Below are 72,089 nucleotides of genomic sequence, written 5' to 3' on the forward strand. Positions count from 1 at the left end.
ACAATTGTCAAAATAAAGCAAATCCCACTTTTAGTGTGTTGGACAAAGCTGACAGTATTGCTCTAAGGTGCCATATTCTCTTCCTTTCAGTCCTGTGAACAAAAAAGTGGGTAGCACAGCAAATGCATTTTAAGGATTGCCAAAGCATGATCGACACTTGCATAGTCTACAGGCATCTTGACACCAATCATTTACATAAACATTGTGCTGCACACAACATTATTTTGCATCCTAGTTTAAGTATGTCTATTTATTGAATTATGCAAATTGATTCTAAAATATTCATCTTTTGTCTCCCGTCACACATGACAAATGACAAGGAACAACAATGGTCGTCAAAATGCAAACATCTGAGTCATTTATGAAACATGATAATGAACGAATCCAGAGGGAAAACATATTTTCCGAAAAGATGTGACAATGGAAACTGCGGTGTGCGGGTGTCACAGGGACACTGTTTACCAACATGTTACCTTGACATCATCATCGTCATCAGTTTTCACAAGCATCTGTCCAGTAATAAATACTGACAAGATCACAAAACTTGGTTTGTGAAATATCTGGTAAAAAAAATAAATAACCTGAATGTGCACCATTTTATCTTTACCAGTTGATGAGAGTATTAGTAATTATGACCAGATTTTTGATTTTGCCTTTCCTCCCTTAAAAGTAACAGTTGTGTGTTTGATTTAAAGAAAATGACACCTCATTTCAGATCATTAACAGTGTTGGGGGTAACGCGAGTTACGTAATCAGATTACCTTTTTTCAAGTAACTGGTGAAGTAACACATTACTTTTTAATTTACAAGAAAATACCTGAGTTACTTTTTCAAAAAAGTAACGCCAGTTACTTTGTTTTCCCATTTATTGACTGACAAGTCTCATTTCCCCATACTGGGAGAAATCAGAAGTACAGAGGCGTTGTGTGCGCTGTGTGAACATGATGTAGTTCTAGACTAAATGTGAATGTGCATTAATTTATTCCACTCGCAAAAAAAAAGAAAAAAAAAATTTCGTATTCATTTAGATTTAGTATTCATCACAATTAATTAAAACAGTCTAATGCAAACTCAGAATATAACACAAACCTGCAATAATTAAATGTTAAATAACACAAATGTATATAATCCCATTTTATGAACTATTGTCTTTGCTGCTGACCTTTGATGGTCCAGATCAACCATACATATTAGCAAAAATGACTTTATATAAACTAACAATTGTGCTTCATTGTTTTTTTTTTTTTTAATTGCTGAAGAGTGTTGAACCTTCTCCTGTGATCTATTATACATGAATTTACATTCCTTCAAACTGAGGTTTATTCATTACACTTTTTGGTATGAAAGGGCTTTTACGTTTGCTATTAATAGAACTTTGGATATTAAAAACAATCAAGCACTGCTCATATTTAAAAAGTAATGCAAAAGTAACGCCAAAGTAACGTAACGCATTACTTTCCATAAAAAGTAACTAAGTAACATAATTAGTTACTTTTTTAGGTACTAACACAATATTGTAATTTATTACTTTTAAAAGTAACTTTCCCCAACACTGATCATTACAACATTTAAGGTGCACGTTTTGTAAATATCATGTATATTTGAGGAAATTCAACCTGGTTTACTATCAACTAAGAATAATGGTATGTCCAAGATCGCTTGTTGTCTACTGTCTAAAAAAAGTGCATTCTGTATAGTATGAATAAGGATAATAATAACGAAATTCAGACATACATCCGCCGTGTGACCTACCAGCATCAGTTGCGTCCCTTCACTGCCATTCATAAATCTTCTCCCATGGCCTCATGGGAAAGTAAAGTGTCCATAGACTGAGTACTTCTGAATCTGGGTGGAAGTATTAATTATTCTGGGAACTTTTCGACTACTGTTTTTCAAACACTATGAACTCGGACATGTTACTTTTTTGTATACTATTTTTTTATTATTATTATTTAAATGTTTTGATAAATAGAATGTTCAAAACGTTTTTTAAATCAATTTAATTCATTCTTGCTCAACAGAAATATTAATTTCTGACATCTAAAGTCACTTTTTTGGTCTTTAGGTCATCTGTCGTAAATATGTAATGCCTTTGGGGGTATTTATTAATAGTAAACATTGCTATATGTGCCATTAAATTTAATTATTTTAAATAATTATTTAGTATATCATGTAGTTAATTTGATTAAAATTAAGCCCTAGTTTTTGTTTTAACTCAGGTTTGTGTGTATGATGGCATTGTGAATAGCTGTGGGCTCAACCCTAAATCCTCCTCAGTGTGTGGACACAGAAGTTTGAATCTTTTCATTGCACCTAAAGTTTGAGTGCGTACGCAGTGCCAGTTCTCTACGGTTAACACTTTGCTCCCTCGCCCCTCTCTTTTTCAAAAATAAATCAAAGGGGGTATTAGGCAGCAGGGTTATCCCCGCCACTTTGCTGGAGGCAGCTGCTAATCTGTGCGTTTTGGAGAAACGAGGTTAGTTAAGCATTTTAATGGCCCTAGTCCTGTGGTAATTAGGCCTGGCCTAGAGGGAGCTCTGCTTGAGCCACTTGGGCCCTGAAATCAAGCCAAGGAACTAATGCCCTCGCGCGCACACAATGATCCTGAACTAATTCCCTGAGTAAACATTTTCTTTCCCTTCTCCTCATGGTGGCTTTCTCTTTAAAGTCCTCAAAGGGCCAATTCCTCTTTCTCTCTTCCCTTCTTCTCGTCTTGCTCTCTCATCTTTCTCTGCCATCCATCCCTCCCTCTGCTAATATGTTTAGAGGACAGTTTTCCTTCTCTAGGTTTGCGTTCTTTCTTTTTCTTTCTTTCTCTTTCTTTCTTTCTTGCACATATCATTAGCATATAAAGGTGAAGGTTTAAAGTTAAAGGTACTGTTTTTATGTGCTGTAAGTTTCTCGATAATTTTTTTTGTTTGGTAAATTTATTTATGAGCTGCTCATTTAATGTTTGGAATTAAATACCATTTTTCGTATTATTGACTAATGATTGAATGCATTTAAATGTACGCTTTTTGGTTCCCTGGGTAGTAAAGTATTCCTGTACTTTACTGTTTTACTCAGTGAAAAAATGCTCCAAACTATTCATTCAGTGAATCAGTTGTCCGAATGAGACTGAATCATTAATTAATTTAGACAGTTTTGCCAAATGATTCACTGAAAAGACATTTCAGGTCTAATTTCTAAAAAGTCTGCAGAACATATGGTATGCATGACTTGTTTGCTGAATCATTGCAGTAAAATTGCTTTATTACTGCAAATCCATGTTATTTTTAAAAGGTGTGATTCTATCACCTGTGAAATTAAACTGTAACACTTTACAGCAAAGTTTAATTCTTGAATTAAAACTACTAAACTGTTAAAAAGTTAATATATATTTTTAAATACAGTCTATTGTGCTTACCAAGACTGCAATTATATTTTAATTATTAATATTGTGAAATACCATTCTAATTTTAAATAACTATTTTCTGTTTTCATGGTTTTAAATTTTTTTATTCTTGTGATGGCCAAACTGAATTTTTAATTTGCCATTACTGATCATACTGTACTTTGGTGCTCAGGTAATATTTCTTACTATTATCAGTGTTAAAAAATTGTGCTGCTTAATATTTTTGTGGAAACTATTTTTTGATGAACAAAGTTCAAAACAACAACATTTATTTGAAAACAATTTTTAAAAATAAAATGTAAAAGTCTTTGCTGTCACTTTTGAACAATTTAAAACATCCTTTTTAAAAAGAAAAGAATGATTAATAAACAACTGACAGTAGTGTATTTATAAATGATCATTAACAGAAATGCTGTAAAAAGAGTTGTTAAGAGTTAGCTCAGTTCTAATGCCTTAACCATCTATTATAAAATGTTAACCTAATAGCACTGCTAGAGATGCTGTACTATTCAAAGTACTGTTATTTACCAAGTAACAACAACCATTGTAAAAAATGATAAAATATATAAAGCACTATGAAAGGATAATGTAAAATGTTAAAATGTGTATATATATATATAGACTAAATTTGCTTTTTAAACCTCCACATACTTTCAAGCACTCTTTCACTCACCTCCCTCTTTTCTTTGAGCATCTAAAGGGCCGCTGGGCCCGGGATGCCATTGTGTCCTAACACAAAAGCAACAAATCACATCAGAAGTGCTGCATATCTTCCTGGACTCATATTAGTCATACTCGGTTAATAAAAAAAGAAATGACTTGCTTAATTAAACCGCTTACAACAATGAAAAAGATAAACAGGCCTCAGTGTTAAACATTCAAGAAGCTTCTACGCTCTGCTCCATGCTCTGTTTCACTTGCTTGATCAGTGTGGTGCAAAAAAAAGAAAAAAAAAGAAAAATAGCAGCACACGTCTGAATGTCAGATTAGACCGTAATAGACAGGGTCAGAGAGATCAAGGCATTAAACTCTATTGTTCTACAAATATCAGGTTTGGAGTGTGAATGCGCAGGTAGTGCTGTGTTTTAGACAGGATAAGGGTGTCTGTGACAGTAGTGAAGTGACATGAGGACCCCGAGGTGTATGAGACACTGAAACGGGTTCAGCTTTTCCAGGAATAGGGCTTTTTTGGCTCACAGTCAGTGGCTTTGTCAGAGTCATCTTCATCTCTCCTTTCCGCGTGCTAAACGCTGCCCCGGGCCACTGTGTCAGGAGGTATTTATCTCCTCTGTGCACATATATCTGACTGACGGCATATAAGTGTGTGCGTACAGGTCTCAGAGGACGATTCTTTTAGGGGACGTCGAATTTCTATGATTACCTTTATGGCCTCAGTACTTTCTGATTAATGCCACTTGCACTGTGACTCCCTATATAAATAAAATCTACAAATAATGCTCCTTTGAATGTATGATGTCTATGTTATCGCATGGGCGCAGTACTTCATTTAGGAATCCCGTTCATTATTTCTTTAATGTGTGTGCTGCAGTCTAATTTTTCACGACATTATAATTAGGAGATATTAATGGCCAAGAGTCAGTTTAGTTAACTTCCATAAATTTAGCTTAAGCTGTGCATGTCAGTGGAGCAGCAGTTGTCAGTGGTAGTTTAGGCTGATTCATCGAAGTATTTTAGGAGAAAGAAGAAAACAAACATGGTGTTATAAATGTTTATATGTTAAAAAGCCAAGTACTTATCTTGGTGTGTTTGAACTTATCCTGCATTCCATACAAGTTAAGATCAAGCAACAGCATTTGTGGCATTAAAATAATACTAAAAAAAAAATTAAAAGAAGACTCTTGTTCCTTGTTTTTATATTTTTATATTAAAAACAAAGAGCGAAGCATTTATAATGAAGGTAAATAGGGTATATCTTCTTTGACAACATGCTCACACTTTATTTTAAGGTCCAGTTCTTGCTATTAACAAACCATTAACTACAACGGAAGTCGTGGCCTAATGGTTAGAGAGTCGGACTCCCAATCGAAAGATTGTGAGTTCGAGTCCCGGGCTGGCAGGAATTGTGGGTGGGGGGAGTGCATGTACAGTTCTCTCTCCACCTTCAATAGCATGACTTAGGTGCCCTTGAGCAAGGCATCGAACCCCCAACTGCTCCCCGGGCGCCGCAGCATAAATGGCTGCCCACTGCTCCGGGTGTGTGTGTGTGTTCACTGCTCTGTGTGTGTGCACTTCGGATGGGTTAAATGCAGAGCACAAATTCTGAGTATGGGTCACCATACTTTGCTGAATGTCACTTCACTTTTTTTTTTTTTTTACTTTTGTCTCTAGAAACTGCTAATTTGTTGCTCATTAATAGTTAGTAAGTTTGTTGTTCATTTTAGGTATTGGGTAGGTTTAGGGATATAGAAAATGGTCCTGCAGAATATGTGCTTCAAAAATACTAATAAACAGCCAATGTTAATATACTAATAAGCAAGTAGTTAATAGTGAGAATTGGTCCTTATACTAAAGTATTACTAACAACATAATGTCTAAAACCCTAAAACAACCATAAAAATGATGTGAAAAAACTTTACAGCTCAAATAGTACACATTTTTAATGATAAGTATAACAGTAGCCTAATAACAATTAATGGAAGTTCTTTTATAAAATACAGTAACATTTCTGCTTTTAAATCTTTGAAAATTACCCGATTTGCTTCCATTGTAAGTGTTTCACTGTAACTTCAAATGTTATTTTTTTAACGAAAAATTAATTTTGTATTTTTTAAAAAGTGCGTATGTATGTATATTATTTGAGAAAATCAACATTATATCACAAATTGTTGAACCCGGAATAATTACAAAAATCAGAGAACTCTAAAACATAAGCCTTACAGTATGCATAAAAAACAATTTATATAAATAAAATATATTTATCTAAGTATATAACTCTTCATTTTATTATCTCTTTCAACAAATTAGCAAAATAATGGCAGGACTTTTTTGTTTGATCTGTATCTATCTGCCTTGCCTTATTAACACAAACTTTTAAAACTTGAGGTCGTGTGTGTGTGTGTGTGTGTGTGTCTGTGTGAATAATTTCAAAATGGAGAAACATATTTTTATATCAGAGAGAATGTGTCATTGCTATTCTTTGCTAATAGCCATTAACTTGTCAGTAGTGGATGTGAAATATCTGGTTTGTCTAAACTGTGAGTGTGTGGGACGGTGTTTCATTCTGGTAAGAGAGGGTCAGTGGTAGAGACTGATGGTCGGGCAGGTGTGTGTGTGTGTGTGTGTGTGTGTGTGTGTGTATGTGTGTGTTTGTATCTGTGGGGGTTGACTGAGGCTGGGAGGCTGAGGTGGAATTGATGGATAAGGTTAGCTGAGCTATCAGACAGAAACATCACAATCAAGCCGTCAGCTCAATGCTTCTCTCTCCCTGCTCTATTCCTCCTTTTTGATAAACACAGGAATAGGATTACAATTTGGACAGGTCCTGGGGCAACAGGGAAGGACTGCCCAACCTTTCAGCCCACACCGAACACGCATCACACAGCAAAACAGCTCAAAGAAACACCTTCTCCTAATACTTACACACAACGGGCTCAGTGTGTGTGTGTGTGGGTTAGGTTTTGCCTGGACCAAGTGTCCCCACAAGGATACTAAAACCTGTAATCACATACATTGCGAAGAGTGAATGCTCCCCATGAGGAAAAAGGCTTATATACAAAAAAAAAAAAATATATATATATATATACTGTATATACTGTATAAAAATCTACGGATGTAGAAAGGTTTCTGTCAGCGTTAAGTTTAAGATAAAGTCGTTTTAGCGGATTAAAAATATAATTACATTTTGTATAAAAACAATGGCAGTCAAATGAAAGTTTGTACCTGTTACGATCGGAGACCCAGGGAAACACAGGAGACAAGAGATCCAATCGCAGTGTGGGTCAACGGGAACCTGACTCGACTCTGGAGGGTCAACGGGAACCTGACTCGACTCTGGAGGGTCAACGGGAACCTGACTCGACTCTGGAGGGTCAACGGGAACCTGACTCGACTTTGGAAGGTCAACGGGAACCTGACTCGACTCTGGAAGGTCAACGGGAACCTGACTCGACTCTGGAAGGTCAACGGGAACCTGACTCGACTCTGGAAGGTCAACGGGAACCTGACTCGACTCTGGAAGGTCAACGGGAACCTGACTCGACTCTGGAGGGTCAACGGGAACCTGACTCGACTCTGGAGGGTCCACTGTGGTTGTCATCTTGTGCAGAGGTGCTGGACAAGCGGTCATCTCGTGCCATGATTCTGGGCCGGTGGCCATCTTGGGCAGTGGTGCTGGGCTGGCGGCCACCTTGTGCTGTGGTGCTGGGCTGGCGGCCACCTTGTGCTGTGGCACTGGGCTGGCGGCCATCTTGCGCCGTGATGCTGGACTGGCAACCACGTTGTGCTGTGGCGCTTGGCTGGCGGCCATCTTGCACCGTGGCGCTGGGCTGGCGACCACCTTGTGCTGTGGCACTGGGCTGGCGGCCATCCTGTTTGTAGACCCCGGTCTAGAATCGGCCATCCCACCGGGAGAGACAGGTGTGGCTGGGGTATTCCACGGAGACCGATGTTGTAAGTAGAAAATGAATTCCCAGAACCCAAACGCGTCCAACTGTTCCATTTCCATGCGAGGTACCGGTTCATCCAGACCGGTGTTGAAAATGTCCTTAAGGGCGCGCCTCATTATATCCCATACCCTCTGCCAAAGTCCAGAACACATGTGCCATAGCACCCACCTCATTGCCCTCTTGGCGGAGGGTGGTTAATTTTAAATATTTCGCCCTCCGCTCAACCAAACTGGCTGGGGAACGGGAATGAAGTCCCACACCGCTGGATCTCGACATGATGGAGTCCTTCTGTTACGATCGGAGACCCAGGGAAACACAGGAGACAAGAGATCCAATCGCAGTGTGGGTTTTAATGGGTAATCCAAATCAGAAATCAACAAGCAGGGGTCAAAACTATAAATCCATCCAACAAATAAACAAACAGGGAAGGAACAGGAATGGGAACAGGAACTCGGAAGACGAGGAACTCAGAAGGCGAGGAAACTGGGTGACGGAAAGAAAGGACTCCATGAAGACAAACAGAAAAGACCGGTTAATAAGGCAGGGTAATGACTACCAAGTGGAGACACCTGAGTGCAATTAACAGGAGTGCAATTACTGTGATGAAGGGACAAGGCTTTGTGGGAATTGTAGTGCCTACGGTGAGGTGCCTATGGGGAAGTGAGAACACTAGTGGAGACTCAGGGAAACAGAGACCAGACAGCGTGACAGTACCATGACAAAAAACTCACAGTTCATGAATAAAAAAATAAATACAGTTATTTTTTACATATTTATAGCTTTAAATTATATATCTTTATAATTTGTTTGCAATGTAATAAAATTAATTTATATATAAAATGTATATATATATACATAAAATGTATGTATTCGTAAATTACTTTACACTGCTATTCAAAAGCTTGGCCTCAGATTTTTATTTTATTTTATATATATTACATTAGATTGTTATTATGTTTTTAAGCAATAATTGGTCAAAGTAAAAGTAAGGACATATATAATGTATTACATAAGACTTCTAATTCAAAATCAAAAATCTGCTTTTTTAAAATATATATATTAAAATAGAAAACAAAAATTTTAAATTTTAATATTTTATAATACTGTTTTGCTATGTGTTTGATCAAATAAATTATTCTTGGTGAGCTTTATTATACCTTTCAAAAACATTGGAGAAAAAAAACTGTAAAGTATATTTATCTATGCAGTCATGTGAGTGAATTCTGTATGAACAGGCTATATTTAAAAAATATAAATAAAAAAAACTGGTTAATTGACCATGAATAATTAGATGCAAAAAAGAAAAATACCATGAACTTCATGCAACTTGTGTCAAATGAGAGATGATTAAAAAATGTTGTTGACTCATTTTGAAACTTTACTTCTGCACAAAAGTAGTGATGATTTATAATTTAATGTTAACACAAAAGGGCCTCTGTGCATTCAGCACAAATGCGGTCCCCTGACCAGCCCATAGAGGACGTCCTGTAAACTGTTCCAAACCAGTGGAGGAAAAGCAAAATAATGTTTGGAGACCAACTGGGGCAGCAGGCCAATTAAGATGTATTAATTAAGGAGGAGGTGTGAGAGTTAATTTCTCCAAGCTTGATACTTTGCCATTTCCCCCGCTTTTTTATCTCATTATCTGCAATAAAGTGGAAACTCTCACTGTGACCTAGAGAGACAGAAAGATTTCTTTATCCTCTCACTATGAATTGGTATTCAAGTGAATGCTTGGGCGAACAGAAATTACCGATCTGCCTGCTCTCTCTGGCAGCTCTACCTGCTATATATGAAATGGATGGACGGATGGCAGTGTGACCTGCTTTTCTTTTTTCTCTCATTTACATGTGCATATATTCCCTTTCTCTCTCTACAATTGCCCCGGGAAACGTCTATTATCCCTGTGCTGTTTTATCGGCCCTGACTCTTACTTGGCCTTTTCTATACTGCTCTTGGTTTTTCTTCACTCTCTTTATCTCTGTTATTTCTTCAGTCCCTCTGTTACTCAAATACCTTAGAGTGAAATGGCAATATGATGCTTTAACCTGAAATTTATAATCGGTGATAATGAAAGATAGCTGGTTATATCACTTTCACAAACCAAAAATAGTCCTTCACACAAATCTCCCATAAATGTTGTCCATATAATAAGTTTATTTAAGTTTTCTAAAGCCATTTAATATACATTTTTATAGTAATTAATATGACGGGGCTGATCAAAGCTATTCATATATGGTTTCAGAAGACTTTGAATATAGTAAACCAGTCATGTAGATTGCTTTATGGAGCATGAAAAATTGGGTCACTTGAGTTTTGTCATAAAGGTGAATAAATAATGATTTGGTTTGCAGTATTGCTTTGATAAAATATTGTAATTTGACAAAGGGACATGAATGTAACAGTTATATACAGAATAAAATGAAAGATAAACTGAGGTCTAAATTGTCTTTGTATAGCTTATAGTTTAGTGATTAAGGGTTAATAGAAAATCTAATTAATTAAATCATCCTCTCTGTGTTTTCAATTAGGCTTTAATTATCACTATATTCCTCGCTTTAGGTAATCACTGCCATGTTGTGTCTTTGTTTCTGAGGAGTTAAAGACTTGCTTGGCAAAGGGAAGTTGGAGCTTGAGTTGTGTCTTTCTCTGTCTCTTTCTCCTTCATCTGCAAATGGGATCATAGCAGAGGAAGGAGGAAAAGTGGCAGAGACTAGAATACAGTGTGGTAGGAGCATCTGTGCAAAAACATGACAAAATCTGGGCCGTTTACCGCTAACCTCTGAGCAGACTTGCTGAAACGGTTCCATGTTGTGTTCTTTTGTGAACTCAACTACTGCACTCCATTCCCCCAGCCACCATCCACTCGTTGTCTACTGTGAGTCGTCCAACGCGGGGCCAGCCAGGGTTCTTGCTGCGAGACTGTGCGAGCAAAGAGGCATCGCCATCCCCTGCCAAACTAGGCAAGCCAAGGAAATGCCTCCTACTGAAGGAGAGTCTGGCCCAATTGGACGACATCCCCTAGTATGTAATTCCCTGAGTATGTTTGGCACTACCAGGGCTCAACTCAATCAGGTGTTTGAGGCCTGAAGGAGGCCCAGCTCATTATCATGCCAGAGTACAGAAGAAATTCCTCCACAGGGGATGAGAAAGAACAGGCTTTCTTTGATATGGCCATTCCCACTTGGATGGTAGCACAGAAATAGATGGCATCAGATCAGTACAGTCATTCATCATGGCTACTCCACTAGACCAATCCTCCTTCACCTCTGCCACAGGTGAGGGATTCAAAGACAGACACTAGAGTTCCTGCTCACGCTGCAACTTAACGGTGAAAGATAAGACCCATAAGAGCAAGTCGTCCATTTTAATGCAATGTTTTTAGACAAACACACCATTGGTTTGAGCTGTTTCTTGTTATGTAAGCCCAGTTCTGAGTATAAGATTCATCGCAGGTATTAACCAGGATGCAGAATTGCATTTTGAACGTTTTGAGTTTTAAAAAACTATAGGCATTTTGGAGTAGATACATTTGTTTGAATTTTAGTTCAGAAATGTCCTTTTTATTCCAGTTCAAAGTCAACTTCCTGAGAGGTGTGACTACCTAAATTCGATTTCTGTGAATTGAAAGGGAACCATTTCTTCAATTCCAATCACTGCTGGCCACAGTTGGACCATTAATACAGGAGAATTCTCTAGCGCAAGGTAACAGTATTATCTCTGCAGCGGGATGCAGCAATCCGTGTGCAGCCTCTGTTCTTTACATCAGGATATTCAGCGACCACAGGTATGCACAAGAGAGTATAAACACTCCAATTGCCCTCCAACCACAACTTCTGTCGGGCCTTATCTGAAAGCAGGGCTTCAGTCCCTTCTCCAACGGAGAGACAGACAGAGCCCTGCATTTAACAAGAGACCTTTGGCTCCCACGTCCCCTGCAATTGCACTTGAATTGTTCTAGTCTGTCTGAGCAATGTGTTGAAAGTCTGGCTGAGTTGGGCACTGACATTTCCCCGTGTGTTGTTTTAATGATTGGGGTGAGGAGTGCTTACAGGGTCTCTTTTCAGGGAGCAGCATGCTCTTCAGATAAGCTGACATGGCATGCTTTAGGAAGCACCCTTACACAGAGGATAAGACAAGAGCAGGAGATATGCTAAGCGAGGGGAAGCTGGCCGGGGATGATCTATTGTTAGGTGAGCATTGGGAGATTAAGGTACGCGGCTGTGGGTGCTTTATCTGCATGTGAAACTCACCATCAGCTCACCTTTATCCAACAATGACAAATACAGAGTGGACAACTCTTCCTCTGCGAGATTCGCTGTATTTATGCCAGGTGCTACATAATCACACACGTCAGCATCTCAAAAGTTCCCCCAATGGAAAGAAAAGATGCTGAAAAGAGTCAAGAGATGGTCCACAACGGGTAAATGGACAGCAAGGGAGGAGAATGCCGATGGAGAGGACGGTTCAAGAAGAGTGTGAGAGAAAAGAAGAGACATGGGAATAAAAAAGATAAACAGTTTGACCTCGCAATTTTGCCAATTTCTACTGGCCGTCGTTCCTTCTTGCCCCTCTCCTCTGCTTTTTTGCCCTCAGCCCTGTGTGGGACCAATCCTTTTTGGAGGGATAAATAGCATTGCTGTGCTTTAATAGCCCCAGTCCCAAACAGCCGGCCAGGATAAATAAAAGGAACTTTACCCATTTATCTCTTGCAGAAAGGAGTTCCTATTAGGATCCCCACAGCCTCAGGGTCTTTCCCTCCCTGTCTGCGCAGCTTTGGAGATTGCCTGTTTGCTTTAAGATGGTATTGAGTGCTCACCAGGACAATTACACGCATGGGACCCCCCTTCCCCCCACCCTGGACCCCCCTGCACCTCCCTCCACTCATCACAGACTTGTCCCTTCTGTACCTCTGTGCCAGTGTTGCAGGAGATGCTTCCGATAAGGCTGGATGCATGCGTGTGTTTGTCTATGTGTGTGTGTGTGTGTGTGTTAGGGAGGTACAACAGAGTGGGGGCAAAGTGATAATGGTTGGCTGAATGGTTTGGAATAAAGTATCATGGCAAAGTGCCTGGAGTCAGACAGTCAGGGTAGTAATGCAAATGGTTTTCACCCCAGCTCTCTGTCTGGCATAATGATAGCCCTCCAAACAGTATGTATGATGAAACAGAGCGAGGGAAAGATATAAATAAAAATAGCACACCTTCACAGAAAATGACTTTATTTTGCCTTTGGGGGTCTTCAGAAACACCTTTGTATTTTCCCTGTAGGCTCTGTCTATTCCTCCTTCTATCCCCCTCTCTCTGTATGATTTTTTTTTTTCATTTGATATGGCACAAAGTAGATATTTCTGTGAGGAGCAATACAAGCTGATGAAAAGAGAGAGTGGTGGGGTTTAAACAGACCTAACCTCCTGCCTGCCATGTCAATCTCATTTCAGTCTGGTTCAACAGATCAAGATGCTTATTTCCTCCAAAAAATAGAGAAATGAATAAGGAGAAGATTTTTCTTCCACATTTATCTCATAGCCACAATATATAATGTGGTGAAAAAGCACTAGATACATCTTGGGGTTTGATTAAATATTTACTCTGATTTGTTTGAAAAAGTTAATTTCAGGAAGATCCCATTTCCTACATTCTTTATTTGTCAAAAGAAGTCTCAGCAGAGGAGCGGATACATATTTCTCTGCTTTTGTTTGTGCCAAAGCAGCTTCCTCCAACGTGGAGGAACGTGGCTCAAGACTACAAATTCAGAGCCAATGAGTATGTAACATAAGGAAAAGTAAGTGATTTTGTAAATAGATCTGGGAATGCTGCTGGTGATCCTGGATCAGACACAGGAATCGCTGATATTCTGGATTATTCCAGGTCACATCACAGCATAGACAGGCCTAACCAGGATGCAACAACAACATCTCAGTGCTAAGAAACGGGGATGTAATGTTCACCTCCCATCCCATGAAGCACCTAAAGATGGTGGTTCAGGGCTATGAAGTTGTCTGTTTTTGACATAAACTGACACAAACATGCCACAACATACGTCGCTTTATGGCATTATAGTGTTGTTTTTAAAGTTCATTTTCACAAAAGTGAACTTGTGTAAACTTAAATATGACCAAGTTCCTATTTATAGCACAATACTACTACCTAGCAGCCAACAATATTTCTGTACTTTTATTTTCAGGTCTTTTCTGAAGATGAAATGTGGGAAAAAGTCGAGTTTGTACCATTATCTTCAGACCGTCTATTAACCTGCCTCAAAAACCGAAGAATTAATTTCCAGCCCATGACGACACATAATGAGTGGAGTTTCCTGAAGTTCCTCTTCTCCTTTTCAAGCAGCTGGTGTAGCCACTTTCAGTCAGGCTATTATTGGCCATCTCTTTTTCTCTTACAATGCCTTTGTAATATATCATTAGGCTTCCCAGTGTCCTAATATCTCCACAAAGTTTCCTACGGGTGCCTTCCGCCAGCCGTTACTAAGTGGTCTTAGCCAGCTGCGATAGGGCCGTGTGCAGAGCAGGTTCTTGAGATAGGGACTCTCCGGTGGCACAGCTCCTCTCCCAGGTCTCTCTCTGGCAAAAAGCTAAAGAAAGGGAATAAAAAGGGTTGGGAGAGAATGAAAAAGAGGCAGGAGGGAATTGACACAGAGCTTGGCTACACGCCAGCGCCGGCCTCCTTGCGTTTAATGTACGAGCGGGGATTTATTTAAACAGTGAGAAGAGAGGACAGCTTCACAGTGCCAGATTAATTCCGCTTTTTTATTCAGAAAATAAAAGAGACTTTGAATTATTATGAGATAGCGGGATTAGGAGCCTCTCTTTCCAACCCCAATCTACGCTCCCTTTAATTTCCACTTCATTAGAATTCTTTTTGAAGTATTTTAATGTGGACAAAGGGAGAGAAAGAGAGAGAAAGCACAAAATATTAAATATCAGTTAAACTGTATTAAACATAAGCCAGGCCCTCTATTCCACCCCCTTCTTTTTTCACAGTTATAGTGATCCTTCTCTCTTGCTTCTCAATTATCAACTTTTATTGTAGGTTCAGCCAAGTGCAGAGCAGAAGATTTTTCAAATGAAATGGCTTTGCTTTATTCATGCAGAGGGCTCCAGGGCTGTGTGTGCTTCTTTCTCTCGCTCAAGTCCCCTCAAATTTGTCAGCTGGGCCTGGCGTCAAGCAGCTTGATCATTGATCAGCTTGACATTCGGTTCAAAAGGTCACGGCGCAGAGTGCTCTACCAGTAGCAGTGTTTTAATTGGGCAAAACAGTTGCTTCCCTCATCAAAACGAGGCATTACTGTAAAATAAAGCAGTCGGGGGGGGGGGGGGCGAATGTGACCGATTGTGCTCCATTGAAAGATGGCAGCCAGTACACAAACAGTTTGATGGCAATGGCTTAGTTTTTTCCTTCCTTTTTTCTTCTAAGCGGTTTTGGGATTGTTGCTTTTCTTCGCTCTCGTCCTCACACGATTGCCGATATCAGTGGCGTGGGCTGTATGCCCTCTCCAGCTCTCAGCAGAGGCTAAAATGTGATTGTGGTGGAGGATTCTCTCTCTGTCAGGCGACCGGCTCCTAATCTCTGCCAGGCTTTGTGTGGAGGGATTACCGCTAAAAGTGTTAGCGCATATTTACAACTTCTCCAGTAAACTCACAACAGCCTCTCCTGTTGAAGGAGCCCAGCCACCGGGGCTAAGCCACGTTTAGCATATGTAATCAAGGCCATTTAAACAACTATATATGTGTGTGTATTTAGTCTCAAAGAGATGAGCACTGTTTGACCTGCCAGTTTAAATACGGATTTGCTGGAAACACTGGATTACCTGTGTAAACTAAAGATGAGTGTGTTTGCTTTGTGTATTTGTGTAATTTGCACCTCTCATGGGGATCTCAAGGGATGGAGTGCTATGCTAAATAGTAATTTTTGTGTTCATTTGGGTGTCATACGGTTTTAAACATTTTCAAGAAAAGTTGAAATACTCTAAAACAGGGGCGATTCTAGGATTTTTTCAACTGGGGGGCACAAGAGGGGCCACGATTAATACAGAGGGGCCAATCTTGTGTTGTTTGAACTGTATATCCAAATCATTTCAAGAGTTCAGTAACCTATAAAATCAGTAATAAACAGTGATACCCTATTATATTTTAATAGCAGTTATTCACTGCTCTAAATCAAAACAATCAAATACAATTTGTATTAACTTTTCACTTTACAAAAGTGAAAGAAAAACTGTAATAAATAAAAGAATCCAATGTATGAAAAGTGTACAACTCACAAATAATAATAATAGAATTTATTTATAATAGCCTTATATAATAGCCTATATATATATATATATATATATATATATATATAGCCTTATTTATATAAATACAGAATAACATTAATAATTCATAGAAATAAATACACAATTAATGAATTCATATAACTAATATACATTTAATATAATAAATTGTTTTTGTTTATTATCCACATCCCATTCAATTTGCATAGCAGCAGTTGCAGTAAATTTGCATTGATGAATAAACAAAATCTACTTATGTCAAGGCTAATTAATCTTGAGCATATTGATTTAAAAATATCATATATCCATACTTTGTTAGATAGCTACTTGTTCAAAAAGGTAGCTTTAGTTTAACATGTAAAATATGTGGATCCTATAGAAACAGTTTAGAATAGCTTAATTAGTCCAGTGTTATTTTAGTATTAGTTATTGATTTTGCTACTTAATCATGCATTAAATATTTATGTATGATTTTTTTGTTATTTGAGAATGTTTCTGGGTGTCATCAAATGATTTTTTTGTCAATAACTTCTGTGAAAACACAGTACACGCCGAATTTGAGACTCATTTTATTTACTTTGATTGACACAAAATTCAAGAAAACTACAATATATTGTATAGCAAGTAAACATCAAGTTATAGAAATTACATACAATTTATTTTAGCCAAACAACTGTTAATACTGACCAAACAAATAAACGACAACAAAACCACTGTCCTGCAGACTAAATACAGTGGATGTAGTTCATTTTATATGTAAAATGTGGCATATAATGGGTTTATGTATCTGGTTCATTTCAAAAAAGTACAATTCTGCGATTTTTTCCAGGGAGCAGACCGCAATCGCGGAGCACCATGGTGATTTAGAACGCCAACTGAATTTATGAGAAATCTACAGACGCAAATAGACTAAAGGTGTAGTAAAATAAAGACCTATATGCGTATTTTGGACTTTTTTCACCACAAGTCTGAAAGAAGACATGTTATTGAAGACAAACAGCCCCAAATCTCAAAATTGACCAGTAAAAAAAACCTATGTTTTTGCATGTGTCTCACCCATAGACTGGAAAAAAAGTCTCAAGTGTGGAGCGTTAGATAAACATCATACGATTTGTTTCGTCACCTCACTTAAGTGAAAAAAGTCGCTAATCGACTGCATAATTCAATAATGACTTTATTAGAATTGCAATTATAATTTTTTAAACCATTGCTTTAAATTGCGTTGTTGCCTATATCGGCGCGTTCGGCCGAAAAATAAGTAAATCATAACGCAGTAAACCCCTTTTACATTGAGCATCAGAGGAGCATGGTAAATATAATGATTAGCCTCTTGGTCTGCTCTAGGAGATAACATCGTCATCGAACCTGGTCTGTCTTACACCGAAAGACGTTAATGTTAGTACCAAACACTTGTTGCACTGCAACAACTCGCTAATCGAAAAACATAAGCTATATAAAATAGATCAACTTACCGTGTGCTTTTTTTCGTTGGAAAACAGCAGCTCGCTATTCTTGGTCCTCGTTGAGAAGCATTGCGACCATAGACTGTATAAAAATATGGACATAGTGTCCGTGACGTCACCCGTAGACTACTGAAGAGAGTTTTTGAAGACTAAAGTCTGTAGAGCGGGCTGTCGCCATCTTGGCAGTGCGTCACCGCGTGACTCTCCCGGACAATCAAAAATGGGCAAAAAGGCGGGAGCTAGTTGCTGTAGCCACGCCCACCTAGCGCGACTGCAGTGTCAGCAGCGGCAATCTCCCTGTCACTCAAGTGGCCACGCCCTTAATTATGCAGAACTTTAAGTCTTAATATAATTTAAACGGATGAGTTATAAAAGAAAATTCACCCCCCCTCACAGTTGTCATGAAGGGCAAAATGAGCTATTTAGACCAAAATCATTTTTTGAACCAGGCTGTAAACATGTTTTTTCCTGCTGTAAAGTTGGGCATTTTAACATGGGGAGTCTATGGGACTGACTCCCTTTTGCAGCCAGCCTCAAGCTGCCAGTCGATGAATTGCAGTTTTAGTCACTTCCTTATTGGCCTCACGAGAGAGAGCGGGAGGTTGGCGCTCGATTGCGACGCATTCATGAGTTATTTACTATACTGAAAGATTATGATTTGAATTTGTGAGTGACAGACAAGTAGAAGGGTGGGGGCACACTGGGGGGCCAATCAGTTTTCAGGAGGGGCCAGTGCCCCCATGGCCCCTCCCCTGGCTACGCCACTGCTCTAAAAATGTTATGTGGTGTAACCAAAAAGTAACATCTTCCTTATGTCTTGACACATTCATCATTATTAATATATATATGTATATAATTTTATTTAGTTTTTTAATTTGTTGGACCACTATTTTTTTTTTTTTATAAAACTTTTCCAAACAATAATAGTGAATTAGTATTGGTACAGTACATTTTGTTGTTGTTGTTGAAATTGAAATAAGTTTTTTTAAGAAATTTAATTCTTTAAATAAGATGAAAGTTTTTTCTTAGGTTGTTTCCAGGAAAGTTGTGTCACACTAACACTTCGCTCATCAAAAAAATGTAAGCATACTCATCGTAGTAAAGGAGTCAACATATGCCTTTTAATGGGTTTTACTGATCTAAGAGACATTAGATGTTGTAATGCAATATGTTGAGTTTAGAGACAGTCTTAATTACTAGAGCTTTCTTTTTCCTCTTATTCTCCCTTTCCCACATTCTCTCCCCCTATAAATACAAGCTTTTTTCAGCAATAAAGTAGTTAGTCTATAATGCAGTTTGTGGAGTTGCAAGTGTCTTCTTTCAAAAACTAATGCGAACAAAATGAAGAGCACTGGGCATCCATGCCGTTGGCTTCTCACTAGCATCTGCTTCTTATCAGTAGATCAGGACGCTGCTATGTGATTTAAAGCCTGACGAGGTGGCCCTTGTGTCTGTCTGTTGTTATTGAAATAAAGCTGGGGACCCGTCGCCCCTCTGTACCCCCCATCTAACCCAAACAAGTGTATCTGCAGAAACACACTGGCTTGTTATGGTAATGACCAGTGTGTATGCTTTTTGTATGCGTTGGGTTCATGTGGGTTTGTGATCTACCCCCCAGAGTATTTTGGGAGCCTGGTCCCATGTGATGTACACTCTGAAAATCTGTATGGCCCAAAGGGACAGCGCTAAACATGCTAACAATGCTAGCTGTATGAAGCTTGACCTTTTTGCACTTGTCTATCTGATGGAAAAGGAAGAAGAACAATGCAATGGAACACCTACAGACTTTTGGCCACTCAACTATTGGCCACTCAATGTACTCTATCTCTAGGTCATATGAGCTCTGCATTGACAATTTTAATTTTTTATGGATTAGGCTGGTGATGTTCCAACTATATATATATATATATATATATATATATATATATATATATATATATATATATTTTTTTTTTTTTTTTTGTTCCAGGGGGAAAAAGACAAAAATATTCTGTGAAGCATTTATGTACATTATTATACATTTTTCGAAAGACAAATTAAATAAACAAGTGAATCAAAGTGCTTAGAATCGAAAGTGTTTCACTTTTTTTTCTTTTTTTTTTTGTGTTCCTGTAGCTCAATTGGTAGAGCACTGCGCTAGGTTGGGGGTTCGATTCCCAGGGGACACATGATAGGTAAAAATTAATAGCCTGAATGCACTGTAAGTCGCTTTGGATAAAAGTGTCTGCTAAATGCATAAATTTAATTTAATTTAATTTTTTCAAGTAATCTGGTCCTTGCACCGTCTACTGTTCAAGTGAAAGAAGGAATTTGAATTTCATCCGCACACAAACTATTATGTCAGATGGTCTTATGGCATTTCTAAGATCTTATTTTATTCGTCACAGAAATGTTGGCCACAGACTGACAACCATTGCCTCAGTCCTAAATGGGAAGTCATCCAATATCTGATGCGATCAACAACCTGCAGAGGGGGAAAAAAAGTGTCATCTGCTTGACGAGCGAAAATCCGAGGCACGTAATCTTGTGACGGGTGTGCTCAGAAAAATAGATTTGTAAATAGAGAAAAAATGGAGGCTTTCCTGACTGAGATGGCTTTAAAGTCTGATTCAGTGATGCAAGCAGCAGGACTGCTAATCCCTGACCCACAATTAAAATAATGGAGTACTGGAGTATCTACCCCTGGAGCCCCTCCAAAAACCCAATGACTAAACAGTATATTAAGATGGTAAGCAAGGAAGAGAAAGTAAGTGAGTGAGAGAGAACAATGTCAAACTATCTACTAAAAAGAGAATACCTGATAAACATCATCTATTTAAACAAACCTAATGCTTCACTGCTTGTTGTGGGATGCATTTCATACATAAAATATGTTCCGTCACTGATATTGGGCCTTATCAGAGGGGATAGAGGCAGAGGCGGGCTCGGGGAGCATGGGTGGGAGCGCTGGGCTGTTTGTGGAGAATGATTGGGGCCCCAGAGCTGGAGATGCTCAGCTGATAACATCAGCCTGTCTGTCTGTCAGCCTCCAAGGAATGGGGTGACAGAACAGAGAGAGTGAGAAAGAAAGAAAGAGAGCGAGAGAGAAAAATGCAATGAAAAAGGAGAAATTGATAGAGAGGAAACATGTGAAAGGGAGAGGAAGTGTCTAGTTCAAGTGAATATGGAAAGCCTCCTCTAAGGTTCTGCCCCCCTGAGACTGATAGAAGGAACTGCCTCACCCCTCGCAGGCAAGAGCAGGGGGCCTAGGTTCTCCCAAAGGAACAGCTCCCATTTCTGGTTGCGTGTCGCTCCCAGAGTGGCTGTCTACATACAGAAGGGATTCAAGCGTGGATCAAGGGAGCATAGTCACAAAGATGGATTATAATGGGCCGGGCGATGTTGAATGATGTCGAATTGTCTTTGCGTCACCATAGGCTGTGCCTTTATTGAGCTGACCTTCTTTTTATGGAAGTGGCCGTGGCGTTACACTTCCAGCACCTAATGAATTGCCAGGTAGAGAGGCCTTTTGTAGGAGCCAAGGCTGAGAGTTTCAGACGAGATGACCCACAGACATCTCAGCCCAACCATGACCCCACTACAAAACACGAGTCCCTGTGTGAGAGAGAATCAGGGTTCCTGCTGTACAATAACTTGTTGTAAGCATCTGTGTGTCCTTTAGAGCTGTGGCCCTCAGCTGGCTTTACTTCACAACATTGGACATCGAGTGATGACCGAATGTCATCTCAAAACTGTTTGTGTAGAAACGTAAAAAAACAACAACTATCTATCTATGCATATTGTTTTTTCATACTATTCAAAACAAGTCTAATTAATTTAAAATACAGAAGTAAAAAATATTTTGTGATTCTTCTCTCTCAGTTTTTGCAGACCCTCCATGGCATCCCATTGCAGCCCCTTGGCATAAACAACAGCAAGATGTGATTGATAGTTTTTAAATTTTGACGGCTGCAAGTGAATCTGCATTTAATGTAGCTTAGTGTGGCTACTGACTGATAAATTTGGCAAAAATAGAGTACAGCTTAATCTTTGACATAAACAAAAAGATATATGGGAAGTGTAGATGTTGGTACACTATGGAAGATACAATTATGTAGTTGTATCTTATTTTTATATAGCTTTATTTTATTTATTTATTCATTTATTTTTCTTCTAGTTTTTTTTTCTCTCTGAATATACTGTGATCCACATTTGGGACTTGACCCACCAGTTTAGATCCATGACTCTAGAATGCCCCACAAATGTAAAATATGTCTTGTGTTTTCTGTCTTTGTGTGTGCAAATAGGTGTCTTGGAAAGTGTTTAGTTACTGTGGTGTCTTGCACTTGGACTCCATAAGGCAGACATAAACAGGATTATCAGCAAGAGGAAGGTGTGTGTATGTGTGTGCGATTCAAGGTTCTGCAGAGCTGAAAAATTCCATTTGTCAGATCACTGGCTTCCATGAATACTTAAGAAAGGGAAAATACACTGCTGCCTATCATAGACTAATTAGACTTGTTAAGACATGGACCCCACATGACTAGAATATCCACTATATAAACATTACATGTGGATTTTTCTTCCTTTTTGAACAATGAAGTGGCTATAATCATCAATTGAGTGTTCAGACAAATTGTCATTCATAAAAAACCTGTGTGAGTTGCTTTATGGTTGCGTTTATGAATATGATTTAACATATATATATATATATTCGTATTGAACCGTTCGGTACGTGGCTTTCGGTTCGGTACGCGGTACGCATTATGGACCGAACGGTTCGTTGGACTAATTAATTATATTTGGAAAATAAAAAAAATTGTGAAATATAATGATATGAATTCAACAAGGTAGCCCAATAACCCAAACGACGTAAAAGGCAACGCCCCTGACACCCCCGAAGAAGAAAAAAACACCAACTTATATGTTTATGTTAGGCTACTCAGTCAGGCGCTCGCTCACTCAGTAATACACGCTGAAGGCTCGTTGCAAAATGGCCAATGTGTTTAACAGACCAGAAATAGAAGATCCTCCAATAACCAACAGGTCTGGTGTTTGGGTGCACTTTGGATTTCCTTGTAAGCTATAATGGTGATGGCAAGAGAGTGGTGGATAAAAAACAACAACGATATGTCGCATCTAGGGTACACCAGCGGGAATACAAAAAAAAACCAGCGGGAATACTTGAAACATGTCAACTCATTTACGCCGACATCACCTTAGTGTGTCAGTATCTGGGAAAAGACGGAAAAAAGGAGAAACATACATGCAACAAACTATCCCCGCAGCATTTAGACAGACATTTCCGATGGATTCAAACAGGGCAAAAGACATCACCACGGCGATTGGTAGGCTACATTTACATTATAGCCGCGGATATGAGACCTTACTATTTACCATTGATTCTATCATCACCATTACAGCTTACAGGGAATCCAGTGCACCCAAACACCAGACCTGTTGGTTATTGGAGGATCTTCTATTTCTGGTCTGTTAAACGCATTAGCCATTTTGCAACGAGCCTTCAGCGCGTACTGAGTGAGCGAGCGCCTTACTCTGTAGTGGAAAACATAGGTTTTAAGAACATGCTTAATGTAATTGAGCCCCGTTACAATATTTCTTCACGAGCCCATTACAGACCGTAATTCCTGCTTTGTTCCAAAAAACATACGCCCTATAGAGTAAAAACACACTCAATATAAAGAGTTATAGAGTTCCATATAAAAAGTTACATCTTTGTATTTGTTCATAACTAATATAACATTTTCATTTTTTTTATAAGGAGCTGTTTTTGTTTTATACAGTATGCTGCTAAGAAAACACCATAGAAGATGGGTAAAGAATAGCTCCATCATTGTTCAATGTAAAAAAAAAAACATACTTTGTTAGTTTTAATAAATAAAAATTTTTTTAAAAATCAAGGAAATTTATCTGCCAACTTTTTCTTTTTGCTGTATCTAAAGCGTACCGAACCGTACCGAACCGAACCGTGACACCAGTGTATTGTATCGAACCGAACCGTGAATTTTGTGAACCGTTACACCCCTAATATATATATATATATATATATATATAGTTTTTTTTTTTTTTTTTATCTGGATCTTCTTAATCATGATCATCATTATGACATCAATGTGATACTAAATAGTCATAAGTGATGTGTCACTTAAATACTGATGTACTGTATAAAGTATGTAAACGAGCTAATGGAATGGAATGATATGACAGCGAGCACAACCTGTTCACTCACCATTATATGCATTTGGTACACAAAAAATAAAAAAAATCACAAGCAGTCAGATGATACTTCTACACAACTACTGAGAGTCAGGGTGTTCTCTGTAAGTCTACAGAGAAACAAAGTTCTCTTTTAATGGTAGTGGATTTATAATATTCATAAAATTATGATCTTCTGAGACCTAATCACTGAATTTGACAAAGTTTGCAAGGTTTATAATGATTATATTAGTAGCTTGCGTAATTAAAACTGGACAGACAAACTCTGATGCAAAACAGCAGTGTGGCCAAATAAATGCATGGAAACAATTTAGTATAGGGACCAATTCGCACTGTTAACTAGTTGCTTATTAGCATGTCTATTATTAACATATTGGCTGTTTATTAATTTATTTGCGCTTAAGGAAGGATAAGGAAACCAGTCTATTTCGTATTGCTTGGCGGGAAATTAACCAATCCTACAGAAAAGCATTAAAAACTGCTAGATCCGATTACCTTTCTTCTCTTTTAGAAGAAGACAAACATAACCCCAGGTATTTATTCAATACAGTGGCTAAATTAACGAAAAATTAAGCCTCAACAAGTGTTGACATTTCCCAACATCACAGCAGTAATGACTTTATGAACTACTTTACTTCTAAAATCGATACTATTAGAGATAAAATTGTAACCATTCAGCCGTCAGCTACAGTATCACATCAGACAGTGCACTATATACCCCCCTGAGGAACAGTTCCACTCATTCTCTTCTATAGGAGAGGAAGAATTGTATAAACTTGTTAAATCATCTAAACCAACAACATGTATGTTAGACCATATTCCATCTAAGCTCCTAAAAGAGGTGCTTCCAGAAGTCATAGATCCTCTTCTGACTATTATTAATTCCTCATTGTCATTAGCAGGGTGCGATTTGTTGGGGAGGGGGGGTGCATGGGATTTCCCCCTTTCTGGTCAATGTATCCCTGCCTCTGCTTAATTATTTTTATCCACGGTGCGGATAAATTTACCCCCCCCCCCCCTCCTTCAAAGTGATCAGTGCTACTACACTAGTGGAGAGACTGGTCATAAAGCTTATCACGGATCCGTGGTTTGATTAAAGTCAATTTTATTTTAAAATGCGCTACTTTGGCTGGCTCTGCCGCGCAGCCTCTCTGTATTCACCACTCTGCAGACTTGCTCAATGTCCCGCCAACGGCGCTATCTGATTGGTTACACCTCACAAGTAATAGCCTATCAACATTTGCGAGGCGGTTGAAGCCGGTCCGCTGGGCAGTGGAGTTGCCAACTTGGCGACTTTGTTTCTAGATTTAGCGACTTTTTTCCAAAAAAGCGACTAGCGACAAATTTTTTGGACAAAAAACTTTTTGGACAATCATTATTTAGTCTCTGAGACTCTCTGGTGCTGCCGCACAAGCGCCAGGTCTCTCTTTCCCAGCGCGAGCCTCTCTCTCTCTGCATCTGCGGTGTTCAGCGAGCGCAGAGAGGAGCAGCATTTTCAGTTAAAAAAAAAGATATTCTGTTGCTTCTTACTCTATTTTACAAGCAAGTATAGTTGACATCAGTCACAGCACAACCACTGACTTTATCGTATGTGTCGTTTGATTTCATTAGACAATGTCGTGAATAGGATTTTAGTGCAGATTAATGTTTGAGAGCTGGTCATGTAGTCTTAATGGACCGCGTTTCAGTCATTATAATATTCATCCCGTTGTCTGACAACAGAAACATTAAAATATAGTAATAAAACTTGAAAAAAAAAATTTGGCTGAATTAAAATGCAGTATGTGAGCATAGGGAGGCAATACAATACGATGCACTTACGACATAAATATGCTAATTAGCGCATGACGTCATCTAGCGACATTTAGCGACTTTTCAGGCGGGGTTAGCTACTTTCCACTGAAAGAAGTTAGCAACACTGCAGTGGAGCTGTGTGTCGAAACCATGGTCGAAACAAAGGAAGGCAGCATATTCAGCATATTACTGAAGCGGGAATAAACATCACAATCTGATTATCTATTTCTATGATGACAAGCAGAGTTAGTGTCCCAGTCACACCACTGAGAATGGCCGAAGTTACACACACGGTGTTTCACTCAACTGAGGCTAAAGCAAAGGTTTTTTGATTACTCGCTCACTCTTGAGCGTCTGCCGCGAGTGATTTCAATGTTAAGTCAATGTAAAGGTCCTTTGGCGCGAATAAAGCGTTTAGCGCGGCGCGGGCGCGTCCAGTTCAAACAAATGAGGCGAATTGACTAACACAGATAATGCATCTGTCTTTTCTATCATTTCACTGATTTAATTCTTGCGTGTTTTTTCATTGTGCATGAGTTTATAAGAATTTTTTTTTACAATTCCTGCAAATGCAGTGATGTTCATGTTCTCATGATTTATTTTTATGAATTAAAATGTTTAAAAAAAAATCACAAATCGCACCCTGGTCATTAGGATATGTCCCCAAAACCTTCAACCTGGCTGTTCTTAAGCCTCTCATCAAAAAACCACAACTTGACCCCAAAGAACTAGTTAATTATAGACTTATCTCGAATCTTCCTTTTCTGTCCAAGATACTAGAAAAGGTAGTATCCTCACAATTATATTCCTTCTTAGAGAAAAATGGTATCTGTGAGGATTTCCAGTCAGGACTTAGACCGTATCATAGTACTAAGACTGCTCTCCTTAGAGTTACAAATGACCTGCTCTTATCATCTGATCGTGGTTGTATCTCTCTATTAGTTCTATTGGATCTTAGTGCTGTGTTTGACACTATTGACCACAACATTCTTTTGCATAGACTTGAACACTTTGTTGGCATTAATGGAAGTGCATTAGCATGGTTTAAATCATACTTATATGACCGCCATCAATTCGTAGCAGTGAATGAAGAGGTATCATATCGATCGCAAGTGCAGTATGGAGTACCTCAAGACTCAGTACTCAGTAATTTTTCCATCTCAAAAATATATCTAAATTAGGGCCTATGCTCTCAATGTCAAATGCAGAAATGTTAATCCATGCATTTTTGACCTCAAGGTTAGATTATTGTAATGCTTTATTGGGTGGTTGTTCTGCACGCTTAGTAAACAAACTACAGCTAGTCCAAAATTCAGGAGCAAAAGTTCTTACTAGAACCAGGAAGTATGACCATATTAGCCCGGTCCTGTCAACACTGCACTGGCTCCCTATCAAACATCGTATACATTTTAAAATATTGCTTATTACTTATAAAGCCCTGAATGGTTTAGCACGTCAGTATTTGAATGAGCTCCTATTACATTATAATCCTCCACGTCCACTGCGTTCTCAAAACTCAGGCAATTTGACAATACCTAGAATAGCAAAATCAACTGTGGGCGGCAGATACTTTTCCTATTTGGCGCCTAAACTCTGGAATAACCTACCTAACATTTTTCGGGAGGCAGACACACTCTTTCAGTTTAAATCTAGATTAAAGACCCATCTCTTTAATCTGGCTTACACATAACATACTAATATGCTTCTAATATCTAAATCCGTTAAAGGATTTTTAGGCTGCATTAATTAGGTAAACCGGAACCGGGAACACTTCCCATAACACCCGATGTACTTGCTACAACATTAGAAGAATGGCATCTATGCTAATATTATTCTGTTTCTCTCTTATTCCGAGGTCACCGTAGCCACCAGATCCAGTCTGTATCCAGATCAGAGGGTCACTGCAGTCACCCGGATCCAGTACGTATCCAGACCAGATGGTGGATCAGCACCTAGAAAGGACCTCTACATCCCTGAAAGACAGCGGAGACCAGGACAACTAGAGCCCCAGATACAGATCCCCTGTAAAGACCTTGTCTCAGAGGACCACCAGGACAAGACCACAGGAAACAGATGATTCTTCTGCACAATCTGACTTTGCTGCAGCCTGGAACTGAACTGCTGGTTTCATCTGGTCAGAGGAGAACTGGCCCCCCAACTGAGCCTGGTTTCTCCCAAGGTTTTTTTCTTCTCCATTCTGTCACCGATGGAGTTTTGGTTCCATGCCGGTGTCGCCTCTGGCTTGCTTAGTTGGGGACACCTCATCTACAGCGATAAATCGTTGACTTGATTGCAAATGAATGCACACTATTTAAACTGAACAGAGATGACATAACTGATTTCAATGATGAACTGCCTTTAACTGTCATTTTGCATAATTGACACACTGTTTTCCTAATGAATGTTGTTCAGTTGCTTTGACGCAGTGTATTTTGTTTAAAGCGCTACATAAATAAAGGTGACTTGACTTGACTTGACTTTATTAATCACATATTCTGCATGACCATTTTCTAAATTCCTTATCCTATACCCAATACCTAAACTTAACAACTACCTTATTAACTGTTAATAAGCAACAAATTAGGAGTTCATTGAGGCAAAAAGTTGTAGTTAACGGTTTGTAAATCGCAAGAATTGGACCTTAAAATAAAGTGTCACCAATTGTATTTTTGCTATGAGTATTTTGAGTGGGAACAAATGAATGTTTTGTTTTTGCTTCCATCTAATTTTTGTATTCTGATACTGACCAGCAGTCAACCTGACCAGACATGGTCCTTATCCAGTCTATACATGGGCCTTATACAAGATTTTAGCATCTTAATGTGCATTGGTATGGGACTAAATACTGCATTAACAGTGAAGCTGAGAGTTTGCAGTACTGACAACTTTGTCCTAGACTAGAGTCCTTCAAGCCTTGTTACTGTGTTTTAAAAGTAAAACCTGGTTGTGAGTTGTCCTGAGCAATCAAATGGATAATTTGTTCTTCGGAGATGGGATAAAGACTCCTGGGCTTTAGGAGATCTTTAATAACAATTTAAAAATGTGAAGTGTGAAAATTGTATACTATTGACCACTCAATGTACTGTATCTCTATAGGTCATATGAACTCTGCGGTGACATTTGTGCATTTTTATGCATTAGGCTGTTGTTGTTCCAACTTAAAAAGAAACAGATATGGACTGAATATAAACAGGAAAAAAAAAGAAATGGAAAAATCAATGAAGCTGCTAAGCATCAACATGTAATTACATTCGTGATTAGTATTGATTATGAGTCACACAAGTGGCCTATATATATATATATATATATATATATATATATATATATATATATATATATATATATATATATATATATTTAATATCATAGATAAGATTATTTGCATTGTGCCAAACTTGTTTGTCTTGTATTCTGTGGTTTTCATGTTTATCTGTTTTATTTTGCACTTGTTGTTTGGCTAAAACATAGAAGAATTAGATATATATAATAGAAAAGTACAATTGCAAAGCATACATTTGAAAGCCTGTTAGTTGGTTTGAAAACTTTTAAATCATTTATTTGTTAAAAAATATATATTTATAATATATATATATAATATTGTGAAATATCATTGCAATTTAATAACTTTAATAACGTCTTAATTTTAATGTGCATTTTAAAATGTAATTTATTCCAAATGAATTGAAAATGTTGAATTTGTGGCAGTCATCACACCAGTCGTTAATTTTGCATGATAAGTTAAATATAAGTAGTATAAAAAAAATGGACGCAAACAAAAAGAATGCAAACAAAAATCTGTGTTTAGCTCACTAATTGCTTGATTTACCAATGTCTTTCTATGATTAACCAGCCCATATGACAGCAAAGAGCATGATTCATTAGCATGATAAAACTGCTGCTTAGCTACATCATTTAGCAGTAGTTTGGATATCTTCAGTTTTAATCATGCTGTACACTTGTGTTTGTGCTCATTTTTCAGTTTCCTGTGCATATGTGTGTGTGTGTTCGAGTTTGTTTCTTCTCCTCTTCCCCGGTGGTGCAGGTTTTGTGCAGAGGGACGTCCCAGATCATTTAGACATGTGAATGATCTATAGTTTTTACCAAGGCAGATTGTCTGCAAGGTTGAAGAGATTAGTTGCATCTGGGGCTTTACAGAACGTGGCAAATTGTGGCCTTTTTTTAGTGTGAGCGATAAGGTTTAAATGAAGGCAGTCTTCTTATCAGCCCAGTGCTAGCCATAAATCACAAACGCTTGCTCCCCGCAACTACCCCTGGTGGTTTCTATCTGCATTCTGGGGTTATGGGGAGCCCATCACTACCACACAACAAGCAGACACACCATTTGCCTTCTAAATCATCCTCGCACATCCAAACACACTCTAGACGGCCCATTATAAACCTAGAGACACTCTCTTCTCTCTCTGACAATTGCTATTGCTTCAGCCATTTCCCTCGCTATTTCACACCCTCATTTCTCCAAATGTGCTTTCTCAAGCCTTCAAAGAGAGTCTGTTGGAGTGCTATCACACTTTAATCCAGGAAACACTGACATGCTTGTACTAGTTCATATGAATAGCATGAGAAAACAGCATTTAATGGGATATCGTCCCTCCTTTGTCTTTCTCGAGCTAAAATGAAAATGGAGTGGATAGCATTAGCTTTAATGAGCTTGTGTAAGCGATTCACTTGATTTATTATTTTTCCTGTCTCTTAGTAATTAATGATTTCAGTCTTGACTTTTGTTGTCTCTCTCTCTCTCTCTCTCTCACTCTCTCTCTTGGACTATACACAGCCCCTTGAGTTGTGCTCATTATCCAGTTGCATATGATTTTGACTGCGTACAACACCACACAAATAGCTTTCTTACACTTCAATAGGCTTCTATAAACTCTTTAATGACAGGCCTTGTGCTGTCATTCACAATAAGAGCATTTATTGTCCAGTGAAATTAACGCCACTTCTTCATATGCTGAATGTTTGAAAGGTGACTAACAAGGATAGCAGTACTGGACCCACAGTATATATATACACTGTGTGGCATGCCCATATTTTAATGTCATTGTAGAAATTTGAATGATCTCAATAGCAGAAATGTCTGACATATACATTAAAGTCTTCCTATTTTTAAATAATAACCGAATGAATTACGATAAATATTATTATTTTTAATAATGACAACACTAGTAACAACTATAAGAATGCCACAGGTCACTTTTTTCTATAGAGACAAAATTAGATCAGTTAACCTCAAAACAGCATTGATTAACTTATCCTAAATCTTAACCTATATTTAGATGAAATGCCAGAATTAGGATTAGCATTGCCATTCCGACTAACATTGAAATTTGATAATTTGTGGAAGCATGCACTTGGTAGCACTTTATTTTAAAGTTCTGTTCCGCATGTACATACTGTACTTATTATATAAATTACAATAACTTGGTAATAACTAGGTACTAATCCTGAACCTGCTTCTAAACCTAACCTTAACCGTTACTTATTACGTAGCACTTTCTAGGTAAGTACATGTATATGCACATACTGTAAAATACAACGCAACCCACTTATTTACTTACATGTTTTCACATAATATATAGAAATTGTACACTTTATTTTAAGGTGTCCTTGTTGTGTTGTAATTATACATTTAAGTACTGAGTTATGTTAATTAACTACATGTACTTACTGTATGGTTAGGATTAGGGTTTGGTTTAGGGTTTTTTTTTTTTTGCATGTAATTATGGATAATTTATTGTTATTATAATTGTATCTACATGTAATATTTAACAAGGACACTTTGAAATAGAGTGTTACCAAAAATACCTGCATGTAATTACATTTATAATTAATTTCTGTAATTAAATCTCTAATTACACCCTTAAATCCAACCATACCACAAAACCTGGCCCTAAACTTGACAATACTTTTATGTTGCAATACAACATGAACATAATAAGTACGTTTTTTCTAATAATTTTTTTTTGACCCAAGTGCATAGTACTTAAAGACACCTAATACAACGTGGGACACTAGTACTAACTCCAGGGGTGGACAGTCCTCAACCAGGCCTAACTGGCAGTAGATTAAACCCTGCACATTTATCAGTATGTGTAAATGAGAAAGCAGTTAGCATTGGCCCGGCCAGACCGGGGTATTAGAACAAGTAGCTTAAGATGATATCACAGTACACACTGCCTGCAGGCTGACTGCAGATTACTAGGTCAGGAAAACAAGAGGGGGGAGAAAAAAAAGAGTGTTGACAAACAATCAGGGCTTTATTAGGCATTAATTATATGTTAAGCCTGCGTTCGCTCCAAACTGGAGAAAATGCAAGCTTATAGGAGACCTGTGGGGTTTAGCGCCCCTTGCCTTATCAAGGTCACAAGTCATCAGTCAGTGTCGTTTGACTTCACAGTCTGCTAATCACTGAGGTTACCGGGCAGGAATGGTTTGTCATTTCCCCTTAAATTCATCTGACCTCTGTTCAGGAACTCAGTGTGAGCTACACCGCGATACAAATCACTAATCTGACAGCCTAACTGATAAGATGAAGCTTAAACTACAGCGGTGACAGGCAAATTATCATTACCAGACAGTTGGAAGAATTATTCGAGTGCTGGATTCTCTGTATAACACAATACCAGACCTCTGATCACCCGAAGTACACGTCTCCGTGTTCAGGCAGGAAGTTTGTTGTGTTGGCCATAGTGTTGCCCATTCTCACCTTATCCTGTTGCAAGACACCTTCCTCTAAATGGAGAACTGCCATGTACTCATAACCCCTCAGAAGGAAGATGAAGCAGGCCAGAGAGGAAACAATTTCATTGTTCACTGATATCTTTAATTGTGATGGGAGAGGGGATTATGTAGATTTTGGTAAGCCCTGCTGACAAGAAATGTTTGAAAGCAAATGGCCCATAGAGCAAGAATGTGTATGTGTGTGCGGATGTGTTTAGAAGAACATCTCTTCCTTATAATAGGGTAATCCCAGAGCCAGGGGATCCCTTCTTCTTATTCTTACCAAAAAGGAAACACATACTGTTGTCTTTTGTGTTCTGTGGTCTTCATGCTATAGAAAGCAAGAGGGGAGGGGATTGTAGTGCAGATGATGAGTTGTTGGATATATTGGCCCAGAGTTAAACTTGACTTAAGTGTTATTGCTGAACTGCACAGACTGTGGCAACAGGACATGATGTTGTGCTCTAGGGCTTCTGTAATACACAGTTAATTATAAATAAATATTAATATTACATTCAAAATGTTAGAGGTACAATACTTCAAACACCCTACATGAATGCATAAGGATGCCAAAATAACCCATTTTGGATTCATTGGTTTTATTCACAGAAAAGAGCATCCCTTTTCATTATAATTAAATCATTTAAGAATATCCAAATGGTTTATTTAAAAAAAAAATGTTTACTTGTTCACTTGCAATATACAGTACACTACCATTCAAAAGTCAGTAGGATTTCTTTTTAGGAAACAAATCAGTAATATTGTGAAATAATAATAAGTGCTTTGTATTTTAATATACTTTAAACTGTAATTTATTCTTGTTAATTTTAAAGCTGAATTTTCAACAGTCATTATTCCAATCCTATCTTAACAGAAAAAAAGTCTTTATTAAAAATAGAAAAATATATTATTCTTTACAAGTAAAAATCTTACTCCTGACATTTGGATGCATCATCACAATCTTTTGATTCAAAAGAAACTTAACATTTATTTATGAAAACATTTTTTATTTCATGAAGATAAAAGAACGTGCAAATAAGTAATAAATAAATAAACAGTTTTTTTAAACAAATAATTGAAATGATGAAAAATTTGAAAGCAAAATTATTATTTTTTGATTGAATGTCAAATAATGAAGTATTATTTTATAACAATTTGTTTTCACAAAAATACCATAGTGAGTGAGAATTCAAATGCAAATGGGCTATTTTTACACCTTTTACAAAGACAGGATCAATATGTTTTACCTGTTCGCAGAGAGATCTAGGCTTTTAGTTTAGTTTGAGACTAAATAATAAACTCTAAATAGATTTTTTAAAATGTCATCTGGTCAATATCTCTGGCATCCTTTATATAAATAACTCATTAGCTATGATAACTTAACATAAAAAAACTATGAAAAGATGTGCTATATTAGGCTAAGTTTTTATAACAATATCTTAATAAAATTTATGGTAACAAAAGCATTATTTGGCTCTTTAGATACATTTTATTTTTGTGTAAGAGGATGCATGTTTTTTTTGCTATGTCCCATGCACTGTTCGTTAAATTTGAATGATAGTATATTGTCATATATTTATATAAATATATTTGTTGTTGTTGTTCTCCTATTAATGTTTTGTTACATAGATTACTGTTTTTTTTATAGTTTGTCCATGTCCCTTGAATTGTTGTCCACCCTGTCATATTGGAGAATCCCCCCCTTTAAGAAAAGGCCATCTACTTTAGTAACATCAGTACAACAGATTTTTTTTTTTTGTCTCTTCAGTGGTGGGAATTTCAAAGGCTGAAGTGAGTCAGTTGGTGATTTCTCAATTGACAAATTTTCTTTGTCTGAGTTTGCTTACTTGCTTTGCCAAAGCTTAACATGTCCACCCTGTCGGCATAAAATATGCCAGAAGAGAATAGAATACAATATTTTCAAAAAAAGTAGATATACCAAATTATTTTCTACAACCGGATTAAAAATGTATCTAGTCACAGTTTGTTGTAAGCTAATATGCTAATTGAAGCTCAAAATGTCCACCCTGTCGTTATTCCAAAGTTCACCCTGTCATAGCATTCATAATTAATATAGCTAAGAAAATAAAATGAATACATATCAGTGTGACCGAGGATGTAATTTTATTATTTATTATTATTATATTATTTTTTTCAAAGTTGAATAAATTTTTTGTGTGTACTGCATCATGTGTCCACCCCGTCATGTGCTGGTCCACCCTGTCATCTTGATATTCTACAATAATATTTTAAATAATAATTAAATCGTGTCTATATAATCCAGTGTGTTCAATAGCTAGGTGTGGGGGCAATAACATGCAATCAAAAAACTGCGTTCAAATATTATTCTCCAAATAAGAAAAAAAAGAGAGTTTCTTTAAAAACACATGGTTTACATAAAAATAAAAATTATTGCATGTATTTATAATTTGAAAGCAAACAAATAACCATGTTTAGGAAAGGGACATCATACCTTTCAGAAAATATAATTAGCATCTTAATTTTGCAATGAAAACGTACTAGCTCAGCTAATATGTATTTAATAGTAATATATGTCCATGTTATACTTTGAATAATGGCCCATAATTATAAAAAAAAAAAAAAAATGTGCGGGAGCTCAGCTAATATGTTTCTATAGTACTTGAGTGTCTACTATTTATGCCATGACATAAAGCGAATAGGAAATTAAAACCAGCATTTTTGAAAGGCACTCTATGGCGATGTTGACCCATCTAAACCTTTAGTTTGACTTTAAGTAAAACTGCAGATCAGTGATTGTAGCTCAGCTTTTATCCAGCATGCACAGTCTAATTTTTAACTGGACCACAAGTTGCATCAGTATTGTGAGCATGCTCTAAAAGTCAGAACTGACGTGTTTCAGTCCTTCAAATATCCAACTACACATGAAGTGTATACCTGGACAGATTACTGTATAGCTCAACTATACAATAACCCACTGACTGGCTTTATCAATAAACACTATATGATATAGATACTCTCAAGAATGTTGGATGAAGCCCTAAAGCAAAGTGCATACATTTCCAAGCAATCCTGAAAACCTTTATTAGTTAAGGTGTGTTTGATTAGAACTGGAGTTCCAGGAGCAGGGTTGAACATCCTTGGACCTCTGCCCTCTGTCTTTAAAGGCATAGTTCAAAAAGGAAAATTATGTCATTAATGACTCTCCCTAATGTCGTTCCAAACCCGTAAGACCTCTGTTCATCTTCGGAACACAGTTAAAGATATTTTAGATTTAGTCCGAGAGCTTTCTGTCCCTCCATTGAAAATGTATGTACGGTATACTGTCCATGTCCCGAAAGGTAATAAAAACATCATCAAAGTAGTCCATGTGACATCAGAGGGTCAGTTAGAATTTGTTGAAGCATCGAAAATACATTTTGGTCCAAAAATAGCAAAATCTACGACTTTATTCAGCATTGTCTTCTTTTCAATGAGAACTGAAGATGAACACCTAGCCAAGCTAGACAACGAACAACAGATTGACTCATTCTCGAGTCAAGAACCGGTTGCATCAGTTTTCGGATCACCAGTAGTCACCATGGGACGTTGGGTTCTTTTCCGCGAACCGGTTCTTTCGAACAGTTCGATTCAATAAACCGGTTGAAGAAAAAGGTTCAACGGTTCTTTTGCACTCGACGTCATTGGCGATGATTGCCCTTGATTCAAGCCTTCGGTTTACCCGCGCTCATAACACTAGCACAGAAACGGTTCTTGACTCGAGACTGAGTCAGTCTGATGTTCGTTATCTGGCTCGGCTCTGTGTTCATCTTCAGTTCTCTCTTCACAGCAGTTCAGTCAGTGTACTGTTTGAGAACATGAATTACTCCAGGATATTGGTTTGTTTTAACTCAGAGGGAGTGTCAGCCACATTAAAAAAGTTAACAGCTTAAGTCATTTGTGGATTAATGCTTATTTGAGACGCGAAGCGTTTCAAACGATTCAGTTCGATTTGGTGAACTGGTTCAAGAAGATCTGGTTACATCGAGTGATTCGGTCGTGAACCGGATATCACTACACTGCAGTGAATGCGCTCAACAACAGACCTGGAAGAGAAGACAATGCTGAATAAAGTCGTAGTTTTTGTTATTTTTGGACCTAAATGTATTTTCGATGCTTCAAAATATTCTAATGGACCGTCTGATGTCACATAGACTACTTTGAAGATGTTTTTATTATGAGGGTCACTGCATTGAGCATTGTAGTCTTTTTCTAAGGGTGTTTTCTTTGCATTCAATGCACTTTCATTGGGATGTGTTCATTTATATAGATTTTGAAGTCTATATGTCATCACTGTATGGCTTATACACTGCTTGGCATGATCTGATGGCAGAGGCCAATTTCGTGATTTCTTTGAGACTCACCCAAAGATTTCCCTCTGTGTTTAGATTGAGTTCTGTGCGGAGCGAAAGGAGAAGGAGGGATGCACATGAACGGATGTAAGAAAGGAGGCCGTGTGATTTGTGTAAAGGATAAACAAAGACTAAAACTAATTACCGCTGGAGGTCAGCACTCCAAATGCATATTCAAAAGTGCGGGGCGTCGCAGCAAATTTACAGCGGTCACACTTATTTAGCGGCCTGAATAGGCAATTTCGCAGCAAATCTGGAGAGAAAGGGGGACATGAAAAGTTGTGAAGAATTGATGACGGACTCCTTGAGAGTGAGCAAAATAAAATTGACCATGAAATCTGGAGCCTGGAATTAAATTGGCTGGAAGAAGAGATGAAAAAAGGGAGAAAAGGTGCGGGGTGTGACTTATAAAAGTGGTTTTGTGTGAATGCCAAGGTTAATTTGCACATCAGTTAAATGGATTATTAAATTTGAGAGGATAAGTTTAAAGAAAGCAAACCGTAATGGCCTGATAGATATCATTCAGTGTTAGATTGATGAAATCTGCGCGGGTTGTGAGGAACGGCGTTTCCTCTCAGCTCAGCGAAGTTCAAAGGCGAACCAATCTCATAGCTGATATATAAAATAATAAGAATAATATGTAAAGTTAACAATGCTTATTTTGTATGCCAGTCACCTCAACAGATGTCAGGATTCTCAGTGTTACCCTTTCATTTTCATTTGTAAAAGCATTTATTTTTTTACATTCAAGCTCTCACTTGTTTATTTTTTAATTATCTGTTAAATTAATCAAGTTGTGCACAGTCAATAAGTCCCTCAGAGTGTAAGGCTTCCAGTATAAGCAAGTAGTTTGAATATGCAGAAGCCAAACACTTCTTTCAGCATCCAGCGGCATCCATCACTGCCCAGATTGGCAGATACCAGTCACTTCAAAACAATCTACAGTCTTTTGAGGCCACATGCAGATCGCTGCAGGAGCGGGAAACAAACCCGGCCGCCATTAAAGTAGATTCACCAAAACCAATTGTAGAATATTAGCTGGGAAGTGACGAGGAGAAACTAACAAGGCTTTTTACTGCCGGATGGAGTTCCTCCAAACCGTGAAATTTGAATACTTGGCAACTAAGAAAACAATTCTTGCTGGTGCGTTGAGTAGCTGCCCCATTTGAGTTGAGAGAGAGCGACTGTGGGACAAAAAGGGATAGAGTCACAGAAAGAGGGCCAATGTCTTCTTAATTGCCTTTGGTCACCCACACAGGCAAAACGGGTGCCACACGGCTCAGAACTGCAGACTGGGCAAGAGGCACAAAGAGTTGATAGATATTTTATCGCTCAAGTTAACGGTTAATATATTTCCAATCCCAGAGAAATCTGTCACTCGAAAAAATAAAGAGTGAGGCAAATTAAAGGGAGATAAAAGGGAGAGAGACCGGCGAAGAAAAGAACTTGAGTGGGTGACAGTTTTAGAATGCCCTATCTTTTGGCCATCCCCTCTTTTGAAAGGAATAAAGAGCCTGTGCCTCTTTCTTCTCTTCCTTTTCTTCTTCCACTTTTCTCTCTTTCTTTTTCTCTCCAACCCATACCCATATCTCTCACTTTCCTAAGCGGGTAAAAAAAAAAACTCTCATGAATGATGTATGTGTGTCTTGTTATCAACAGCGATTTCTATAGACCCCGACGCATTCACCAAGACATTCATGGCGTAATTGTTAATTTTAATGCCATAATGGCTTCAGATGGGAGGCCTGATTAGACATTTATTGCACAATTAAATGAAACATACTCAAAAATCACAAAAGCCTTCCATAATTATTTCAGGCCATTAATAAAATGGGCATTAAATTATATTGGACACAAAAGAGAAGTGAAATAGATTTCCATTAGAGCAATGGAGGCAGTGAGGGGGTAATAGATCCTGCCTGAATTCACTCTGAAATTAATTGTTGGCCAGCCTATTTCCACATACAGTGGAATAAATGAATGAGAATAGAGAGGAAGGAGTTGGTGGCCATGAGAGAGGGGCTGTGGGGGTGACATTAGGAGTCTGTGATAAAGCCCTTTTGTTTGAGAGCATACTATAGCTATTATATTCAAAAGCGAAGAAGAGAGAGAGGATGAGAGGCACGTAGTGATTTCAAATAGATTTGAACGTTCAGAGGATGCAGAATCCCTGAGCTGCATTCACACCTTGAATAACTTGTGGCACTTAGAACTTTTGTTTGTTGTCAAATAAACACATCTCGCAAAGTTAAGTGCAAAAGAGCGTTCAAAAAGTGCATCTTGCTAGAAACTGCATCTATATGAACTTGAATTGGTCAACAATATACTGTATATTTTCAAGATGTGGATGTGGTAAAACCATGACTGTAACTACTCTTACAACAACAATCTGACTGGCTATTATTAATGCACTGAAAAAGTTAATAAACAGGCTTTTAGAACAAAGCACTGTTTTTCATCTCCAACAAACACACACGAGCACTTTAAACTGATTCAAAAGCGGACGATCAGAAAAGCGCTTCAGAGCAGTTCTAATAGGAAGCCAAATAGAATTGTCTTTTGAACTGCTGCTCCATTGAGAACCACAAAGTGTAAAGGAAACGGAGAACTGATATCTCACAATGCAATAACAGATCCCCCTCCCAATAAAAAGAATCAATCAACACCCAGTACCAATGTTTATTATTACAGTTTCATCTAAATCAATTTTTCTGCATTCAAAGGCATTCAGATCTTTTAATTGACTCTCTTTCATCATTGCCCTTTTGGCTTTCTTTTTACTTTGCTTTCCCTCTCTCTCTCTCTCTCTCTCTCTCTGTGTGTGTGTACCTTGGTTCTGAGCATGGTTGTGAGACGCATTATTGTATTGTGTTCTACCTTTAAATCGTGCATGTCACTACCAGTGTCAACCTTTAAAATAAAAGCAGAATGCTAGGGTTTGCGTGAAGCTGATTTGTATTGAAAGGATCATAGAAATTATAGGTAAAGTTTTTTAGCATTAGGGTTATTCATTCCTTCAGTGTTGCATTCAGTGTTCAACTTCAGTGGAACTGAAATGCATTTTACACCAGTGTTACTGGTTTTGCAGCTTGTTTTAAATTCAGTTTGTGTAATTTTGCTTCCAAAATGCCCTTGATTTCCCTCACTACCACTTTAATGGAGAGTTTACCCACAATACACATTTTTGATAACCCATTAGACCTTTAGTTCTCTTTGGAACACAAATGAAAATAGTTGTCATGTTCTCTCTTCATTTTTGTCTGTCCTTTGAAAGTCTATGCAACCAACATTTTCATGCATTAAAGAATGCATGAAAACATCTTCATGCATTAAAGAATGCATACTTTTACGTTGTAAATAGTTGAAATAAATTGGGCAATTCAACCCAAGGCTTTTGACGAATCATGATCGCTTTATATGAGGAACAGCTAGATTTAATGCAGGTTTTTATAGATAAATAAACATTGCTCAACTTGCATAGAGCTCATAAAATATGGTAAACACAGTAGCTTGCTTGATGCACTGAAATCAATAAGTATTTTATTTTTTTTATTTGAGTTTATGGGTTTGGAAAGATATGAGGGTTAATAAATAAATTTTTGGCTAAACTATCCTGTGGCGGGGGGGCGTGGTTTAGCGAAGTCTGCAGCAGGAGAGAGAATCAGGAGACGAGCGGTAAGTGAGTGGTTTGGGCAAAAATTATCACCTGTTTCTTGTTCCAGTAATTGGCGTGGAGAGAGTATAAAACGCCAGGAGAGACGGAAGCAAGCAAGAGAGAGACGGACTGCTGACGGGAACTGGAAACCGAAACCGGAACGAGTAAATTGGAAGTGTTGTGCGAACGCGTCTGTGTTGATGTCAGAGTAAAAGATGCCATTTGGTGTTTATAAAGTTTGTTACTTTTTGAGTTATTTGCGTTATTAATAAACCTGTCAGCAGTCTAGCCGACCCCTTTGTACTCTTCCTTCCCTCCCACGAACTTTGCTACACTGGTGCCGAATCCCGGGAGGAAGAAGGACCGTCGCCGCCGCCATGCAAAGTCCGGCCGCCACGCCGCTTGCGGATATCATCACCTCCCTCCCGGTCCTTCACCGCGAACAACAACAGGCCCTGCTGGACCTGAGGACTGATTAGGAGAGGCGTTACCAGGCCATTGTCCAGGCCCAGCAGGAGGACCGCGAGAGGTTCCGGAGCTGGATCGATCGGGAGGTTCATGCCGAGGCCGCCGGGCCGCCCGCCGCGCCCATGCATCTACTGCTGCATAAGATGGGACCCCAGGACGATCCGGAGGCCTTCCTGGAGCTTTTTGAGAAGTTGGCAGAGGCGTGCGGGTGGCCCCGGGAGCAGTGGCCAGTGCGCCTCATTCCTCTGCTCTCCGGAGAGGCCCAGGTGGCCGCCCAACAACTTCCAGTGGCGAACCTCCTGGTCTTCAATGACCTAAAGAGGGCCGTCATCCAGCAGGTCGGCCAGTCACCCGAGCAACATCGCCAGCGTTTCCGGTCCCAATTATTATTCAATTCCGGGGACAAAAGCATAGTGTAGAGGTGGCGGTTAGTCCCCACCTCCGGCATCCGATAATTTTGGGAACGAATTGGCCCGCGTTTACGGTTTTATTGGGGTGGTTATGTGCGGATGCCTCTTGGGGAAGTAAGGCACGGAAGGAGACCGCGCTGGTACAGGTGGGAGAAACTGAGCCAGGACCGCTGGGGTCTGCTTCAGGGGAACCGAACGAAATCGGGAGACTGATTCTCTCGGAGCGTGAAGACTTTCCTCTGGAGCAGTCTCAGGATGAGACATTAAAGCATGCATTTCAACAGGTCCGCTCCATCGATGGCCAGCCTCTCCAACCTTCCCTCCCGCTCACCTATCCGTATTTTGCCATTTTAAAAGACCGGTTGTATCGAGTGACCAAGACGCTCAGACAAAGGTGAATACAACCCAATTGTTAATTCCGAAGAGCCATTCTAACCTTATGGCGGGCCATTTGGGACAGGCAGCAACACTAAATCGCCTCATGACCTGTTTCTTTTGGCCGGGCATTCATGACAACGTGCGCAGGTGGTGCGCGTCTTGTCCGGAATGTCAGTTGGTGAACCCACCGGCCGCCCCAAAAGTGCCTTTGCGCCCTCTTCCCTTAATGCACGCCCCCTTCGAGAGAATTGGTATGGACCTCATCAGGCCATTAGAGCGATCGGCACGAGGACATCGCTTTGCATTAGTCATAGTTGATTATGCAACACGATATCCTGAAGTGGTGGCCCTCCGCAACATTTCCGCTAAAAGTGTTGCGGATGCCCTGTTTCGTCTTATCTCCCGGGTGGGGGTTCCAAAAGAAATCCTCACCAATCAGGGCACGGCGTTTATGTCACATACGCTACGCGAACTGTACGGACTGTTGGGCATTAAATCGATTCGATCTAGCGTCTATCACCCACAAACCGACGGCCTGGTCGAACGATTTAAACGCACACTTAAATCCATGATCCGTAAGTTCGTTCTGGAAGACGCCAAAAATTGGGATAGGTGGCTAGAACCCTTGTTATTCGCTGTGCGAGAGGTCCCACAAGCCTCCACAGGGTTTTCCCCCTTCGAGCTTCTCTATGGACGCCAGCCCCGGGGGGTGCTCGACGTACTGAGAGAAACTTGGGAGGAGGGACCATCTCAGGGCAAAAACGGAATTCAGTATGTGCTGGACTTGAGAACAAAACTCCACACATTGGGGCGGCTATCCACCGTTTGAAGTCGCACGGCAAGATCGGAGCTCTCGATTATGAGGTAATATGGACCGATAGGAACGGGACCCGTCAGATCTACCACCTCAACCTCCTTAAAAAATGGAATGAGGCAGAATCAGTGATGTTGGCAACGGTGATTGGGGGGGAGGATGATCTCGGACCAGAGGCGAATATAAAACCACAATCCCTCACCCTGGCTCCAGGTGGAGATCACCTCTTGCCGTCCCAACTCACTGATTTAACGAAATTACAGGCAGAGTTTGCCGACGTCTTCTCGCCCCTACCGGGCCATACTAACCTGATTCAGCACCATATCGAGACCGAGCCGGGCGTGGTAGTTCACAGCCGGCTGTATCGCTTACCTGAGCACAAGAAAAAAGTAGTTCAGGCTGAATTAGGCGCAATGCTTGACATGGGGGTAATAGAAGAATCCAACAGTAACTGGGCGAGCCCGATAGTTTTAGTTCCGAAAACGGACGGCTCAGTCCGGTTCTGTGTGGATTATCGCAAGGTGAATGCTGTGTCGAAATTCGACGCGTATCCAATGCCGCGGGTTGACGAGTTGCTTGATCGGCTAGGCACGGCTCATTTTTATTTGACATTGGACTTAACAAAGGGCTATTGGCAGATCCCCTTGTCTCCATTATCCAGAGAAAAGACGGCTTTAACAACGCCGTTTGGATTACACCAATTTGTTACCCTTCCGTTTGGCTTGTTCGGGGCACCTGCTACCTTTCAGCGCCTCATGGATAAGATTCTGCGGCCCCATGCTGCATATGCGGCTGCCTACCTGGATGATACCATTATATTTAGTAATGATTGGCAGCGGCATATGCAGCATCTGAGGGCTGTCCTGAGGTCACTGAGGGGAGCGGGGCTCACGGCAAACCCAAAGAAGTGTGCGATTGGGCGTTGGAAGTAAGGTATCCAGGCTATTATCTCCAGGGACGGGAGTTCACTCTCTGTTCGGACTACGCTCCGCTGCAGTGGCTCCACCGCATGAAGGATACCAACGCGCGGATCACTCGTTGGTATCTAGCTCTTCAGCCTTTTAAGTTCAAGGTGGTCCACAGGCCGGGTGTTCAGATGGTGGTGGCCGACTTCCTCTCCAGAAATGGGGAGGGGGGCTGCAGGACGGATGGCTCCCCGGCCTGAGTCGTGCGGTGGGGGTATGTGGCAGGGGGGGCGTGGTTTTAGCGAAGTGTGCAGCGGGAGAGAGAATCAGGAGATGAGCGGTAAGTGAGTGGTTTGGGCAAAAATTATCATCACCTGTTTCTTGTTCCAGTAATTGGCGTGGAGAGAGTATAAAACGCCAGGAGAGACGGAAGCAAGCGAGAGAGAGACGGACTGCTGACGGGAACTGGAAACCGAAACCGGAACGAGTAAACCGGAAGTGTTGTGCGAACGCGTCTGTGTTGATATCAGAGTAAAAGTCACCATTTGGTGTTTATAAAGTTTGTTACTTTTTGAGTTATTTGCGTTATTAATAAACCTGTCAGCAGTCCAGCCAACCCCTTTGTCCTCTTCTTTCCCTCCCACGAACTTTGCTACATATCCCTTTAATTATCAATGCAAATATGGCTAAATGAGGACAAATAAAAATTATGCTGATTAAAGTGGTGACACCGGTGTCACTGGTTTTGGATTGTGTTTTTATGTATTTTTATATATTTATCTCCCTCTTTATTTTCCATATCCTTCCTCAAAAGGCCGATCTAGCAGGAACTCTACCAATCATGAAGCTGAAAGTGTGCCGCAAGTCATCCCAGCCATGAGCGAGCCTTTCTTCCTCTTAATGAAGGTCAGAAAGGAGGCCCCATTTCTCTTTTTGGGTGATAATTCATCCCTATCTCCTGTTATCTGTGCCTGGCCCCTTTAATCCTAATTGTATTGTATGATTGTGCGATGCTTGCTTCTGTGTCTCTGAAGCATTACCCTCCTCCTTTCATTATCAACCAATGCCTTGAACCTCTTTTAATTTCCATTCTGTTTTATTTCATTCAATCATTGGCTCTGTCTTTCCTTTTTCATTAACTCTGCCCTTTGCACAAGGCATATGATTCTCTAAGGGGCTCTTATTGGGCTCCTTCATAAAATATTATATTGTAAAATATTTGACCATGAGAATTGTCAATTTTATACGTCTCCCGTCGGTCATACGTTTCTGCCCGATGCTCATTTCGGTTTTGATTAGGGCTTGGTCCCAGCTATTGATAAGCACAGATTGATATGGGGAGAGAATGAAGAAGAGGAAACAGATATGTAAACAGGCGAAGATGGACTGGGCCTGGATATGACTGGACACTTTCCCAGACATGTGGCCCAATCTTGAGGCATCGATGGCTTGTCTTTCACCATTTTCCCAAAATAGCATTATGCTCATCACTCCTATGGCCGCTCCAAAAAGGGGCCCAGGATGTAGCGTGGGCTAATGAAATTTCTCCAAACCAAACAGATTTTTTTTGTAAATATATATTTTGCAGAGGTTCCAGAAAAATACTGGCTGTGACAGCTGACTAAAATCAATTTCCACACTGGAGAGAAATGGGAGCCAAGAGCCACGGCCAGAACAAACACTAGCAATTTGAATATGCGAAATAATGTCAGTCTGTGAGGAGGAAGCAGGCTGGGGGAGGGAGATGGAATGGGGGGATGTGGTTGAGGCAATACTCCACTTTTCAACCCACTGTCTCATAATGGATAGAATTTTCTGAATTTTACCTTTCAGACTGGCAGCCGGAGTGAACAGTTGCTGGAGGTCATCAGGGGTTTGCTTAGTGTTGACTCAAAACATGCCAAAATAACTTTTAACTTCCATTACAGTCTGTCTATATAATTGGCTGACATAGCAGCCCTTAGGGGAGGGAACATTATAATTCAGTTCATTTTTGGTAAGTACCAGTGGTCTTTATGTATATAATTTGCCAATGTAAAGTTCATTTTAAATGGGGGTTATTTCATTGTCTCTTCACTGCTGCTATTTAGCAGTCAATTAGAGTAGGTAATCTGTCATTAATAATAAAATACAAACAAATATTATATATATATATATAGAGAGAGAGAGAGAGAGAGAGAGAGAGCGAGAGAGAGAGAGAGGGAGAGAGAGAGAGAGGGAGAGAGAGAGAGGGAGAGAGAGAGAGAGAGAGAGAGAGAGAGAGAGAGAGAGTCTAGATTAGTATGTTGTTTTTATTTATTTATTTATTTATTTATTGAGCTATGGTAGTAAATACTGTAGTAACCTAACCTTTAAACCTGTTGGTAAACCTTTAAAGTAGTTTTATCATATACAGGCTCCTTTAAGACTTCTTTGGAATTAAATTTCTCAGCTGCATATGAGGTGACGCCCAGGCAAAAAAAGGGACTCAGTCTGCTCTTAAAAAATGTCTGCATTCCCACTAGGTCAGACATTTGAAATGCTCTTCATGTGCTTTGTATATATAAGAGTATTTTCGTTGTAAACACACTCCCATTTCCGCTGTTGAATCTGCGATTCAATACGCACAGAACTTAACTTACCAAGATAATTCCTAAGGGGTGAATATTGGCTTACAAAACAACATGTAACATAGTCACAGAGGTTTTTTGGCAGAGCACGTTTCCAAATTCTCAGAGGGAAAACATCTATTGCAGCATCATGCGAGCAGAATCACAGCAGCAAATGGGATGTAAAAAGAATAAAAAGCATTGAAATGTCAACACGGGTTTGTGAGGAGTCCTGAGTGGGACCGCGAGTTAGCAGTGGAAAAAGCCACTTAGCGCATCAGGACCATGGACAGCTACTGTACCACCGTATCCATCTCATGAACCCCGTGTGAAACATGAGGGTCGGAACACGTGGGATTTACGCAGTGTTACCGCAGATTCTGAGAAAACCAGAGACAATCAAAGCAACTGAGATGAAACCGAATTGTTTTGCTGTATTTCATGAAATTGTTGTTATTGAGTTGACCTCTTTTCATTCAATACCACTGAAATATCCATTCATTCCATTTTTCCAGACGCTTGAAGGGTCACAGCCACTAAAATACGTGCCATCAATTCAGTATCAAGATAGTCAAACGTTTCATGTGCAGTTAGAAAAAATATAAGACTTGTTATCTTAGGTTTCTAAAAATAAAATCGGGTGATTACAATATAGTAATAATGTAAAAAATAAAGACATAAGTATATATATATATATATATATATATATATATATATATATATATATATATATATATATATATATATATATATATATATATCATAAATTACTTTATATATTTACACGTAATTTATTCAAATAAGGTTAATGATGCGGAATTTCTGTTGTCTTCCAATAGGTTTACGTTACGACTTTTCAACAGAGGTAATATTCACAAAAAGAAGAAGAAGAAGAAGAGGAAGAAGTAAAATACAGGAGGTGGTATTCTGTAGGTCGATCATAACAAAAAATACTTTTCATCTCAACTTTAGGCTATAATGGAATTTTTCTAAATATATATATATATATATATATATATATATTTTTTTTTTTTTTTTTTTTGTCAAGTACCTAGGCTACTTCAGTTGTCTTTGTGCATCTCAGTTTACCTGCAAATGCTTGAGAGTAATACACTTTTAAAGTAACAGTTCTCTGAGCAATAATGGTGCTCATGTCAGTAGCATATTAATACATGATATCGAAATAATACTAGTGTCGCATAGGTAGTTAAAGAAGCTTGAAAAGCCAAGTGATTTCAGTGAATAAAAGTAAAAAAAAAAAAGGAACACTTCAAACCTGAGTTTGTTCACGTACTTTGCATACACTGAGATGCAATATCTCAATATCTCACACATCAAAAAACGAATATACATAACACCTTTGCATGCGTTGGTGGAATGCTAAACTCCTCGGTAAGCGCATGAAAGAGGCGCAAACAGTTTAGTTTGCGCACGTCAGCGATCCATAGTATGCGCGCGGAATATCTCCTCCATTCTGACGAGCTCCCATTTAATGACGCACGCGCCTCAGCATGCTTGAATTCACAAATCTCACTTCATTTGGCTTTGAGTAGCCTACATCATCTCTATGTCAAATGCTGTGTGCCCCAATAATTTGTTAATTCCCGTTGTAATTTCTGTTTCTATCAGGCTGCTGTTCTCCGGATTTCAAGCTGCACTGCTCTCGGCTGTGCTCTGAAATGGAGAGGGAGGCTGAGAGGCGGTGGAACGGTAAAGCTTGATGGATATCGAGCCGGCATCACTAAGAAACACACTTCATGCTCTCCGGATGCATTTACCATCAGCGCCTCATTGAGGATTTATTTTTAATTGAAAAAAAAAAAAAGTTATATATAAGTTTATGATCAACAAATTATATTAAAAGACAACGACTGTTTATATTTTGTCAGAAGATATGGCATAGATAATTAAAGTCCAGCTAAGTTTGCTTTTAATATGCATATATTATTTAAAATAAAGTTAGGCTACAACGAGAGTAGCAGAAATATTAAACAATTTTGAAATAATTTTTAAGGCTAAAAAAAATCACCTACAATCTACAAAACTAAAAATCTAATTAAATGTGTGATCACACATTTACAAATAAAAACGTATGCTAATATTCAGCGATAATGTGACCTTGGAAGAGCAAGACTGTGCGAATAAATAATAATAATTATAAATATTTATAAATAGATATAATAATTATAAATACCCCTCACTGGTCAGAATAAATAAATAAATAAAAATAAATTTGACAGAAATTATATGTTTTGGGGTGAAAAAAAATCCCAAACGCACAAAAATAACAGACAAACCGATACATTCGTAAAAAGAAAGAAAATAATGCTTATTGGAGTGCAAAGGCTACATACGACATTTGTCTCTCAACATTTAGATTAATACCTGCATGTTTTGAAATAACGCTGTATCGTGTAATACGATAGAAACAATCTATGTTCGTGTGCTAAATTACAGACAGATCCCTCTTCATGTCACGCTTGAAGGCCTCTCCACGAGATATCACATATCTTATACATTTCACTTAATAATTACACCCGTGCCTCTCATATATCAAGCTCCTTGCCTCAGGCTCATTAAGACCCTGATCTTTTTAAACACTCAAATTTGCATGTTAAAGGTTTTGGTGTGCGAACCTCAACACAAAACATTACCTTGAATTAGTAGCCTAATACTTCTGTTTACACATCTGGGTGGATCTTGACCATTATAAATGAATTCGGAAGTGTATCGGTCATATACAAAAGAGAAAAGGAGACAGAGATCATGAGAAAGACAGGGATAATTAACCGCAGCTTCCAATGTAAAATATGCTCTACTGAAAAGAATTAAGCAACTTTACTGTGACCATGAATCTAATATTTAAAGCAATTACATGAAATCTGAATCATTTAATAAATAATGTCTGCCAGAGCCAGACTTTGTGTAAATATCAAAATATTAACATGAAAACAAAACACATCACCCAGCGCAAGGTTTTCATTTGCGTTTCACTATTTGTGGCATGTAATGATTCTATGAGCAACTGGCATTGTTTTGACAATGCCAAATTTGCGTGGGTATGTTACCATTCAGAAAGGGTCCATGGGCATGTTCGACACATGTGAGATTACAGCAGCAAAACAGGTGCAAGCCCCAACCCAGCCTGTCCCAGGAGAGCTTTGGACAATTGTTCTCATTTAGGAAATATTGGCCTGGGGGCCACTGCCTCAGACAGCCCGCTTATATCCAGAGCTCTCTAATACCGTTTGTCTTTTCATTATTTATCTTGTTTAGACACTGCAGTATCCGCGCATTGAGTTTTTTATGATTAAACTTGCCATATGCGCTCATAATGTACTGTTATAAAAAAAATCGGTTGAAAAAGGATTCATAAGTAATAAAAATAAAAAGAAGATAAATTTTCAAAATACCTTAAGTAGCTTAAATAAAGCTAAACTTTTAAATGGACACGTAGAACCGTGTTCGTTTAAGGACAGCGATGTTTAAAATCAGAATTTGTCTATTCTTCAGGCATCTGTCGTCTCTGAAGGATTGACGCTGGTAGATGTCAGGTTTTATTACAAAAAGGTTGAAGGTCTGTGTTTGTAGACCTTCAACTAAATGGATTTGGGGAGGGAAGAGAGTCACCTCCTTTTCCTCCCCGATCTTTGTTTGTGTTGTAATATACATATTTTGGTAGGTATTATGTGGCTTTCTCAGAGCTGATTGGGCGCTCAGGTTGGCGCGTGAACGCCCTGCGATTATGTCAGATCGCGTGCAGAGCGAACCAGCCCAGCCTTTGAACTTCACCGCTTTTGGCTCTCATTCACGCGCTTCTCCTCATTTCTCAGCCAGGTGCTTCACGGGGCGAGAATCCTCCGAGAAAAAAAGCGCACAAACAGATCGCGGAAACTTCGCTTGCCGCGCTGGATTTTGTGGCGCGCGTGGCTGTTCTTCTCTTAGCCGAATAGTGTCGTTTTTGAAGAAGAGAAATCTTTCAACTTTACCACAAACACGGAAGAATTAGTGGATTTTTTCCCCATTGATGCCGTTTTCCAATTTCTCCGGCTCTCTAGAAGTGGCATGATCCGTGTCTGTCTGCTGGGCAGGTGAATACAATTTTCTCTCGGTCGGTCGAAGAACTTTTTTGTTGTTATTTTAACAGGGAACCGTAAAAATGTCAAAGCCGGTAGATCACATCAAGAGACCCATGAACGCCTTCATGGTCTGGTCAAGAGGCCAGAGGAGGAAAATGGCTCAAGAGAATCCCAAAATGCACAATTCAGAAATAAGCAAAAGACTTGGCGCCGAATGGAAGCTGCTGTCTGAATCCGAGAAGCGACCGTACATCGACGAGGCCAAGAGACTGAGGGCTCAACACATGAAAGAACACCCAGACTACAAATACAGACCCAGGCGCAAGCCCAAGAACCTCCTCAAGAAGGACAGGTACGTGTTTCCTCTGCCCTACCTGGGCGACACGGATCACCTGAAAGGACTTCCGGTCTCAGCCACGGATTCGCTCTTAGGTTCCTCGGAAAAAGCCCGTGCGTTCCTGCCGCCCACATCAGCCCCTTACTCCTTCTTCGACCCGAGCCAGTTCAGCTCCAGCGCTATCCAGAAGATGACAGAGATGCCCCACACGTTGGCCACCAGCACTTTACCTTACGCATCATCTCTGGGATACCAGAACGGCGCATTCGGGAGCCTGGGTTGCCCCAGCCAGCACACCCACACCCACCCGTCACCCACAAACCCTGGGTACGTGGTGCCGTGTAACTGCACCGCATGGTCGGCATCGAGTTTACAGCCGCCTGTTGCCTACATACTGTTCCCAGGTATGACCAAGAGTGGGATTGACCCGTACTCATCAGCACATGCCACTGCTATGTGACTCCATCACTAAAAACTGTCTCCTCGTTGAAAACTTGAATACAACAATGCATGTACATAAGAAGAGAGGAATGATCAAGACATTTATACTGAGGCCGTGTGGACATGAACTTTTCACCATCTACGAGAGGTTCCTTCGATCCCAGCTTGGATCTTGGAATAGATGTAAGGCAGGTGCCCAGAACTGTAAGAAATGTAAATGTTCAAACGTTTATTATTATGGCTACCGGATTTGGATGCCTTTAATTTTATTTATTATGTACAATTTGACGATATAATAATGCTACTTTAGTTTGAACACTTAATATAATTGTTATTATCATCATCATATTATTATTATTATTTGAATTACTTTGATTTGCACAGCTAACAGTTAGGATTCATGTTTCTTCTTGTACAGCCTGTTGTATTTACCATTCTTTTTGGCACTCTGAAATTCAAATGATACGACTTCGGGGATTTCAAAGTGCGAAATTCAGCATTTAATAGATTTTACGGGTTATTCTGTTGTTTATAATGATATTGATACAAACCGGCACCTAAAAGTAGACGGCCTATTTAAAATATCAAATGAAAAAGAAAAAACTCTTGTTCTTCAATATTTTTTTTTATTTGGACATTTCTTTTTTTTATTCTGTGGTTCAGTGATAGTCACTCGTTCATTTGATTTCAGAAAGAACATAAAGTCTGAAGCGAAGCAGTTCATGTTGTATTTTTAATCTGCGATGGTAACTTAAATCCTGTCATGTAATGGAAAGGAAAATGTATCTAAAAGGGTGATAGTACCTCGATTCTTTGTTCATTTGCCGAGCAAAGACATTTTGAATAAAGACAATCTGTCTTAAACATTCATAATCCTTGTTACATTGCCTGTTTAAACTATTTATGAATCTTCTTTTTGCTATGCTCTTATACAGTCGTGCCAAAAGGTAACAGGCATGTCAGTAGTAAGTACGGTGGTCCCAAACATGCGTTTTATAATGTTTACTCTCCCAGCTGTATAGTTTTATTTGTGCATTCAAATATAATGAGTTTTGTCGGGCCGAGAGAACAACACAGGCCTTAACTGATAAACATAAAAACTGAAATTGATCTTACAACCGAGTAGATCTCCACAAAAATTATCTTCTCAATCAGCGCTGCTTAAATAGTCAAACGTTTCGGCGACCGCTGTCTAATGACCATCTGGCTTTTCGGTATAGATTTGAGATGAACTCTGTCAGCGCGTGGCGTTCCCGACTGCTCTATAGGGACCGCCGGTCCAAATTAAATGGCAAAACAATTACTGTACAGGGACGCTTAGGGAAACTGAGGGCGAACATGAATTGTGATTTACCCCGAGACCCACAATAGGATGGAAATTGGACTGAAGGAGGGGAGGTACGAGTGTGAACCATGTCATTTACTATTACAAAACAATTCCCAATAAAAACAATTGAACAAAGCGTCAGGTGCTTTAAAATCTGTGCTGATTTTTGCCTACAGACGCGCTGTGACACATTGGAGAAGACTGCAGATGTAGAGGCTGCCAGTTTGCATTAGCATCTCAATTTTCCATTCGGCTCTTTCTTTCTTTCTTTCTTTCTTTCTTTCTTTCTTTCTTTCTTTCTTTCTTTCTTTTTTTTTTTCTTTCTTTCTTTCTTTCTTTCTTTCTTTCTTTCTTTCTTTCTTTCGTATATTGTCAAGTGGTATTTTTCTCTAAATACGCTCGTGTTGCTGTGTTCAGTGTGTAAAACTTTCTGCGTTCAGGTGTGTGTCATGTCTCTGAAATAAGGCGATCACACTCTTTGAATGTGTGCTTGTGTATGAGACGTCTCACCCTTCAGGGACTCTGCTCGTTCCACCTGTTCCACCGCTTAGATCATTCCAACACCACGGACAGAAAAACGCTGCTACAAGTTTCTCAAAACCAATTAATTAAAATCTTCTTCTTCAGTAAGTCTACATCGAAAATGTGATTTATGATATTGCTTATTATGCAATTCTTATCTACTTTCGCAAAATTAAAGTCTACCCTATACATATTTTTTTTTAATACTCTCTAGATAATAATAACAGCAGCAACAACAACATTTATTATAGTAGAATTCAATGTTGCCTTTAGCCTGCTTCAGTAGATTTTTGTTTGTTTATGGTAGAAAGAAAGATAAAAAGGCTAATATGTGCAGTGTTTTTTAATGCCGGTGTGCCATTTCTTCAGCTTAATTGTTATTTTCTATTAAATAATTTGACTTCTGATGTAACCAGCAAACATGCTGCAACTCGTTCAGAATAACTGCTTGTCTATTTCTTTCCCAATTTATCTATATTTATTTACTACTGTAATTCAACACAGTTGGAACAAGTTCTCCTCCTGTATTACAAAAAACAAAACAAGTGTTGCTGAAACTGTGTGTGAATGGGATTCACTCAAAGGAAACAAGCTCGCAGAACAATTGGGTTTGGGCTGCAAACAGAGGATTGGAATTGGCCTGTACTTTTGTCTATTGTCCCAGGGATGGGGAATGGGATTTGCACACCGAGGTGTAATAGCATTACTGTATTAATTAAAATTTTCATTTCACATCCAGATTGTTTACTTATCTGCCAGGAACATATGCTGGAAGAAGTTAAGATTCACGATTCTGCACTATTGCCCAAGGTGCAATTCAATATAAGGGAGGGAGGGGGCTCAGATTTTTATGACAGACTGTGCTCTTATCTGCCGCTGTAAATTAGGGTGATACTCCATTGAACCGAATAGCAAGTTTTACATCAGCCCCCTAAAGCATGCAGATTCAACTTTGAAATTGGACGATGATAATTAGGGAACTTTAAGGAACACTTCTAAAAGAAATGCGGGAAACGTGTTATTTTAAATAAATAAAACAACAAGATCTGAACTTAAATTAAAACCTTTCATATCTTACTTTTTTTTCTTTTTTCTTTTTTTTTACTGAGGATGAAAATTCAGCCCATCGTCGGTCAGCACTGATGTCTCTAAAATCATTTAATATATTGACAGATTGAACCAGGCAACATAACATGATAAACAAAATGACAAACTGAACAAGATGATCGACCACAAGACCTGAATATGAACGACAAACCAGGGCTTGGGTGCTTTATGATTAGTTCATAGCATGTGGGTGTAATTAGATGTTAATTTATGAGCCCTTCATAGCTATTAATCAACTGTGATCACTGCAGCCATTTTGAACTATTTTCTCAATCATTCTGTGGAAATAAAACTTTGCAAACAAAAACCCAACTGGGGGTAAAAATACGAGAGGTAAAATTATGATTTGAAATTATAGAGCCCTAAATCTGTAGCTCTTCTCCGAGACGTTTTTATTTGAGCTCAACGGAGAGCCCGAATTCAATCTGCCTTATCTCGCCAAGACTCCTTTCAGCAGGAGATCAGAGAAAAAGAGAGGATAATTGTTCTTTATTTTATTTAATTTAATGCGACAGGCTGCGCTTTCAGATCATTTATATGCTTCATTTAGTGATAAAATTCAATGAGGAGGGGGACACAAGGCGCTTTCTTTCTCAAACACTTTAGTGGAAAATATAAACCACATGAAACAAAAGTGAGGGGACATGACACTTTTAATTGAATGCCATGGGTCATTTGCATTATTGTCTCCTAAAGTCACCCTGAAATCATGGGCGCAGTATTCAGTTTAATATGTAGCTTCTAAATATCTTGCGCTGAATCTCTCTACGCTCATTTTCTAGGCCTATTTCACTGAAAACTAAAATCAGCTCAGCGCGCTGAGGGATGCAACAAAAACGATTCATTTTTATTTAGATTTATTTATTTATTTTATATCGTGAAACCATTCCCTGAGATTTGTTTATTATGAAAATTTATAAAGCATTTATTTTTTATACAAATATATTTTCGAATAAATAACACATATCATAATGACTATATATTTTATGATTGTTGTTTTATAATTGCTGTTTTACAGAAGTGGGACACATGCTTATCTCAATTCAAATTTAGTGAGACATACAATATTACATTTTAATACTGCAATATATTGGGTTTGGTGTAACGCTGATCTCATTTTAAAATTTTAACTATTGTCTCTCTCTCTCTCGGAAACTCCTAAAAGCATCATTGCTGAAGCCTCGTCTATCTAAAATTGGATCTGGGATAGCATTTGGACAGAAGAAAAGTAAACCGCAGTACTGTTGTTTGAAGCGCCGGCCTTGAATTTGGAGGTCCCTGAATTCTCATGTGAAAGAAATGAAACGGTGAAGGAGCTGATAAGGAAATATGGAAGAGAAAAGGAATCATGCCTCGGTGGTTTAATGTGCGGGTCCAGTCGGGAATGTGATATAGCCTACACTGAGACTTTACCCCTCCGACTGATTCAAAGAGAGGTGTAGATACATCGCTCTCTCTCTCTCTCTCTCTCTCTCTCTCTCTCTCTCTCTCTCTCTCTTACACACACACACACACACACACACACTGAACAGTTTAATGTATACGGAACGCACAAACCTATATGAAACAGTAAAACATGCTAACGCATAGCTCCATTAGCAATTTAAAATATCACAGCATCAAATGTGCGTTGATCTCTCTGTATGTGGCTATAAAACGTTGCCTAGGCTATACTTACTACAAATATGGCAGTATTATGAAATAATAATTTTCCTCTGTAACGGAAAGTTTGCTATAGGGCTAACTGTCACGTCGTCAGCATGGGTCACGCAACGCTGGAGTGACTCTCAAGGCAGGAGAAAAGTGAAAATGCAGTTTATTAAGAACCAGATGCTTAATTCTTATTGGATTAGTCTATAGACTTTATGCTTTCATGATGCTTTGCTGTCATTACCTGTAGCGCATTTCTAACACATCTGGTCGGGTAACATCTGCAGTGTTCATGTTACAGTGTCTTGTTACAAGTAACACATTATTGCCTAATAATAATAACAATTATAATAATAATAAAATAAAAACAGCAACAAGGATAGTAAACCAATTAAAATTTACATTTAAAATTGCTGCCCAGTTACGATAAATTCATGGCACCTTTTTAGTAGAAATCTGAAACTTCGAAAATTAGCAGAGATTATAGAAATTATTCTAATATTTTAAAAGAACGGAAACAATGATACTGCTATAACAATAATACTTTGAAACATTTGCAGTGCGGGGTCCATAAAACTATAGGCTCCACAAAACATAATGTATAATAGACCGTCTCCTAAATTATTTATTTGAAAATCTTCTGTAGGCTACCAACAACTCGTTAACAATAAAACTTAATTCACTTAAGGTAATGAGCCAAAAAGTTGGATCCTGACAACTTTTCTAAGTTGTCTTGATAGACACAAAACGTGTGATGTCGAAACAGTGTTTGGACGAATGCAATATAACGTTATTTTGCCCTTAAAAGTTCAAACGATGTATTATACTTTGTAATATTTTTCAATGAAATTGCAAGCCTCTGCAGTATTATTAATATATTTGTTTATATATTTGAAATATAACTTAATAAATTGCATTTGTTTTTGTGTGTTGCACTGAACAACTGTTGATCCCTCATAATTCATATAATGTCGTCCCTTTAAGGCATATAATATTGATCATATTTAGGTTGGTGAAAAAGCCAAAGGTCCTCAAACAATAAGCACTGGTGATTTATATAATGCTTTATATCCTCATATGCACTTGAAATTGAGCCTAAGTCTAAGCTTATATTCTTGTTTGATCATGTAATGATATAAAAACATACTTAAAGATTATAATGATGATAATTACCATTTAACTACTTTAGAGGTTAATTCTTCTATTATTAAGTTTTCATCTGTTTCTTTCTTTTTTTCTGTTCTGTATAATATGTTACACATGTTATTGAGCTGATAGCATTTGTAGCCATCATAGGCACACTCCTGACCCAAAGCTATTCCAAATAGTAGTTAGTAAATTTATAATGCCATAAAATATCTTGTTTTGGCCTAAACCTAAAGTAGCATTACATGTATATTTTGTGAATGGAGCAAAAGTTTTGTCCAATGCACACGGAGTCAAACGTGTCAGTTGTAAATATCTAACCTTTTTCCTGGATGTAGACTTTTCTCTTTATTCATCGACTATCTTCTTTTTGAATTTGCATCCCTTTATATTCCATTAGCTGACAGTAGTGCAAAAGGTTTATTTGTTTTTGGTAGAAAAATGTCTATGTTGAGCTACTAATAATCATAATCCTGGTGCACCTCTGGGCCCTAGTGTGGTTCTGTAGGTTGTCTGTCAAGAAAGTGGGGCAAACAAAGACTTTCTTTATGGGATATTTTAACTTTAAAGGCACAAACCATGCAAGAAATGGAATTTAAAAGTCGCCACATCGGTGCCTGTGTATTTGTCAAAAAAAAAAAACGCATTGGTGTATGAGGTACTACAAGGAATTGAAATAGGTGATACACATTCTGTGATATGAAGGTGCTCATGAACAGATGAATTAATATCTAATTTTAATTTATTAAAAGTGACAGCAAAGACTTCTACATTGTTAAAATCTAAACAATACAAAAAAGTGTCACAATTACCACAAAAATATTAAGCAGCAAAACTGTTACCAGCATTGATAATAATAATTTAATTAGATTCAGATTTTGCCAACAGAGGAACAAATTAAATTTTGAAATATCTTAAAATATTTGTTCAAATTGTAATAGTTGTTGTTTTGAATGGATTTTTCGCCAAGTAATGCAGCCTAAGTAAAGTCTTTGAATGATAGTATATACAGATAACAAAATACTATGTTTCATTAGTAAGTAGATCAATGCAAATATTGTATGACCCTCGTTCATTATCTATACTTATATATGCATCATAAACAACCAATGTAATCACACTATGTAAGCATAAAATCTGTCCTACAATCTGTCCTACCATGCTTTTTGTCATTTCTCATACCAATGACTGCATTATTTAATGTTGCCTAAGCAGTAGTGAAAGGATCTTGTCTGTAGACAACATTGGGCTCTATGACACACACTGCCATGTAGGTTGACAAGCTGTCAATCATCCTTCACTTTGTGGCATATAACCAGATGGAAAACCTAAACCAGTCAATGGTCTGAGACCTGGATCTCCTGTCAGGAACACACAGCAACCGACTGACCCTGAAACTCCCCAGAGCTTAGCTGGAATCAAAGTAAAGGAAAGTAATTACTGGCTTTCAAACAGACATTTGTAGTGATGTACAAGCAAAATTCCAACAGAGAAGTTCTAATGATGGCATTTATCACAAAGAATGAATGAGATGAAAATTGTATTAACTACTTTATCTCTGAATTGTGTGTACATCAAGACTAAGGCCTACAGTGTTTGCTTTCAGACAATAGAGAATGTTACCTTTATTAAGATCCTCACAAGGGTGTCTTTCTAAGAGAAGTGATGTCAGAAATAACCTTCCCAGACAACTCTCAGGTGAGTAGAAAAGATAGAGCACAACTCCTGCAGGCTGCACATCAAATGTAATTAAATTTTGTTCGCAGTTATATCAACTCAACATCAGTCTCGACAAAGGAGATTAGTGTGTTTTAAGAAGCCGGCCGCAATTAACCGGTTTCAGCAAGAGAGATGTTTATGATGGCCAGACGGGAAATTCTTCAGACTCTTTTCGACTCATTTATTTTGAATGACTGACCTCAAAATGATTCTTGAAAACTCTTGAAGGCTTAAAGAGATAACCTCACCCAAAAATTGAAAATCTGTCATCATTTACTCACCCTCAAGTTGTTCCAAATCTGTATGAGTTTCTTTTGTCTGTTGGGCACAAAAGAAGATATTTTTAAAGAATTCTTGAAACCAAACAGTTGATGGTAGCCATTGATTTCAATAGTATGTAAAAAGATACTATGGAAGTCAGTGGCTATACCGACAACTCCTTGGGCAGTAAATGATGACAGAATTTTCATTTTTGGATGAACTACACTCTTAAAAATAAAGGATATCAGAAGAACCTTTTTGTCTAAATGGTTCCATAAAGAACCTTTAACATCTATATCACAAAAGGTTCTTTGTGGCGAAAGAAGGTTTTTCAGATTGTAAAAAGTTAAGAAAAACATGGTTCTTTAAAGAACCTTTGACATTGAATGGATCATTGCAGGACCAAAAATGGTTCTTCTATGGCATCACTGTGAAAAACCTTTTAAGCACCTTTATTTTTAAAACGTGTATCTTTAATGCTTACTCTGTGTATACATTTTTTTGGCTAGGTCAGTGCCATAATATTGAGTAAATGCATGCCTTCCAAGGTCTTTAGAGGTTTTGTTGTTCTTTGAACTGCCCGTATGCACATAATTGGTTCACATTCATCAGTTCCTCCAGATAAAATCAAGTCGAGTCATTCAAAAATGACCTAAAACGGGTTTGCCATACACTTTCTCTCTTTGGGCACAGATAGGGGGTAGTGGTCCGTCTGATTGCAAGCCTGTGGAGGACTGCGCGTATGGGTGCTAAAGAGAGAGAGAGCATGTAAGCTGAGTGGATGCTAATCGCTGCTCCCCGTGCCAGAGCATGTCTTCCTGGTCCAAATGAGATTAGAGCGGTGTGTGCGTGGGGCTGTGGAGGTGAAAGGTAAAGGCACTTATCAGGAGGGTTCCCCTCAGGGGCTGCGGTGACTGACTCAATCAGAACCCCGGCACGCACTTCTCACTGGATTAGACTAATCAGGAAAGAGCAGGAGGGATGTATAGACCACTTATCGGGACAAAAAACATTGGGCTCCCTTTCCTTTTGAACAGACCCTACAGAAATGTTTGTTAATTTTATTTATTGCAGGATGCTTGTCGCTGTGGCAATCTTCCATAGAATCATTAAACAGGGCTCTTCGATGCACGAAAGGCACTCAGTGTTTACATGCCACAGAGATAGCGAAGTCTTTGATGTTTTAAGACCTCCGTTCCCTCTCACTTATTGTCTTTATTATATATTTATTTCTCTCTTTCTGTTTGTTTAGGAAGCCACCACAGATCATCCTGATGTACGGTAGTGATTTAAACAAAAAGTATGAATAAAATTATACAGAGGCAACTTCAAGAGCTAATTGGGGCCTTTAGCGTGCTTGCGAAAGCACTAGCGATAAAGCAAATTACCACACCTATGAGTACCTCCAAATTAATCTCTTTTTCTGGAAGGTATTTCGAATAGTTTACAAATATACAGTCTATCTCTCCTGCTCAGATCAGAATTTTTTTTATTGGTTTATTACAGAAAAAAAAATATTTAAAAAATTAAACCTGCAAAACAGGCCTACTTGAGATCACACTTAAGAACTGCTACCGGCCCATTAAAGACAGTATGAGAGCAGGAAATACAGTAATCTGGTTTAATTAAGACCACCTGAGCGTAACGAGGGCTACATTTAAATAATTCAGCCTCATTAGCCCATATGAATCTCATCGAATAGCAGTTACCAGACACTTAGTGACTCTGACGCAGAGTTTCTTCTTTACCCACAGTCCATTATTGATACGTCTGCAAACGTTCAAACCGAACGAGAGGTCTCTGCACAAAGTCTAAAAAAGCATCAGATTATAATGATACAGTGGCCTTGACGATCCTGTTGCTTTGGTTGTGTCATATTGAAAGCTTATAGAGATGGGGTAATTGTGAGATGATGTGTGTGTGTGTGTGTGTGTGTGTGTGTGTGTGTGTGTGTGTGTATGCATGTTTTTAATACATATTCCTAGTTCATCATGATCTTACATGTGACAAGCTTAGAATGGATGGATGGAGTCTAGTTAAGTTTTAAGAACATTCAAATCAGAATGTGCAGTTATGCAAAGATTTCCAAACCAGATCTCATTAGAAAACATAATTATTTCACGAGTCACCAGTTCCACATAAATTTTTAATGATTTGATTCACATCAATCTAAACCTAACTCCACCAATGAGAATTCTGTTATTAATTACTCACCCTCAAGCTGTTCCAAACCTGTATACGTTTCTATCTTCTGCTGAGCACAATATTTTGAAGAGTGTTGGTAACCAAACAGTTGACAGTAGGCATTGACTTCCATTACAATATGGAATAAAATGCTATGGGATTTATTGGGGTTCAGAAACTCTTTGGTTTACCCACATTCTTCAAAAGTGTTCATCAGAAGAAATAAGTTCATGCAGGTTTGGAACAGCTAAAATGACATTTTTTGGATGAAATATAATACAACTATAATATAATAATACCCACTTTAATACAAATCTGTATTTGAGGCTAAGCGTATCCCATCATTCCTCATATTCAGGAACTCATTTGCCCAGAAATCATCCAATGTCAGTGAAAACTGTTGCGTTGTAGATTTGTTTGGTACAGAAATGAGTATGTGTATTTAAAAAAAACACAAAACAGTTTATAAATAAAGCTTTGTAAAAACTTATAATTTTGCTGGAAGTGTGTCCAATAATGTAATCAAAAGTTCTTTGCATACTTGTGTTCTTCAAGCCCACTTGAACACTTGGCACGGGAAATATGTCATGTAAGTAGACAAGAGGACAAATGCAAACACTACAGGTGTTGGTATTAGTGGAATTTAAGCAGATCACATTTTTGCTTTGAAAAATAATTCATACATAAATTAAATAAATTAATAATAATTAATAAAAATTATGGCATGATCAGACCAAACAGCTGACTGTTGCTACTGACTTCCATTGTATTTTTCATACATGTTTTATCTATAGCAATACAGTTATACAGATAAAGGGAGAAGAGAGTTCTGTTTAAAACACATTAGATATGTCTTGTCTTCACACATGACTGAGATGTGATCAGTAAAGAGAGCGGGTAAACGCCATGTTGCCCACCCATGCCTTGACATAACACTCTACTTCAGAAACATTGTCTCTTATGAAAATGTCAAACAGTAATTGATCATTTTTAAACTAGAACCTCTATGAGCTGACCTTTACATCCACCTATCTTCCCCTCTTGCTTTCCCCTGCAAGTTTAAAATGATCTTTTTATTTTTCCAGTGAGAGATCACATTGGTCTCCAAATGTTTGTTTTTCTGCTTGTCAATTAAGAGAACCACTGTAAAGATAATATCCAGTGATCATTTCTTAAGCTTTGCATCATTACATACATCATTATACTATTAATATGAATTTATTTTAATCATGCTGGTTTATAATGCTTGTGTTTATAATTTATTGTGCTTGTTTTGTGGGAACAGGGATGTGACTAGAACAAATATGATTGCAATATCAAGTTCACTATCAAAATTAATCAAAATGTGTTTATTCTGGCAAAGTTTCAAATGAGTTTGTACAGAAAATTATTTTAGAATGTATACTCATAAGACCAGTACTAAGGATATAAAACAGTTGACTGAAAAAAGCAGATTATTATATATGTTTAATTACTTTTTTGGTTTCAATAATGTTAATCAACAAAACAACACTGACTCAATGCTTTATAGAAAGCAGCCAAAAGCCACTCAGAATTTGAAAGAGAAAAATAAAGAATATTATTTCAAGCTAACAGCTGACCACAACCCCATCATACTGTCATGTCATTTACATTATTATTATCTTTTGAGGTTAGCATAGCATCTCTTTTGAATCTCAATACTCCGGTACCAAAAGGCATTGTATTGAAACTTAGTCTTTCTATGTCAACAATGCCAATTTGGTGCACTGCCAATGATTGCATCACTCACAATGACGTAATAAAGGGGAAGTAGAACTGATTACGAGTTGCATATTATTACTATCATTTCTAAAAACGTACTCGGTTACTAACGTAACCTCGGTTCCCTGAGATGAGGGAACGAGTACTGCATAAGCTAGCTTACGCTATGGGAAAAGGTCCCCTTTTCTCGAGAATATGAAGCCAAAAATTATCCTTAATTTTTAAATAATGTAAAACGCAGTGCTGCAGCACAGCAGACCCAAGCGAAGCGGCTCGCGCGCTTATTGGCTGTGCTGCGGCAACTGCAGCAACCTATGGTGAGGCGGCGGAGAGTAACGAACCAATGGGGGCGCTTCGCGCCCATTGGACGTCAGAGCGCGCCAAAATAGGCATGGCTGGAACTATATAAGCCACCGCTTCACCATAGGGATCAGGTTTTAAATCGACTGAAGCGATCACCCGGTCCGAGCACATAGCACGGCAGGTTACGCAGTACTCGTTCCCTCATCTCAGGGAACCGAGGTTACGTTAGTAACCGAGTACGTTCCCTTTCGAGAGTACTCTCGTACTGCGTAAGCTAGCTTACGCTATGGGAACACAATGTAAAACGCCGTGCATGCTCGGGAACTTCGACCTGTCACAGCCCAAGGCGAGAGCTCGGGGCTTTATAGCAGGAGAAATCCCAGTCCCAACAGCCAACCTTAGTGAGCTTTATATAGGGAACGAAAAAAGGGGGACGTGATAAGGCTTAGCACGTCTATATAGAAAGTACCCTGGCCTGCAGGGCAGGGACTTGCAGATTATAGAATCTAATAAATGTGGACGGAGAGGCCCAGCCTGCCGCCGCACAGATATCATCCAGTGGTATCCCGCAGGACCACGCCCATGACGAGGCCATACCTCGGGTGGAATGGGCTCTGATGCCGAACGGGCAGTGAAGGCCCTTAGATTTGTAAGCCAGCGAGATAGTGTCTACTATCCATCGCGATAGGCTTTGCTTCGTGGTGGCGAGACCTCGGGTGCGCCCACCAAAGCATATGAAGAGCTGGTCCGACCTCCTGAATAAGGCGGAGCGTGCAATATAGGTTTTAAGAGCCCTGACGGGGCAGATGAAGCTCGCGTTGCTTTCGTCGCTTTGCGAGGAAAGGGCTGACAGCGAGATGACCTGCGCTCTGAACGGTGTTGAGAGCACCTTGGGGACATAGCCGTGTCTTGGTCTGAGAATGACTCTGGAGTCATTAGGCCCAAACTCGAGACAGTCAGCGCTTACAGATAGCGCATGTAAATCCCCCACTCGCTTGACTGAGGCCAGAGCCAGTAGAAAAGCGGTTTTGAACGAAAGAAGCTTCATATCGACAGACTGAAGCGGTTCAAAAGGGGGGCCCTTTAAGGCCTCTAGGACCGTAGACAGGTCCCAGGAAGGGATTGAAGGGGGTCGGGGAGGGTTCATCCGACGAGCTCCCTTAAGGAAACGAATGACCAGTTCGTTTTTTCCCAGTGATAGGCCGGCCACCGGAGCATGAGAAGCTGCAATGGCTGCCACATACACTTTGAGCGTAGACGGGGATCTGCCCGCATCTAAACGCTCCTGTAGGAAGGAGAGTATCTCCGACACGTCACATAAGTGAGGGTCTAGGTTCCGTGTCCCGCACCAGGTGGAGAACACTGACCATTTCTGCGCGTATAGGCGCCTGGTTGAGGGCGCTCTGGCTTCCGTAATGGTCTTTAACACTCCCTCAGGGAGGTTCCCGGGTACCCGTTGAGGGGCCATACATGAAGGGCCCAAAGTTCGGGGTGGGGATGCCAGAGCGCGCCCTTCAGCTGCGTGAGGAGATCTTTCCGCAGCGGTATTGGCCATGGGGCTGTACTGGACAGCTGCATCAGCTCGGAGAACCAAGGTTGGGTCGTCCAGAGTGGGGCTACTAGCAGCATAGCACATCTGCTCTTCCTGACCCGATCGATGACCTGCGGCAGCATCGCGACCGGTGGGAAGGCATAAAGCGGGCGTCTGGGCCAATCGAGGGCCAGCGCGTCCCTGCTCTTTGAAAAATATATTGGGCAATGAGCGTTGTCTTCTGAGGCGAAGAGGTCGACCTCTGCCCTGCCGAAGATGCTCCACATCAACTGAACCGTCTGTGGGTGAAGAGACCACTCCCCAGGGGGAACATTCGCCCTGGAAAGCATGTCCGGGCCCCGGTTCAGGATGCCAGGTACATGCGCTGCCTTTAGCGAGCGCAGATTGCAATGTGCCCATGTCAGAAGACGCTCGGTCAGGGTGTGCAAGGTTTCTGACCTGACACCACCCTGGCGATTTATGTAGGCCACCACTGACATGCTGTCTGATCTGACTAGAACGTGATGGCCCTTTAAAAATGGGAGGAAAGCTTTCAGGGATAGTTCGACCGCTATCATCTCCAGACAGTTTATGTGTAACAGTCGCTCCGGGCTCGACCAGAGGCCGGAGGCAGACCTGCCCTCGTACAGGGCGCCCCAACCGAGGTTGGATGCATCTGTCGAGACTACTTTCCATTTCGAGACAGCGCCCATGCTTACGCCTAACTGATACCAGTTGGCTCTTTTCCAAGGGGCCAGAGCTGCGATGCAGCCGTGGGTCACCCTGATGCGCTCGCGGCCGGAAATCCAGGCGCGCGCTGGAACACGGTCTCTCAGCCAGCGCTGTAGTGGGCGCATGCGCAGCAGGCCCAGTTTGAGAACCGCAGAGGCTGATGCCATCAGACCTAGCATTTCCTGAAATCGTTTGAGCGGGTAAAGAGACCCGGCTTTGAACGACATGGCTAAATGCTGAATAGTGAGAGCGCGCTGTGACGTCAGACGCGCTGTACATGTCACAGAGTCTATGTCTATCCCCAAAAAGGAAATCCTCTGGCTGGGAGACAGAGCGCTCTTGACAGTGTTGATCGTGAGACCCAGGCATTCTAAATGGCTGAGGATCCAGGATCTGTGTGTCGTCAGTAGTTCCTCGGAATGGGCTAAAACTAGCCAGTCGTCGAGGTAGTTCAATACTCGCACTCCCCGCATTCTCAGGGGTGCGAGAGCGGCATCCATGCACCGCGTAAACGTACGGGGCGCTACGGAGAGGCCGAATGGAAGAACCATGTACTGATAAGTCTGCCCCTCGAAGGCGAATCTCAAGAATGGCCTGTGATGGGGTGCTATTTGAATGTGAAAGTAAGCGTCTTTCAGATCCACTGAGAAAAACCAATCCCTCGGGCGAATTTGCGCGAGTATTTGTTTGGTAGTTAACATTTTGAACGATCGCGTCATAAGCGCTTTGTTCAAACGTCTGAGATCTAGGATGGGTCTGAGACCGGCATCCTTTTTTGGTACGAGGAAGTAGCGGCTGTAAAAGCCTGACTCGCGCTGCGCAGGGGGGACAGTTTCTATCGCCCCTTTTGCAAGAAGGTTTATCAGTTCGGCGCGAAGGACGTGTGTCATTTCGCTTTTCACTTTCGTTTCGACCACGGCGCGAAAGCGCGGCGGTCTGCGAGCGAACTGGAGCGAGTAACCTCGTTTTATTATATTCAAAACCCAATCTGATATGCCGGGGATGGCCTGCCATGCAGCAGCTCGTGCGGCTATGGGTTGAATGTGCTTCGGGCACTGGCCGCCTGTTATGAGGGGACCAGTAGCTCGAGTATGCTGTGCTTGTGACACTGTGGTGACAGCGCTTATTTGTAGGGTTGCGCACTGAGAAGTGGGCACGCGCGCTACATTTAGAGCACCTCCGGCGCGAGCGGGAAGGTGGGCATGAAAGGAGACCCGAGTGAGTCTTTGTGACACTTGGGGGAGTGTGTATACATGTAGGGGTGCGTACTGTGTAGTGGGCACACTGCCTACATAGAAAAAGCTCTTTTTGTGCTTTATTGAGGTCGCCGTAAAAACGGCGTTTGTGTGCAGGCGTGCGTGCATTGTAACAGGCTCGTTTACTGCAGTATAGACATCTCCAACCGCCTTTAGTGAGGGGATTGGAGGAAGCATGTGAGGTTTCTTGTGTGGTGGTCTGGCCGCAGCGGGACTTAACCACGGTCTTTTCAGCCCGAAGGTCAGGAGGGCTTCGGAGGCTCGGGGTTCAGCACAATCCTGGGCCGAGGGTCCCCGTCTCTCTGGCGGTTTGCGGCTCGTAGAGCGAGAGCGGTGCTGGGTTTTGGTCGCTGGGCGAGACTGTAAGTCTGGCTGCGATGGCTTCGAGGTCTGAGGGGGCGGCGCGTTTCTACGGCGTCCCGCAGCAGAGCTAGAGCGTTTCGGCAGGAAGTGTCTCATTGCCTGCGACGTTTTCTGAGCCTCAGTGAAGCGTTCAGCGAAACCCTTAACCGACTGGCCAAAGAGGCCGGAAGGCGAGATAGGAGAGTCGAGAAAGGCGGATTTGTCGGCGTCTTTCATCTCCGTGAGCGTGAGCCAGAGGTGTCGCTCTAAAACAGCGAGGCTTGCCATGCTTCGGCCGATCGCTTGTGCTGTGGTCTTTGTCGCACGCAGGGCTAGATCAGTAGCGCTGCGGAAATCTTTAAAGTCATAGGTATCTGGGGCAGACTCGTCCAGGTTACGGAGAAGTCTGGCCTGAAAAACCTGCAGAACAGCCATGGTGTGTAGAGGCGAAGCGGCTTGACCAGCGGAGGTGTAAGCTCGGCCAGCGAGAGCTGAGGTGGTGCGGCACGGCTTGGATGGATGCACAGGCTTCGACCGCCATCCAGCGGCTGAGGGCGGGCAGAGGTGTGCAGCAATAGCCTCCTCGAGAGGGGGGAGGCTCTCGTAACCGTGGTCTCGGGCGCCGTCGACAGAGGAGAGCGCTGACGAGACAGAAGTCTTCAAGCGTGCGGAGAATGGGGCTTTCCACGACTTCGTGAGTTCATTGTGAACTTCCGGGAAGAAGGGGGCGTTTCTTTGCGGAGGGGCCGAAGGGCGCCCCTGCAGGAACCATTCATCCAGCCTGCTTTTAGCGGGCTCGTCTGGAGGAGACCAGTCGAGCTGAAGGTCGCTGACAGCCCTTGTAAGCACGCGAGTAAGCTCCGCGTCGATATCGGCGCGTTGTCCGGTGCAGCTGGGTGCTGTAGAGGGGGGGGGGTCCGCAATGGAGCCCGACCATTCCTCACTACTGGACGCGGCGAGAGAAAGGCTGTCGTGTCTGTCCTCTTCCGCCTCAGGCGCTCCGAAGGAGAAGGGGGCGCTGGTGAGCAGGGACTGGCGCTGCTCGTCCACGAAGAGGACAGGCGAAGGAGCGAGAGCGGGCGAGGCACGCGGGGAGTGTTCCGGCGTGAGCTCGCGTGTAACAGTATGCTCAGGCATTCTCTGATCGCGGCGTTTCTTACGCGGCACTTGAGAGAGAAGAGGCGGAGCGGGTGGAGCATCGTGGCTGGTTTGAGCTAATCGAGCCCGCAGGGTCGATATAGCCATGTCGTCGCACTCAGGGCAGCCGCCCTTGAAGAGTGCGCTCTCAGCATGCTCGCGGCCCAGGCAGGAGACACAGATGATGTGGCGGTCCTCGCTGGGCAGAGGGCCTCGGCAGGAAGCGCAGGCCCGAGGCATTTGAAACAACGCCTCGAATTCTGGAGGAAAAAAGTGTGATGCAGCGGCAAACACACTAGCTTTGAAAAGGATATAGTCACGCCGGATGGCGCAGCAGGAAGCGAGTGCTGAAGGCGGCGTCGAGATGAAGCACGAGCCGGCGTCCTCAGATCTGCGTTGCAGTGCTATCCCGCTGAGAGGCTTTTCGACGGCGTGTAGAGGCTTCTCCGGAGAAGACAGCGAAGTGCAGGTGAGATCGCTGAAGGAGATGAAATCTGATCCCTATGGTGAAGCGGTGGCTTATATAGTTCCAGCCACGCCGATTTTGGCGCGCTCTGACGTCCAATGGGCGCGAAGCGCCCCCATTGGTTCGTTACTCTCCGCCGCCTCACCATAGGTTGCTGCAGTTGCCGCAGCACAGCCAATAAGCGCGCGAGCCGCTTCGCTTGGGTCTGCTGTGCTGCAGCACTGCGTTTTACATTATTTAAAAATTAAGGATAATTTTTGGCTTCATATTCTCGAGAAAAGGGGACCTTTTCCCATAGCGTAAGCTAGCTTACGCAGTACGAGAGTACTCTCGAAAGGGAACCCAAATTATTATTTTAGTTGATATTTAATTAATGATTAGAGTAAGATATAAAAACTTTACTATTACTGGCCTTTAATTAGCACATGCAGCTCTGCAGAGCCTTCTGAATAATCCCAATGAATGAGTGATAGTTTATTTTTGTGATCAGTTCATAGATGGTATAATTATTTTAAACAAGTTTACTACATTGGTTAACAACTTAATGTACAAAATCTAAATTGATGTCCTTGTTTTCTGTAGTGTAACAAACCACCCCACCTACTGTTACAACCCAACCCAGTAATGAGGTACTATTGCAACAACAGCTATCTTTGTACTTGACATTGATGTGCAGCTTTTTAAAATTACAGTTAAATATATATATATATACAGTACTGACAAACAGCATTTTATTTTATTTAATTTTGTTGAGAAGCCTGCAGGATAATTTGGGGACAGAGATCAAGTTTGTAGAAGGGACACAACAAAACCTCATCTCCACACATCTCTGTGATCAAGTTTTTTAGATTTTGCGCAAAGATTATAGAGACAATAGTATTTTGACTTTTGATTTCATGTTTAGCTTATGGGATAATGAACAGTTTAAGGGTTCAGGGTTTGGCTGGTAGATGATGTAACTACAGTACACTATTGTGAAATTCTATTTTTGAATGATAATAGATTCTTAAGCTATGTCAAAAATCAGCATTTGAGAGAACATTTTAATGATGATTACAGTTAAAACAGGTGTTACCATTGGGATTCGGCAAGATTCACTCTAGGGTTAACTAAAGTTTGACCCCTAAAGACTCTTGGGTACCAGCAGTATTTAAAGGTGCCATGCAAAAATCACTTTTATAAGGTGTTTAAACACAGTTGTGTGGCCGCAGTGTATGAAAACAACCAGCCTATAATGGTAAAAGTCCACTCACTCATTGTTTTATAATCCAAAAAAAATCATAAACAGTCTCTCCACAGTTCCAGCCTATGACGTGATACTCTGGAAAAGTTCTGCCCATTTGTGATCCTCTCTGCCCTGATCGCATTTACACAGCCCTAAGTGAGAAGCTGTGGTCTGCCATTACTGTTTTCTTGCTGTGGCTGCTGGAGATACAATGTCTGCGCCAAATAGTCATTAAAAGTTTTGTGTGTTGAAATGCACTAACAAACAGCAAGTTTTTGTTCATTCCCTAAAAGTGGCAATTTCAACAAGCTATAAAATAATTATCTGTGGGGTATTTTGAGATAAAACTTCACATACACACTCTGGGGACATCAGAGAACAATTTAAAATATTGTATCAATGCATTCTATGGCACCTTTAAGGAGACTTCAAACTCACATTCAGGTCTGGCTATACTACATACAGTAACAGGCACTTTTTTCCAGTGGATACAATCAAGACACGCTCTGGATTTTTTCTCATGTCATTTTCAGTTTTGTTCAGAAATGCATATAAATAAAGTGAAATAAAATTGGCAGTTGCAGTTATGGTTTATTGATTATGCCCATATTTTTTTCCTGTTCCTGTCCCTTTTGTTTTTTTTAGTTCTATCAGTTCCAGCTGTGTTTAGTTTAGCTTGCGTTTTTTTGTAGACAGCCAATCCGTATATTTTCTGAAACGATGACATCTTCAGCCCACTTCTCACCTCTAGTCAGACACCTACAGCTACATGACGTAACAGCAACAAAAAACATGAACAAACACTGAACAATTGTCTTTTTTTATCAACTTACATTAACATTAACACAATTAAATGAATTGTTCCATGTTCGCTTGCACACCACGCGCAAGGTTTATGCGCATAGTCCAAGTCTTCTTTTCCATTTTAAGTGTATCTCTGTGGTGCCACATACTGGTCTGGCATGTATACTACATCATTTTGTGCAGGTTTTATCCACATTTCTTGTCCAGTGCTTTATTCAGAGTCACAAAGTTTCTTTTTTTTTTCTTATGACTTTAAGGCACTTTTTATTTTATTTATTTAACATAATTTGTATGGCAATTAAAGCCTGGCAATCACTGTCAAGTGGTCCTTAATCGGTCCTTAATCAATGCTTGGACACTGCAAACAATATTTTTTCTCAGATTGGGAATAGAAATGCTTCCATTTGTTCATCTATTTTCTAAATGCATAATATTGATCTTATTGTGAACAGTTAGTCCATGCATGTTTAATTTTTCCTTTTTTTTTGACCTTGTAATTTTTTTATCAGAATTTCATAACTCAATCTTCCAGTGAAATGACAGACTCCTCTCTGTTCATTTCTCCAATCAATTTGTCTGCCCTTTTCTTACAATTGCCTGCAAGCTTGCATTCAGATCTGCTTCATCCAATCAACAACCAATGAATAGAACCAAGTCCCTGTCCTACATTTCTGTTTTTCTCTCAGTAATTCTTTTTAGGACATCACAATACGGAAGATGTCAGGTTCATACTCGCTCAATCAAGCTCAATCAACAGCTTATGAAGTTGACTATTCAATTTTTTTTTCTTTAAGAGAAGAGCCAATCTTATCTTAAAATGTATGTATTATTTGAGTTGGTAAAGTCTGCATAATTTTGCAGAATTACATGTTATTTATACTTTAGCTATACTGTACTTTTGAAAAGTATTTTTAAAAACTTACAGACTGGCCATATTAACTTCCTTCAAACAACCGTAATACAAGATTGCAAAAAGATGATAAAAATAAACTTTTTTTTTTTTTTTGGACCAAAAACAGGAGAACAGGGTTCTAGTGAGGGTCTGGTGACTTGCTAAGAGAACATCATTAGCATTCATTATAGTCCTATAAGCTTGAGTAATTACAGGCGTGAGAGCACGGTAGAAGAGCGGTTTACACTGCTAGTAATTTGATTTCCATCTACGCTAATAACTTCCTTTGTGCGTGTTTATGTGCCGTGGAAGAACACAAGTACTGTTTGGCTGCAGGCTGAATGAGGAGGAGAAAGAAAAGGCTTTTTAAAATATCTGTAATTAAGTTGTATTCATCTTATTGCACTGTCACAATCCAGATCTGTGACATGGGAGAGATAGAGGACAAGACTCAACTAGGTTTACATGCACTTAAGATGTTAGGCATGTGATAAATACTGGATCAGTTTTAGTATAGAAGTCACACCGCAAAGCATATCTGTGTGTTTTTCCCCTTGAGAAAAATTTTGATAATCATTTTTATTGCCCATGACGTTTAAGATGAAAATAAGCTTTTTTTTTCATTAATTAACCTTATTAAGCCACACTAAAATGAAGAAAAATGAAATATTTTTGTCTCTGTGTTGGTTTGATGCACTTCATAGAAGAAATATGATTGGATCTGAGCTGATCTGTGACTCTGTGTACACAGGCCCAAATGCCATTCAAAAGAATGAATAGA

The 72,089-nt window shown here is 39.7% G+C and overlaps 1 protein-coding gene across 1 annotated transcript; it reads left to right on the plus strand.

The window, feature by feature from the left end:
- Positions 1-49,743: 49,743 nt before the first annotated feature.
- Positions 49,744-52,538, plus strand: LOC132161254 (transcription factor Sox-14). The gene has a single exon (XM_059571191.1). It carries the CDS (start codon positions 50,264-50,266, stop codon positions 50,978-50,980), a length of 717 nt encoding a protein of 238 aa, XP_059427174.1. The 5' UTR covers positions 49,744-50,263; the 3' UTR covers positions 50,981-52,538.
- The last annotated feature ends 19,551 nt before the right edge of the window (positions 52,539-72,089 follow it).

Source organism: Carassius carassius, chromosome 17 (genome assembly GCF_963082965.1).
Source record: "Carassius carassius chromosome 17, fCarCar2.1, whole genome shotgun sequence".
Classification (NCBI taxonomy): Eukaryota; Metazoa; Chordata; class Actinopteri; order Cypriniformes; family Cyprinidae; genus Carassius; species Carassius carassius.

Bases quoted from the DNA above. Each gene is read 5' to 3' on its own strand.
- LOC132161254 (XM_059571191.1), top strand. From the start codon at position 50,264: ATGTCAAAGCCGGTAGATCACATCAAGAGACCCATGAACGCCTTCATG.